Genomic DNA, 58358 nt, shown 5'->3' on the forward strand with positions numbered 1-58358 from the left:
CACACCCCTCAGAGATGTAACCCCCGCTGTAGGCAGTGTCCGGCAACCTAACCACTGGATGACCTCTTCCTGTGAGACAGGAGCACCCCTCTCCTTGGCCTTAGAGTGTCTACACTTAAGCACAACAGCGGTGCTGCTGCACTGGTGCCACTGTGGCATTTTAAGCCTAGACAAGCCCTTAGTGCTTACAACATGAGCATACATCTCTGATGAGGTCTGGAGAGGTTTGGTGGCTGATTCAGAGGCTTTGTGAGGGGTGGATGACATAGCTGGAGGGATGTGGATTTGAATTGATGGGAAGGAAATGGCAGACATTGGCGACAAGTAGCTGTTAATTAACCCCTTTTCCTCCTTATTCAAGGGAACATCTTCAGTTACACACTGGCGAATTATTAAGGAGTCAGAGGGGAGCAGACGTGAAATGCACCAGATAAACTCTTTCATGATTTTTGTTTTAGTACTTGCTCTTTAAAAGGAGGGATTGTCCATTACTAGTCTTCTGGAGAAGCATGCTAGAAACAATAAGCAGGGCAAAAAACAAGAATTCATTCCACTAGAGACTGTTCTTAACTCTCTTTATTGCCCTCTTCACAGAAACAAGGAGTTCCAACATAGCTCTCTGCCTGCCAAAGGCAATCATGCAACTGACAAACTTTTCAGAGGCAGTGCGGGTGCAACATAGCAGTGTATGCGAGGACTTTAACTCTAGACATGAAATAGAGGACTCCTGCTATACAAACTATGTGGGACGTGAGCTTGGCATTACAGAACTAACTCTACTTGTGCTGGTCAAAATGTATTTGCTCCAAAATGAGGGAGAAATGCCTCCCCCCTGCACATTATAATATCACCAAAATAATAATGCACGGGTGTGTTTCTACTTTGGTTGTTAAGAATATCATCCATTATGGAGGCACAGAGTTGGCTAGTCTATTACAAAAAGAAAAGGAGTACTTGTGGCACCTTAGAGACTAACCTATTTATTTATTTATTTTAGTTGGTTATTTGGTTAACCAAATAAATTGGTTAGTCTCTAAGGTGCCACAAGTACTCCTTTTCTTTTTGCGAATACAGACTAACACGGCTGTTACTCTGAAACTAGTCTATTACTTCACCCACAATATTTCTTGCTAGCTAGCTAGCTAGCTATCCTTCAGTTCTTGTTGTGCTGTGGTTTCTAAGAGCCTGCTCACACTTGGGATTGTTTCATTGGGAGATTGCACTAGTGCAGCTATATCAATGTAGATGTCTGGTATTGGTGTAATATGTGAGTAGCACCCATGCTTTTGAAACCAAAGTAAGCCAGAATGGTGAAAGTCATCTGACCTGAGGCAGCATTAAAAATTCAATAGCCTTGTTACCTAAAAGGGCTCAGTGTCCATTGACTCCCAGGTCTACTGTTACTAGATGCACCTTAGAGACTAACAAATTTATTTGAGCATAAACTTATTATGCGCAAATAAATTTGTTAGTCTCCAAGGTGCCACAAGTCCTCCTTTTCTTTTTGCGAAAACAGACTAACACGGCTGCTACTCTGAAGCCTGTTACTAGATAGGCACCTCCAAACATATTAGTGCACTTGAGGCCACCACTGCAAGCTGATCTGTATGTGGGGATCATAGAATCATAGAAGATTAGGGTTGGAAGAGACCTCAGGAGGTCATCTAGTCCAACCATCTGCTCAAAGCAAGACCAACCCCAACTAAATCATCCTAGCCAGGGCTTTGTCAAGTCAGGCCTTTAAAACCTCTAAGGATGGAGATTCCACCACCTCCATAGGGAACCCATTCCAGTGCTTCACCACCCTCCTAGTGAAAAATAGTTTTTTCCTAATATCCAACCTAGACCACCCCCACTGCAACTTGAGACCATTGCTCCTTGTTCTGTCATCTGCCACCACTGAGAACAGCCTACCTCCATCCTCTTTGGAACCCCCCTTCAAGTAGTTGAAGGCTGCTATCAAATCACCCCTCACTCTTCTCTTCTGCAGACTAAATAAGCCCAGTTCCCTCAGCCTCTTCTCATAAATCATGTGCCCCAGCCCCCTAATCATTTTTGTTGCCCTCCGCTGGACTGTCTCCAATTTGTCCACATCCTTTCTGCAGTGGAGGGCCCAAAACTGGACGCAGTACTCCAGATATGGCCTCACCGGTGCCGAATAGAGAGGAATAATCACTTCTCTTGATCTGCTGACAATGCTTCTACTAATGCAGCCCAATATGCCCCGTTAGCCTTCTTGGCAACAAGGGCACACTGTTGACTCATATCCAACTTCTCATCTACTGCAATCCCCCGGTCCTTTTCTGCAGAACTGCCACTTAGCCAGTCGGTCCCCAGCCTGTAGCAGTGCATGGAATTCTTCTGTCCTAAGTGCAGGACTCTGCACTTGTCCTTGTTGAACCTCATCAGATTTCTTTTGGCCCAATCCTCCAATTTGTCTAGGTCACTCTGGACCCTATCCCTACCCTCCAGCATATCTACCTCTTCCCCCAGTTTAGTGTAATCTGTGAACTTGCTGAGGGTGCAATCCATTCCATCATCCAAATCATTAACGAAGATGTTGAACAAAACCAGCCCCAGGACCAACCTCTGGGGCATTTGGCTTGATACTGGCTGCCAACTAGACATTGAGCCGTTGATCACTACCCATTGAGCCCGATGATCTAGCCAGCTTTCTATCCACCTTATAGTCCATCCATACTACTTTAACTTGCTGGCAAGAATACTGTGGGAGACTGTATCAAAAGCTTTGCTAAAGTAAAGATATATCACAGCCATCGCTTTCCCCATATCCACAGAGACAGTTATCTCATCATAGAAGGCAATCAGGTTGGTCAGGCATGACTTGCCCTTGGTGAATCCATGTTGACTGCTCCTGATCAGCTTCCTCTCCTCCAAGTGCTTCAAAATGGATTCTTTGAGGACCTGCTTCATGATATTTCTGGGGACTGAGGTGAGGCTGACCAGTCTGTAGTTCCACAGATTCTCCTTCTTCCCTTTTTTAAAGATGGGCACTACATTAGCCTTTTTCCAGTCATCTGGGAACTCCCCCAATCACCATGAGTTTTCAAAGATAATGGCCATTGGATCTGCAATCACATCCACCAACTCCCTCCACACATTGCATCCAGCCCCATGGACTTGTGCATGTCCAGCTTTTCTAAATAGTCCTTAGCCTGTTCTTTCACCACAGAGGGCTGCTCACCTCCTCCCCATACGGTGCTGCCCAGTGCAGCAATCTGGGAGCAGACCTTGTCTGTGAAGGCTGCCACCACAAGTCTCTGCTAGGCTTTATATCATCTCAAATGGAACTAAAGCATCTGACTATAGCTTTAAACAAGTTAAACAAAGCAACAAGCACTTAATAGAGGTCAGATCCATTCATTAAAAGAAAACATATTTGTTTTAAACAAACTATTTATTAGAAGGGGTGTGAACTGAGGGGTTGATAATGGGATGTGATGGGTTTTCACTTAAGAGCCACTGGTTCTAATTCAGTCTATACTAGTAATGGCCATTCCTGGGAGATATATATATATATTGTGACAAAGTTCCTGCTCTACCTTGGTGGGTCTTGCGCTTATTGGCAGATTTGCTCACCTTGGAGCTTCACAGCAGCCCTCAGCTTGGCTGTTTTTCTGAATTCACAATCCAGGTCAACTCCTCCTGTGTCTGACCAGGAGTTGGGAGGATTTGGGGGGAACGCGGGCCCGCCCTCTACTCCGGGTTCCAGCCCAGGGCCCTGTGGAATGCAGCTGTCTAGAGTGCCTCCTGGAACAGCTGTGCGACAGCGACAACTCCCTGACCTACTTCCCCATGGCCTTCTTCCAACACCTTCTTTATCCTCACCACAGGACCTTCTTTTTTTTTTTTTTTTTTTTTTTTTGAAACAGAAAGGAATTTTATTGTGACAGTTACAAGAATTACTAAAGAAATAAACCAAAGTATGCAACAAAACAATGCAAACAGAAGGTATAACACAGCAGCTTTCAGGAGGGAGAAGTGTTCAGGCTAGCCTGGGCCCAGAGCAGGGGGGCTTCCTCGACACTCGTGGTCTTCCACCCTCCTGAGTTACCTGGTGGCCTAGAGCGGGGGGGCTTCCTCGACACTCGTGGTCTTCCACCCCCTCGAGTTACCTAGTGCCGCGCCCAGTGTCACCGATTATCCCCCCCCCGCCGAGAGTGCCCGGCAAGATGGGCACGGCTGCGGGGTGGGTGGTGTGGGGGTGGGGGGGGGACACCCACGTATTATAGGACCCCTCCTAGATGACAGTGACGATGGTATCCACAGCGGCAACGGCTGGGGCTGGTGTCTCTCGCTCTTCCCCTCAATCAAAGGGTCAGACGGAGGGAACCGGACGGGGTCACCGAGCAGAGAACCCCGGACAGCGCCCACCGCTCTTCGAAGGTGTCAAGGGAGTCGGTGGACGCCGCCCAGAGAAACTCCGCCCGGATACGTGAATGTACTGAGGATCGGAAAAAGGCCCTACAATCGCAGGACGTTTCATGGGCCAACCTCTTCTCTCTGGTTTTATAAATGGCTGTTTTAGCCAAGGCTAGGAGGAGGTTAACCAGGAGATCCCGCGATTTTGTGGGGCCACGGATGGGGAGTGTATAGATAAAGAGGTGAGGGGAGAAATGAAGCCAGAAGCGCAGTAGAATATTTGTGAGGAGCCGAAAAAGGGGCTGCAATCTGGCACACTCTAAATAGACGTGCGCCAGGGTTTCCCTCACATTACAAACAGGGCAAGTATCCGGGATGGGAGTAAACCGTGTCAAAAACACACCCGTACTCACAGCTCCGTGAAGGAGCCGCCAACTGATGTCCCCGACGGGCCTCGGGACCAAGGTGGAATACAGGCTGGCCCACCGAGGTTGCTCACCCTTCAAAGGTGGCAGGAGGTCCCGCCACTTTGTGTTGGGGCGGGACACCAGGGTGTGAGCATGAAGGGTGTGGAGCGTGAGTGTATACAAATATTTCCGTGGTGCAAGTTGAAAACTGACCGGCTGCAGTTCATGCAGCCGGCTCGCAGTGAAGGGGTGAGGGGTTTGTCGGGATCGGCAGGGTAGGGGCCCAATGGAAAGGTCCGGCGGGCCTGGGGTAGAAGATGGGTGGGCTGCGTCCTCGCGCAAGGCTCGGTTGACATAAGCCCGAGCAACGGGGGTCAAGGCGGCCTTCACCTCCTGAAGTACGCACCGGGGAGTACGAGGGCTGGAGAGCCCCATGCGCCGAGCGAGCGTCAGGGGGTCCAGCCAGCCTCCCCGGTCGTAGTCCAGGAGGTCTCCGACCCTCGTGACTTCCGCCAGGACCAACCTCTGGCGCACCGAGCGGGACTCTGCCACCTGCACACGGAGCTGGGGGTTGTGTAGCAGGGGCTCCGTGAGGAGATCTGCTCCCACGGTGGCCGCCACGGACCTGGTCGTGAGAAACAGTTTCCACGTCCAGAGGAGGTCCTGGTAGAAGACCGGCAGCCCGGAGAGGTCTCGCGGAAAACCTCTCGGACAAAGGTAAAAGAGCTGCCGGTCGTATCGGAGCCCTTGGACCACAGGACCTTCTTCCTGGTGTCTGATGATGCTTGTACACCTCAGTCCTCCAACAATCCACTTTCTCACTCTCAACTCCTAGCACCTCTTGCTCCCAGCTCCTCACATGTGCACCACGAATTGAGGTGAGATCCTTTTTAAGCCCAGGTGCCCTGATTAGCCTGCCTGAATTGATTCTAGCAGCTTCTTGATTGGCTGCAGTTGTTCTAATCAGCCTTTCTGTCTTAATTGTCTCCAGAAGGTTCCTGATTGTTCTAAAACCTTCCCTGTTCCCTTACCCGGGAAAAGGGACCTGGTTAATTGGGGACCAAGAGCTTTCCCTTCAATCACTCTTCTGGAGCTCCTTAACCTGGAGGAAGGAGAGGGCTGCGGCTACTACTCCAGCTCCAGCTCCAGCTCCTCCCCTGGCTGAGCCAGACACCACCCCGCTCCCTTCTCTGCTGCTGCCTGGCTGCCGGCCCCCCCACCCTTGGGTGCTGCTACTGCTCCAACTGCAGCCCCCTGGGGGGAGGGGAGCCTGCTAGCCCACTTCCCGGGGCGGGGGAGTGAGGGGCCCCAGCCACTGTGGACACCACCACCACCTGAGAGGGGTCCTTTCTGCCTGCCTGGAGTTCCTGGAGCTGCTGCTGCTGTGGAGTTGCTGCCTGGAGCTGCTGAAGCCCCGAGGAGGAGAAGAAGAGGACCATCTACCACTGGGGGAGCACCTAGAGACTCTGCAGACCACCGTGGAGGGGGCCTTACGACTGAGTAACTTTCAAACTGTGCTCTTGTGGTGAGGGTCTTGACTGTGTTTGTAGGGATACAGGGAGTGTGGTGTGGAGCTGCCCCCGATCCATCTGTGTGTCCCCCACCACTGCCCCCTCCACCACCCCCACTGGCTGTTTACCATCTGCCTCAGCTCCTGCCTCTGGACTCAGCTGCTTGCTTGGCTTGCCATGCCCTGATTCCACCCTTGGGCCAGAAGCAGCAGCCAGCCAAATTGACTTTTTGTGCAAGTGGGTACATGTGCCCCTCCCCTGGACTACCCACCTCACAGCTTTGCCCCTTGCTACCTGCCCCATTTGCCCTTTGCAGCTTTTGCCCCCCCCTTTTGCCCCAGCCCCCCCTTACTAGCTTCAGTTTGTTTGCCTGCCCTGCCCGTTTTCCCTCTGCAGCCTTTGTCTGTTTGTCCCGCCCCAGCCTCTGAAGCTAGCCCCTCGGTTTCCCTGCCCTAACTGCAGCCCGCCTAGCCCCTTGCTCTGTGCGCCCATGCCCCCTCCCATGCGCTTGTGCCACTCCCCATTTTAGTTTCAAACCTCTTCACTGCACCCCCAGTGCTGTTGTATCCCCCCCACCCCTAGTGCAGCTAGAGGAGCCGGAATTCCACCCCGTGTTGGCGACTGACCCTTAACCCCTGTTTTGTCCCCGCGCCCAGCCCACCCTTTTGGCGCCCTCCTCCCCTGCCCGCAGCCTAGCGGGGAGGAGTGGTCGACCTGCTTCCCCTTTCCCCTCCTCCTTCTGGTGTCTCCCCCTCCCTCCCTGCTCCCAATGGCGGGGGACGAGATGGGTGGGGCCCCTCCAGCAGCCCCAGCTGCCCCTCCCCCGCCTGCCCCTCCGTCACCCCCCCCAAGCCTCTACCTCTGCTGCCGAACCACCTGCTACCGCACCCACGGTGACCTCCGCTGCTGCCGCGTCCCTCCCCCCCTCAGATTCGGGGGGAGCCTCCCCAGCCAGCGGGAAAGGCCAGGGGAAGAAGAAGGGGAAGGGCCCCGCTAAAAAGACCAGGCCCTCCATGACAGGGGCTGCCCCCACTGCCACAGCCCCACCACCGGCCGCGGTGACTCTCCCCGCTGTTCCCTCCACCAGATCTGTGGGTGCCCGGCCCCCAGGGCCTGTGCCCAGGTGGCGGCAGCCCCCCCGCCTGCCGCTCCGTCATCTCTCCCGCCCACCGCCTCCGCTACCATCTATAGCAACTGGGGCCCCTTCCCCACCATGACCAGGAAGCACGGCGTCCGTTGCCTCCTGGTGCCCGCCTCGCCCCACGTGGAGACCTACGTGCGGCCGTTGGCGAGGGTGGTAGGGCCCACAGCCATTGTGGCGGCCTCCAAAATGTATGGCAAGGTCGTCTTCTTCTTAGCATTGGAGACCGCCGCTCAGGAGGCAGTGGAGAAGGGCCTGGTTGGGGTGGGGAGGGGGGGTGTTCGTCCCCCTGGAGCCGCTAGGGGACCTGGGTGCCCTTCTGGTCCTGACCTCTGTCCCTCCCTTTCTTCCCAATGCCGCCCTGTTACCCACCCTCTCTACCGTGGGGAAACCCATCTCTGTCATCAGCCCTCTTCCGTTGGGCTGCAAAGACCCCGCCCTCCGTCACGTCCTCTCGTTCCGCCGGCAAGTGCAGCTTCTACCGCCGGCGGGGGCATGTGACGGAGAGGCGCTCGAGGGGTCCTTCCTGGTCCCCTACTGGGGGCCCATTCCCGGGTGCACTACTCCACGGGGGAGGCCCGGTGCTACCTCTGCCGGGCGATGGGGCACGTCCGGAGGGACTGCCCCCGGCCCAGCAAGGGGGGCATCCGGGACCCCTGAGCCCCGGCAAGACACCAGCCCTGTCATTGCCAGCACCCCTAGCTGCCCGGAGCCACCCCTTCTCCCTCCCAGTCCACCACTGCTCCCGCTCGGGCCCAAGGGGCAGCTCCCCCACTATGCCCAGACGAGCGGGAGAGATTGCCTCTGTTGTCTGCAATCTGGCGGAGCCTGTGGAGGAGGGTGTGGCAGGAAAGCCGCCGGGCATGGGAGAGGGCCCGCCCCAGGGGGAATCCTCCCTCCCTCGTGCTGCCCCACCATTACCCCCCCGAGTCCCTGAGCCATTGCCTCTGCCCCCTGACACGACCCCTGCTAGCCAGCCCCCGGATGATGCCATGGAGGGCTGGGCCCTAGTCCAGGGGAAGCAGGGCAAGCAGAAGGCTCGGGCTCCGCTCCTCCCATCCAATGAGGAGGCCCCCAGAAGACCAGGAAGGGGGGCACCAATGCCGAGCCGTCCGCTTTGCCCACAGGTGTATTCCATCCACCGGTGCTGGCTGGGGAAGACGTGGCAGCACCGGAAGGCAGTATCTCCCCTCCACTCGAGTCCCTCTGCTCCGAGGCCCCCGACAGAGCCCCTCCTGCCCTGGTACTATCCGAAGCCCCTTTGAGCCCCGAGGCAACCGTCGCATTGCCAGCGGGGAGAAACCCGGGGTGGCAGACAGCGATCTCCCCTCCATATACGAGGAAATCGAGGCCCAGGGTCTGACCCCGGTCACCTAGGGGGAGGACGACTCTATGCCAGTGGGCCTCGATCTGGGCAACCTCACTCCAGCCCCCCTTTTCCCATGCTCACTCCCTCCTAACCGTTGCTTCCACTTCCACCTCCGAGGAGCCCCTGGACTCCTCCATCAACCCGGCCGCAGGTGTCACCCTGCTGACGGCCACCTCGCCTGTTGAGGCAATGGCCAGAGCCACGCGGCCGGGACCCGAGCCACCAGGGGCACCCCTCGTTGGTGTGGAGCAATCAACCTCCTTCCTGGGCTGGGGCCTTACAGAAGATAGTCCACCTCCTGATGCCGTGGCTGCCAAATCCACCATAGAGCCTACACCCGGTATCGCTGAGAGCCCCCTCCCCACCCCCTTAACCCTTGAGCCTGATTGGGAGGCGCCACCATCCAGCTACTTGGCTCCCGAAGCCCAGAATCTCGTCTCTGACCCTGTCCCTATCCCGTCCACCTCCCGCGATGTTATTGCCGCCCCTGGGGCTGTCTCCTTCCCTTTTCCAATAGGTGACCCCCAGGGAGCGGCCTTTGTGTTTCCCTGTCCCGACCCACTAGGGGCTGCTATCCTCCCTCCGCTGCCCCTTAATGCCCCAAGGTTCAAAGCAGGCCAAATGGCGCCAATCCATCAGGCGCCCCGTCGGGGATCTGCATCATGTCTGCCTGACTCAATGGGCCACGGGGCTGTACTAAGGGCCCCGTCAGGGGATAAGCAGGAGACCATAACCCCACCCCCCCATGCGCTGTGAGAGGAGTTGCGGGAGTTTTTAGAAGACGTCCGTGGCTCCCGCAACAAGGCACAGCTTGCTCTCCAGCGATGGGGGGGATTTTTTTCAAATCCTCTGGGCCACAAGGGCTCTCATGGGGGAAGGTGAAGGGACGGGGAAGCAGGATGCCGCGGCCTACTGGCGGGTCCGTATCTTCCGTGACTCCTTACTCACTTACGGGGTAGGTCACGGACTGTTGCGCGGCCTGTCAGGAGCCACGAGCGTCCCTGCTGGCGAGGATCCCCCCCCCCAGCCCTCCTCATGGCACCTCTCACCATCGCAACATTGAACACCCGGGGCTGTAGGATGGGTCTCCGCAGGTCCCAGGTGCTCTCCTTCCTTCAGGAGGGTGGGTACTCTGTGGTTTTCCTGCAGGAGACCCAGGCAGATCCAACCGCCTAAGACAGCTGGCAGCTGGACTGGGGGGACAGGGTCTACTTCAGCCATCTCACAGTTCGTACGGCTGCAGTGGCGACCCTGGCTGTTCGGTGCCCGGAGCCGCCCCTCCTCCTCGTCAGTCCACCAGTGCTCTCGCTCGGGCTCAAGGGGTACTTCACGCAGCGCGCCCAGACGAGCGGGAGAGCCCCGTCTCTGCTGCCTGCAATCCGGCGGGGCCCCTAGAGGAGGGTGCGGCAGGAATACTGCCGAGCATGGGAGGGGGCCCGCCCCAGGGGGAATCTTCCCTCCCTCATGCTGCCCCACTGCTGCCTCCCACAGTTCCTGAGCCATCGCCCCGGCCCCCAGATGATGCCATGGAGGGCTGGGGCCTAGTCCAGGGGAAGCGGGGCAAGCGGAAGGCTCGAGCTCTGCTCCTTTCCACCGATGGGTCCCTGCAGGGGTTCTCCATCTACCCCTGGAGGAGGGAGGGCAGGGCCTGAAATGTCTGCACACTCAGGTCCATGTCTTCCGCCTCCAGGCCCTGCAGAGGCTCCTTTATGGTGCAGGTAGTCTGGTGTGGAGCGTACTGGCGCACGCCTTCTTGTGCCGCTTCCAAGTGCTCCGATACGACCGGCAGCTTCTTTATCTTCATCCGAGAGGTCTTCCTCTCCGGACGGCCAGTCTTTTACCAGGACCTCCTCCGGACCTGGAAACTGCTTTCAATGACCAGGTCCGTGGCAGCCATTGAGGGGGCAGATCTCCTCGTGGACCCCTACTACACAACCCCCAGCTTCGCGTGCAGGTGACAGTCCCCCTCTGTGTGCCAGAGGTTGGTCCTGGCAGAAGTCACAAGAGTCAGAGACCTCCTGGACTACGACCGGGGAGACTGAATGGATCCCCTGACACTCGCTCAGTGCATGGGGCTCTCCAGACCTCGTACTCCCTGGCGCGTACTTCAGGAGGTGAGGCCCGTTTTGCCACCCGTTGCTTGGGTTTATCTCGACTGGGTCCTGCACAAGGGCGCGCCCTGCCTACCCTCCACACCGGGCCTGCCGGACCTTTTCATCAGGCCCCTTCACTGTGAGCCGGCTGCAAGAGATGCAGCCAGTCTGCTTCCAGACCGTGCCAAGCAAACATCTATACACACTCGTGCTCCACACCCTTCATGCCCTCACCCTCGTGTCCCACCCCAATACAAAATGGCGGGACCTTCTGCCACCTTTGGAGGGTGAGGATCCCCGGAGGGCCAGCCTATATTCCACCTTGGTTCCGAGGCCCAACGGGGATATCAGTTGGCGGCTCCTTCATGGAGCCATGAGCACGGGCGTGTTCTTGGCACGGTTCACCTCTATCCCAGACACCTGCCCCTTTTGAGGCGTGAGGGAAACCCTGGCACACATATCTGGAGTGTACCAGGCTGCAGCCCCTATTCCGGCTCCTCACTAATATTTTATTACGTTTTTGGTTGCACTTCTCCCCTCACCTTCTTATTTATGCACTCCCTATCTGTGGTCCCACAAAATCATGGGATCTCCTGGTCAACCTCCTCCTGGCCCTAGCTAAAATGGCCATCTATAAAACCAGAGCGAGGAGGTTGGCCGATGGAGTCTCCTGTGACTGTGGGGCCTATTTCTGATCCTGGGTCCGTTCACGTATTGGGGCAGAGTTCCTCTGAGCGGCATCCACTGACTCCCTTGATGCCTTTGAGGAGCAGTGGGCGCTGTCCGGGGTTCTCTGCTCGGTGTCCCCGTCCGGTTCCCTTCATTTGACCCTTTGACCACACTCCTATCCCTGTTATTTCATTAGTTGTCCCCCATATTTATTTGGTGTCCAGGTCCTGTGGATCTCCCTCTTAGGCTGGGGCGGGGGATCCTTTAGCAGTGGGCGGGCTTTGCCAACCCACTTCCCAGATCCCAATAGGATCACTCTCCTGTAGCCATCTGGCCCGACCCTGTCACAATATTTATATATATAAATAAGTAGGTGGGTTTTTGTTCCAGCCCTGGTGGATCAGCAGTACCACAGAGATGGAAGTGCCCATCTTCATGGAGGAGTTGTGTCCAAATCAGGGTTCAGGTAGGGGAAGCTTTACTGCCACTTTTTTTTCCTGGGTATGTTCGGACTAGAGTTTGTGATCCTGTTTGAATGCAAGTGAATCAAAGTCAGTGTCCAGACTATTAGCTATAATCGTGTTCATTACCTCAAGTCTGTTGGCAATCACTTGAGGACTACAAACCCCCTGTGGATGAACAGTGTCAGTCACCAGGCCTGTCAATCTGATCTCTTTCACCAGTACTAAATTGTCTTGCCTACCTTTCAAGGGAGAATTGTTTAATTAATGTCTTCCTGGAGCTCTGGCCAGGCGAAAGCTGTCTGAGTGCTCCCCAGGGTTACTAACAATATAATGTCATAAAAACTTTCACAAGATATTTATTCTCTCATTGTGTTTTAAAATATTTGTTAACAGGCAGGAAAGACTGTGCGTGGGAATACTTATGGCAGAGGGAAGTGGAAAGTGTCAGGTGTGTCTGGAATACGTAGCCAGAGACTGACTTTGTTTTGCAATGCCAAGGTGTTGCTTCTATGGAAATAGAATGAAGCCGACTTCCTGGAATGCTGGTAGAGATCGCTCTATACAAAGCCTGACTGTCAGTCCTGTGACCAGTCCTCTTTTGGGCAAGACATGCCAATGTCGAATTTCCATATGTATCCCTTTGAGTTTACATATTGCTCACAAGATGATGAGTCCAGACACATTCTGATAAGAGTTAATGATTCATTCTTTCTTATTTACATATGTTTGTATCAACTAAGTCACTACATGGGAGCATGAATAACCAGTCTGTCTGCAAGAGGATGTACATCTGGTGACCAAAGTCCCCTGCTCTGCTGGGTCCTGTCTGGTGTATATCTTTATAAGTAGTGTACCAAATAAATGTTAGCTGGTAATTCATTAGAGATGGTTAGACTCAGGGCACTGGATGGGTCACAGGACTGCTACTGGCAGACTGAGCCTTCCACTTCCAGGTCAGTGATTGAAAAATGACCCAGGCTCATAGTTTAACTTTAGAGGCTGAAATCTGAAAGCTTTTATGTTGCATATATGAAATAAATTGCAGACGCTGGCCCCAGTTTATCTAATCACATATGCATGTGTTTAACTCTGAGCGTGAGCTTAATAATAGTAATAATAATAATTTAATAATAATAATTTAATAATAAGGGAAAAGGCCAGATTTTGCTTTGTCGAATGTACTATCGAATCCCTCCCATATTGCACATATATCAACTGACACTGAAAAAATTGGATGGTGTCTTTGCACACCTGGACTAACTTAGTTAGAAAGGTATGCATTCTACATAATTATGAATAGCTTGTCTACCCACCCACTCAAAGGACTGGACTAGCAAATATCCCTTAAATCCCCCTGTAAACACTGATTGACCAGCCTTACTCAGCACAAAGGGGGATTATTGCCTCTTTATTTACAAAGCCCTTATAATTTCCCCTCCATCAGCACTTCTTCATGATTTTCCCTAGTAAGATTATCTCCTACCACCTTCCTTTAAAGGGAAGAAATGCAGGGTTTCCTAAGGAAACAAACAAAGATTGTCATCTCTTTGTGCCATGAGGGTAATCCCCAGATCAGTACTCCACACCCTCACCTTTTATGTCCCTGCAAGAAACAGGCAGGTTGGTGGACTGTTGAAGACGGAGGAGTCAGTGACCATGCATCCTGTCACATATACACTGTGAAAGGGTTTGCTCTCCCTGCCTCCCTCCCTTCCTTGTGTTTCACAAAGATTTGTTGGCCCAAGATTTTAAAGTAATCTGGATCAAGATGCCCAAATGTAAAAGGCAGATATTGCAGAGTCTGCATCTCAGTGTGACCTGATCAGATAGAAGGCTCTCCAAGGGGCTGAGCCTACACCCATTGCAGACAATGGCAAAGATCTGATTGATTACCATGGAGAACAGGCCCCTGCATAGAAATGGTCAGAAATTTTCAGTAGAAAATGCTGATTTGTCAAACCTGAAATATTTCACAAAAATATTTAGTCAACCCGCAGGCAGGGTTTGGATGGAAATCTGCCTGGTTCTGAGCCAGGGCACCTAGTGGGCTGCTGGAGACCTCAGGGCTTTCAAGGATCCATGGCTTCCAGACTGCCACAGTGCAGTCAGCCCCAGGTCCTCTGCTCCCAGGCAGCTCCACCATGTGGTCTTTCTCCTGCAGGATGCGGGAGCTGGGCAGAGTAGGGAGCTGTCTGGCCAGGGAATTTGGAAGCTCTGAGGTCCCCAGTGCTAGGGCAGTCTGCATGGCAGAGCTGCCAAGGATCCAGGAATCTCTTGGAGCCCCTGAGTGAAATTGACCTGATTCTTGTCAGTTTCATGGCTTCTATTTAGAGATGAGCAGCAGTGAAACACTGACATCAATCATGTCAAGATCACTTAGCTGCTGGGGTTCTGGGATGCAAAAGTGTTTTGGAAACATCATGTTTCTTAAATGAAATCTTTGGAATCCCCGGTTCTAAGAAGTTTAGAAAAATCTGTTTTCTGCATGAATCCACCTGAAACAAAATTTCAAAATGACAAAAATTCCTGGGAACCGGAAATTCTGGATTTTAGTCTTCTCTGCCCCTGATGTACAGGTTCAGCATGTAGTAAGCAATCCAGTGGGGGAACAGATAGGGGGAGATGATCTCTCTCCATTGAAAGGGATGATGGGGTAGTAGAATGTCTCCAGATTTATATTAGTGAGGTTTAAAAACACACACAATGTTTAGAAAGGATAAATCCTTGTGCTACCGGGCCTAGGATTTTTTTTATATGATAAGGGTTAGAATTAGGAAGAAATTGCCCACTACGGTGTTTTTTGCCCCTTCATCTGGTTCTCACTGCAGTCAGAGACCGGATCTGATGATATCTGGCAATTCACTGCCACCTTTTATCCATGGTCACAACTATAGATTCCTGTTGTTTCTTGTTTGTTTTTTAATGCTTTACAGTTTCTGGTGTCCTAGCGTTTGTCAATTTGCTAGTATGAACTTTTTACAGTGCTAAAACATTTCCACAGGAAATTAAAATTCATTTCTCATGTGTACTCAGTGATCCTAGTCATGCACAGGCTGCTGACCGTAGCAGATTTCAAAATGCCAATCAAAACTACAGGCCCAAGAACTCGTTTGCTGTCTCTCTCTTTCTATGCACAGCTCAGGCAGCGCCTCGTGGTCTCGGACACCATCCGATGGTCCAGGGACATCTACATCGAGCACATCACCGGCCACCGACAGCACCAGGAGGTGTGAGCCGGTACGACATCATGCATCCACTATGGGAAAGGGACTGAGAGGCTTTTTCCATTGGACCATATGAACTGGAACCATAAACCCACTGAACATTAAATCCCACCAAATGAGGGTAGATCCATCCCCATCATCGTATCCACTCATTATACTCCACACCTGAACATAGCCATTATATGGACAGCATACCCCCATAGCTCAATGTCTGTACTTTGACCGGTTAAACTTTTACCCCCAATCAGGTAGATTATGTGCAGATTATGTATTCCTTACGCCACCAGCTCCTAAACCGAATTTCGCACCCCTTGATAATCTATCTTATTCCCTGATAACCAGAAACTTCTATGCTTGAGCTCTGTACCATTTTCTTTTTATTTCAACATTATCTTAATAAAATTATTTAACCTGTGGTCCTGGCAAGATTGATTGTTATTCAGTAATGGGTGATTTTACTCCGTTCTTATCACTCTGCTGGGGAAGGGACCCGGCTGCTTGGAGCAAGGGGGTGGGGAAAATATGTTTTGTTTTCTTTGCGAAGTGTGGAATAGAGTCAGTCCTGCCTTACAGCCTCCAGCAGACGGAGCAACAATCTCCTTTCAGCAGAGGAGCCGGCTCCACCTTTAAGCTCAGCAGGTGCAGGGAGAGGCCGAAAATTCAGAACAGCGAAGTCACCGAGGGATGAAAACACAACAGGAGAAACTCCAGTGTGGAAACACCATTTAAAGTTGGCAAGCCTATCCCTCCCCTTCCCCCCTCCGCTCCACCCCAACATCGCCAAGGCCGGAGTGAATTGCAAAGGGAGGAGTTTGGTCCCGAGCAAGGAATGAATTGCAGGCTCTGTTCCTTTCCCCGGCCCCTTTCACAGATGAGGTGGGTGTAGCGTGGGGACGTGTGTGGGAGAGAGAAAGCGTCCCTGGGAGGAGCGCAGCATCTTGAAATCTCCGTCTCGGGCCGGGCGGGCCGGGCACGAAGATTCTCCAGGGCTGCGGCCCTAGCCGAGAAATGCCAAGCGGGAGCCCCCGGGAAGGGGAGACCCCCGTGCGGAGCCTGGCGGGGGAAGGGCGCAGCCGGGAGGCTACGGGGATTGCAGGGCTGTCCTCGTGTGCCCGGGCTCGCCTCTGCAGCGAGCTCCTGGGCGCCGAGCGCCGGCCCCGCGAGCCCGCCCTCGGCTCCGCCGGAGCATTGACAATGGGCCCCACGTCCGCCCCCCGCCGAGCGCGGCGCGCGGGAGCCGGGGCCCGTGACTGACTGACGGGCCAGCCACTCAGGGCCCAGCGCCCGGAGCCTCGAGCCCGCCAACGGCACACCCCCGACACACCCCCGTGTGCGCGCGGCCAGCCAATCAGCGGGCCGCTCGCGACACACACGCACACTTAAGCCGGGTCAAGGCGCGGCGGCGGGGCCAGGTCTTATACGGCACGTTGGCAGCGCAGCGCGCGGCACGGGCAGCGCCGGGGCACCGCAGCAGCGCGCCTGAGGACTCGCGTCGGCTCGCCGCGACCCCCCCGCCCCCCCCGCGCGGCTCGGCGCCCTGGCCCGGGGCCGCGTCCCTGGCAGAGAGCGCGCGGGCGCAGCACCATGGAGTCGGGGAGCAAGGTGACCGTGGGCCCGGCGGGGGGGGCTCCCCGGGACCTTCCGGCGGGGGCGGCGTGTGCGTGCGGGGTTTGGGGGAGGGGAGAGCGGCCCGCGGGGGGGTCGCTGCTTCCCAGAGCCTTTGTGCCCCAAGCAGCCTCCTGCCTGGCCCCGGGGCCGGGGGCGTGCGGGGCAGGGTGGCCGGTCTGCGCTCACCCGCGTCGCAGAGAGAAGGCGGCTCTCGCGGGTGCAGCAAGTCCGCTTGGCCGCCGGCCTGGGTGGGGGCTCCACGTCCTTCGGCCGGACTCCTCCGGGGAGCGAGGCGGGGCTGAAAGCCCTAGGACCCCCCTGCCCCTTATGGAGCATCCCCGGGGGCGCGAGCCGGGCGGCTGTTTTCAGCCTTCCCCCTCCTTGGCGCCCTGCGGGCTTGAGCCGCCACCTGCTTTGGGCTCCCTTCGCCAGTGCCCCGCTGGCAGCGGTGGGAGCCGGCTGTTGCCCCACGGCTCCCTCCGGGGACGCCCCATCCTGCGCTGCCGGGCGGGGGCGGCGGAACCGGGGGGGCAGGGGTACTGCGCAGCGCATCCCGGTCCCAGCGGCGTGCGGAGTGGAAAATTTTCAGCCTCGAGCGGCGATCGTGTGTTTAAAATAACTAAACAAATTAAACCCCAAGACAAGTGACTGATGGGGGGGAGTTCCCTGCCGGAGTCCCAGGTGCAAGATAATCAAGCCATGTCCGAGGTGTTCGGTAAAAGGGCAAGTTTGCAGGCTTAGGACTGGGGGGTTCCGCTCCACAGCCTTTGGGGCTGGACCCGGGGGAGAGTTGGTTGAAACTTTGTGCTGCGGTTTGGTGGGAAGGATGCCCGCCCCTGTACCCGGTCTGTATTCAGCGGCTTAAAGTACCCCAGCCTTCCTGTGTGCGCTTCAGCCTTGCCTGGCCGACGCTGGTGACCCCAAAGCTCCTAGGGGCACAGGAGGGAAGGGCCGTAGCCTTGCGGGTCAGGACGGGGCTCGATGTCCCGCGTTCGCAGCAAAGTCCCCCCGTTTTCCCAGCGAGCCAAGGGCCGAGGGGATGCGGTGCTTCGGAAAGCTGGAGGGTTTCCCGTGTTGCCAATTCCTGGGATTTTTTTCTTGATACCTGACGGTTTTTTCAAGCCCTACCGTCTGGAATCGAGGGTTTCAATAAGAATCTCCCCTTCCGTTTGACATGTTTTCCGAGCACGGCTTGTTAGGGAGAAAAGCTTGGGAATGAGGCCAGGTCCCCTCCAACGGTTCAGAAACCAGAAGGCAAATAAAAAACCCCGAATCTCTTATTGGGGGAGCGGCCTGATTTTTAAGCGATGGGGGGCCTGACTCGGGATTTTTGAACATGTGGGGTTGGCAGTCCTGCTCTCTCGGTCTGCTTTGTCCCCTTACGTAATGGGTCGGACCATTATGACCGTCTCGTCTGGCCGAGAATTTCACCAGGTGGTGATTCCTGCATGGAACTTGTTTGAACTGGAGCAGGGATGTAATTCCAGAGAGAGTAACCAAGGATACCCTCTTACAAATTATACAATCACAGTAAGGCCTTAAGGGGGAAAATAGTGTATGTATTTCTAATAATTCTTCCCTTGAGTTGGGCCTCGCATCAGGTTCAAATCCCCTATAATCTAATCCCCACACAGGCTTGACTTTCCCTCTTTTTGGTACATTTGCAGGACTGTGTTAAAAGGATTTTTTTTCTTGTTTTTATTTTCTGGGTGGAAGAGCCCCCTTGTAGTCCTTGCCCTGAAGAGCTGCTTTGTTCTGTGCTTGGACCACCTAGGACCATCTAATGCTGGTCCGGACCTGGAGTTCTTAAACACTAAACGGATTAATTAACCCTTTAGGTTTTGTTTTTCTTCCCTCCTCCCTCGGGCTCCAATCCACAGCAGTCACCTTGTTTTACAGAGTACTGGTATGTGACGATTACATTGGTGCTCATGGTAAAGGAATAGGTTTTATAATGAAGAAAAGAGGATGCGGGATCCAAAGCAAAAAACAGAAAAATCCCATCCCTGCCCAACTCCACACAACAGAAGGGTTCAGACTGAGACTCCAAAGTGGTCTTTTCTGATCTGACTTCCTATGGGTCTCAGATCATCCGAATGAGTAGCTTGTTCCCCAGTTGCTCACATCTTCCCTGATTACCTTCCACTTCACAGGCTCATCTGCTGCGTTGCACTGATATAACTGATTTGGGTGGTGGTACTCCAGATTACAGCTGCTAAACCATGGCCATGGAGCAAACGTTTGTAGTCTGGCTGCGCTGGGCTAGCTGCACTAGGCGAGTTTATAATGGTTGTATATTTAAAAACTGAGTATCCACGCAAACCCCTATGTAGCCTCTCTTTTGGTGTAAACCTGGCTTACATCGATTTAGTTTAAAATGATTTCTTGCTAATTTAAACTAAATCACTGTGACTGGGTTAAATTGAATTAAGAGTGTCCACAGAGGGGGTTGAACCAGTTTAACCAAATTGATTTAAAATAATGATGTTCCTTAAACTGGCAGCTCTTGTGTGAAGATAAATGTGTAGACTAGCACTTACAATCATATTAGGTAACTTGAGTCAATTGACAATCAATTAATTCAAGTTGCATACTTGACGGTCCGGTCCCTAAAGCAGATTTTAGGCCCAGTGTGCAATGAAAGGGGATACCAGAGTCCAGGGCGGGGAATTCAGTCCAGCAGGCTCCTTCCCTCTCTGTTCAAGAGACCCATCTCTTTTCAAATAATAACCGGTCTTGTGACCATGCAGGGAGGGCACAGGAGAAGCATGCTGTTCCGCCAGTCTGTGTTTTCTGGGTCAAGATGCTTACAAAGTTTATTTGTGCAACACTGTCTCCAGATTCCCTCCTTTCTCCCTAGCTTTGGAATGTGTTTTGGGATCAGCGCGTTACTGTATTTAGTTCGCGGCGCTCTTGTGCATTTTCAGGAGTGCTGATGGCTGGGTGGGGGGCTGGCTGGCAGCTCCCGGAGTGGCGCGTTCCTGTGCGCCCAGCTGTGGGTTTGGAACCGGAGCTCTGGGACGTGACAGCCAGGAGCACCTCACAGGCACAGCTCGCTCCGGAGGGGGAGGAGGCGAGCGGCTGGGACTGAGGGAATTTTGCCCGGTTGAACATAGAAATCCAGCGCTGGGCCAGATTCTGATCTCGGGCACAGTGGTGTAAATCCGCAGTAGCTTGCATTTGGCTGTAGAAGCCCCAGAGGAGGTCAGGGGGCCGGTTCACCTGCCATAAACAGAGAACTGGCTGGTTTCTATCAGCTCTGTGCTTAGAGGATATTTCCTAGTCTCTCTTTAGCGGATCTTTTCAACCTCTCCATGCTGCCTTCATTTCTGGGGGGTCGGGGGGTGTCACTTCAAGCTGTTCGAGTGGAGACCGTTTAATCATAAAGGTCCCCGGGGCGAGCAGAGACCAGAGCGCTGGGCAAGCACCGGCTAAGCCTGGCACCCCGGGGGAGCCAGGCAGGGAGGCCCGTTACCCGCTGCCTCCATCCAGTGGGGCCCGCTGCCTGTCTTGGGGGAGCCCGCGTTTCCCCGCTGCCCGGGCCGGGGCTGGCTCCGGGGCTCCCGGGTATTGAGCCGTACGCCGGGCTGGGCTGGGCTGGGATTGCCCCGGGTTGGGCTCGTGCTGCCCCGGCTCCATTAGGAGGGGAGCTGCCGGCATGTCCCCGGCGCCAGGGGGCGGTGTCGCGCTAGCCCCTGCGGGGTAGGCCAAAGGGGAGAGCGAGCCCAACACCCCCGGGCGGGGCCCGCCGGAGCTCGCTGCCCATTGGCGGCCGGCGGCGAGCCCCTCTCAGCGGGCTGGGGGAGCCGAGCTTCGAGCCTGCGTCAGCAGCTGCCGGCGCGGGGGGGGCGGCGGCAGGGATCCAGGGGCACAGCTCGGGGAGAGCAGGGCCGTGCGGCGCTGGGGAGGTTCCCGTGGCTCCCCCCATCTGTAACTTACCGAGGCTTGTTGCAAGGCTCTCGGCACCGGGCGCTCATTCCTGCCAGGGTGCGCCCAGCCGCATCTCTCAATCTCCATTCTCTGTGTTCAGATCCAGGCATTGCTTTTTTTGTGTAGTAGCTCCCATTGCTTTCTGGGCGGAGATAGGGGAGGGAAATCCCTGGGTCACATCCCAAACATAATAACTTTGGCAATGAAACCTTCCTCAGATAGCATGACCTGCACAGGACCATGCAACCCTGACGCACAGGAACTTGCGGGACCACTTGGGAGGAAGGATTACTTCCCTGAGTAGGGGTTGCAGCTCCAACTGTATTTCTAATGTACATCACAAGACCAAGTCTTATTAAACCACTGTTTTGATCTAATGAATATCTGACTGATGCACCCTCCACTGTACAGCTGCAATACAGCACCTTCTGATGCCTAGGCAGAGCCCACAGCTTTGCTTGCAAAATGCTGTAATCTCCTTCCCTCCAGCCCTGCTACCAGTAGCCTTCAGACAGAGCCCTGCTACTTTTGTAACATGTTACAGGATATGCTGCAACTGACTGGGTCATGTTATGTAGCAGATTGCATTACACTCTTTATCCTCCGTCATTACAAAGGTGGAAAGTCCTGTAATTCCCTTCTAGGACTAAAGAGTTCCTTATTTCCGGTTCCTGTTCCTAATTGCAGACTGAGCCCTTTTCAATGAAGTTGAGAGGAATTAATAGGTGTAAGGATGGAGGGAAAAGACAAAGCAAATAAACACAGTAGAAAGAGACAACAGGAGTTGATAAACAGCTGATTTATCAACTAGACAAACTTAAGTCTTAACTCAGTGGTAGAAGATTTTGTTGGGTGTCTCTAAATTTGAGATAATGGATGATCCAGTTAGGATAAAATAAGAGTCCATTCAGACTCAACTAATTTTAGCCCTAACTGAACCTTTTGTGAGAGTCAAAAAGGCTACAAATAACACCTTTAAAAATATCATCTTTGTGAGTCTCTACACTTCCTGGTTCAGGCTAGTCCATGAAGTAGGAAGTGGCAAAATATCATGGGAGCGGCTGTGCTTATGGAATTTCATTCCCAATTTTCCAGACTCCAGATGGCTAGCCAAAGATTATCCAAACTTGTAACCTTTAGGGTGCCTGATCTGACCATTAAACCTTTTAAAGAGATAAATTTAACCCAAAATTTAGGTTTTTGTAAAATTTATTGGTGGAGACTCAATAATAGGAAATGCTATAAGAATTTTCTGGGGACAAAAACAATAGAATTTTAGGTAGAAACTTAATTTGGTTCTATTAAAAATTAGTCTCAATACCTGCAGAATTTAATAAAGCACAAAATCCTCTTCATATGAGTTTTGAACCATCCGTTAGAATTCTGTAACAAAGCTATCATTTTATATGATCTATATGATGGATTTAAAAAAAAAAAAACCCTGTAGAACTACAAGACTTCCATAAGAGGCAACTAATAGAAATTTTTTAATTCTAATGGAAAGTTTAAAAAAAGCAAATATTCTTCTGCCTTGACTGCAACCTAAACTAATTCAAAATCCTGCATGAAAACCTGAGAATGGAATTAAATGGAAACTGCCTCTAAACAAAAGTGACACTGACTGGATAACTTTCACTGTACAAGAAGATAGAAATCCAAAAAGTAAAAACAACATACAACATAAATAGTGAAGAGTAAATTGATCTTTAAAATTTTCAGGTTTAACAATTGAAGGTGTTAATACATGCAGTATGTAAAATTATTTATTTAAGCTATGGGACAATTAAAGTGGCTAGTGATTTTTGGATACCCATCTTGAAATAACTTAAAGGGGACCTGATTTTCAAAGTGCTGAGCACACACTTTCTATAAACTATGCCCCTTTATGGTGCTCTAAGATAGCTAGTCACTTTTGAAAATCTTGGCCATGGTGTAAGATGACTGTTAGATGTTCACCCACTGATAATTTAAACAGTCCTGCAAGAGGAAAGGCACATCTGGCTGAAGAGAAGGCAGATCAGTGTGATTCCAAATGTAATTGGAGAAAGCACATTGAAAGGTGAATTTATAGTAGTATGCATGGATCAAATTCCTTTTAAATGAGAACCAGTAGGGCACCTGACTGTACCAGACATCCAGACCCCTCAAGGACCTGTGCTACAGTCTCCTTCCATAAAAGCTCACTGTACAATAATTAGTTCTATGCAAACAGTTCTTATTGACGTAATGCTTCATAGTACAATATTCTGAAGATCTGTTTATTGCATTTATTGTTGCCTCGTCATTCAAGGTGTGCAAATCATGATGACTAGTTAGAAATATTCTTAGACTTTCAGGCTGGTGTGAACTGCTCTGCTCCAGCATGGGGCAGAAGGAAAGTCTTTTTCTGTTTGGTAGGAGCTGATTCCATGAGAGCAGGGGAGAGGAGTCTGCCTCTTGGACCTTTCTTTATTTGGAGGGGTGGGGGATGACTTGTGTGCTTTACATAAAGCTGCGACTACTGGCCTTTTAAAAAATTAAGAATCGTTTTATAACAGTGGTGTTAGGGCATGTTCAAACGCAAGCTGCTTTTCATGTCCACAGTGATGACACACTGTTGCTTTCGTAGGGGGAAGCTGTCTTGTGTGGTCATGGTGTGGCAATGATTTATGCAAAATAGCTTTTGGAATGAAGGAGATCAGCTGTGCAGAAAGGAGTGCTGCCTGTAGGACAGAGTATGGGACAGGGTTTTAACTTCCGGGATCTGTTCCTGGTTTGTGTAACAAGATGGCTTGACCCTTTAAGGGCTAGAAGCCTGGGGCCAGCCAATCCTAGTTAGGAAGAAGACACACCTGTGCCAGGGATTAGGTGATTACCCTATAAGGAGCAGCAGGAAGCTGCGGAAAGGGGATGATGCAATCTTCAGAAAGAAAACTAGAGGAGGCTGTGGCTTGCAGTGAGCAGCTCCTGCGGGAGACCCTTGACCAGGGAAGGGTTTGAGCCTGGAAGCCAGAGACAGCGGACTCCACAGGCGTCAGAAGGAAAAGAGTCTGGTCTGGCCGTGGCGTGCAAAAGCAGGAATGGCCCCAGGCAGGAAGGCTGGCATTGGAAGAGAAACTTTTAGGGGTTTTTTATTAGATGATTTGATGATAAACCTGACAGAAGGAGGGGTATTTTTGATCACAAAGCCGCTGGGTGACTGAGGGGTTCAAGAGGGCGAACAGTGGGGCTGCTTTCGGGGCTGTCCTGAAGCCAGTGGGGCCCCTGGGAGGAGGCCATGCATTGACATCCTGCCACTTGCTTCCTGTGACCTTGAGCAAGTTAGCCTTCCTGTGCTGCAGATCCACTGTGTGCTGTGCTGATACTGATCCATGCCCCAGGTATTGAGGGGCTTCATTCTGTGCTGCTTTTGAGATCTGCGGCTGGAAAGTGCCAAGCTCTGCAGCACAAGTCTGGTCCAGCTCCATCCAGTTCCAGTTTGCTGGAAAAGATTCCCATTGGATTAACTGGCAGTTGGATGGAACCACTGATAAGGCGAGGGAGCGGCTCCACAGCTGTCCAGCCACCTCCAGACCTGTCTAAGGCATATAGGGCAACCCATGTTTTCTGCTTCTTCCAAACCTGCCACAGGTTGTAAAGACAGGGCCCTAATCCTGCCATACAGCTCAGGCTGGCAGGGACCGCTACAATCCATTCACAGAGAGCAGCTTTCAGGAGTGAAGTCATAGGCTTCATGCGCACGGGACAAATGAGTGTGTCTAAGAGCTGCATTAAAACCCAGTTATGGCCAAAAAAGGCTGAAATGCTGTGGGGCTGGCCAGTGTGAATGGCTTATCTTTTGATTAGCCCAGTCTGGCCCCATCCACTGTAGGGCTTGGTCCTACTTACATTTAAGTCAGTGTCAAAACTCCCATTGGCTCCAGGCCTGCAGGCTCAGATCTGCGACAGCCAAACTGTATTTAATCTAGTTCAGCCACCACAGCATATAAATGGCTTTAGCTGTAAAATAGTTTTGCTCTGTGTGGAAGGAGCCAAGATCTCCTTCTGTGCTTGCTTCCTAGAATCAGGAGAAGGGAGGGGAGAGGTTTAGGAATGGTACTGAATCTCTGGGGGCCCAGGTAAGTTTGCCACCTACAAGATGCAGAAAACCCTGTCACAGGCCACCCCAAACAAAAAGGGTCCTATTGCCAACCCTACCAGAGAGCCTTCTTGGGGTCCATACCACTTCCTGGAGCCCTCAAGGGAATACCTATTGTCCCCTCCTCGGAGGAGCCACTGCCTCCCTCACCCCACTCCTTGTCCATTCTGCTTGCTGGTCCCTGGCACCAAGAGGAGCCACCCATGGTTTCTGCAGGTGAGGGCCTGGCCCATAGAGGGAAGGGACCAGGGTGCGAGCTGTGTTCCCAGCCATGATATGCATAGCCAGTAGTTTCATGATCACTACTGGCATCACTCAAAAAACCTGGCACATTACATCTTTTGACTGGCCATGAGCAAGGCAGTACGAAAACTAGCCAGGCCAGGTGGCAATGCTAGGTCCAGAGCCATCCTGCCACATGATATTTTCAGTGTGGGTGGGAGCACATGGTGGTTTGTGCCATACCCAGCATAATGGGGCCAGATCATTACTGGGTGCAGTTGTATTAACCACAGTGAGCCCCACCTTGTGCCTCCTTTAAAGGGGAATGTATTACATAGTAGAAAGTAAATGCAGTCACGCGCACACAGCCTCCTGTTCAATGTTCTCTTGTTAGCAGAGAGGCAGTGGGTAACAGCATGGGTGCTCAGCCTCTGCCTGCTGGTATTCTCGGGTTACGTTGGTACGGTGCCCTTAAAGGGACACACCATTCCAGTGCCTAGCACTAGCACCGGCTGTACATCAGAACATGCTGCAGGAGCATGGGGTGTCAGCAGGTGTGGTAGCTGGATGCCATGCCTGGCACTCAGGAGTGCGAGGTGAGAAGGGGAAGCATGTATTGCTGGGGAAGGGGATTTCTTTCCTCTCTGAATGTGTACGGACAGGATGTGGCCGCTTTCTACATAAGCTCAGCAACACAGGGAAAGAAGTGCCTGTGAGAAAAGAACAGTGATCAGTTAAAGGAATCATTATAAACCTGTCTGAAAACCTCAGCTTCTGCCTGAATCCCATGCGATATGTGCCCTGTGCATCATGAATGGTGTGTGCATGTGCTCACATGCTTCACCCCTTCCTTGTCAGTCTCAGGCCACCAGCTGCCTGCAGCCCTTCACCAAACTCAAGTGCAGAGTCCCCAAAGGTTGACTTCCTATGTAGGCTCAGTGTCCTCTTCATCCCCATCCTCCCAGCCCTTTGGGTGTATGTCCTTGTCCCTCAGTGTGTTTGGAGAGATGGGCTTGGGCTGCAGGTGATGGCTCCCAGCCCTGGTCAGCTGGGCTTGAGAGAACTAGCTGTACCCAGAGCTACTCACTTCTCACAGTGCCCAGTATCTCTGGTCTTTGTGGTGTCAAAAGGCACTAGGACCTGCTCCTCTTAAGGCCTGGCATCTCTGAACTGGAAGGCATACAGTAACCATTACCGATACTTCCACAGGGTAAAATTCATCCCTGTGCAGATAGACATCCCCAGTGGTGCCAATCTTATGGATTTTTGTGCCTTAGAACTTGTACTGATCCTCTTGATACCAGCTTCTGCTCCTTGATTTTTGCAAGCCAGCAGGCACTGAATCTGGTATGAGTTAGAGCAGCTTAGGGGCTGCTCTAATTTATGCCAGCAGCATATGGACCTTGTATCAGCTGTAGACTGGGGTAGCAGGGTGGAACTCAGGCCTGTCCTTCCCCACTCTTTGATGTGCCCCTTGTGCCAGCCTGGGGGCAGAGTGATTGGCACAGAACCCATCTCTGATATCTTTACACTAGCTGATACCCCTGCTGCCAGGGGAATTCTTGGCTGGCCATTCACCCCAGAGCCTGGCTTCTTTTATGCAGATGGATAAACTGGCCCTGTTTCAAAAAGTGATGCTTGGAGCTCTGCAACAATCATGCAGTGTTTCCTTCCTTAGCCCAAAGCCCCTTTGAAATCCAGGAGAAGCTGCCCTGGCTGAGGAGGGCCTGAGTCTTAAAATAGAACAAATCCCCCTCTCCCCATCTGTTGCATCACAACTGAGTGCACCCTACAGATGCAGGGCCAGATGTGCTGGTATGCTCCAGCTGCTCTGTCACTTGAGCAGTGCAAAGCTACCAGTGACTGGCCTTGAACATACTTTTCACCATTCATGCCCTTTGTGTCTTTTGCATTTACTCAGCCTAGTCAGTTTCTCTTTACATGGGCTCACAGATGGCACAGCTAGAAGGGACTGTTAGGATAGCCTACTTGGACCTCCTGCATAATACAGGCCAGAGGACTTCATGCAGCAATTGGATGACCACTTGTGACTGAACTAGAGCAGATCTGTTGCCATTCATTTTTGCACCCAGGTTCCCATGTTAGCACTGGGCTGCAAACACAGCAGAGGACTATTCCAGTGGAAACATTGCTGCTGTTTGCATTTCATAAAACCAGTACAACCCCCTGCTCTGAAATCAGCACAAGTGCCCATATGATTAGACAAGGGAGGACTGGGAGACTTGCATTTTACCTGCTTTGGGAAGGTTCTGGGAAAGCTTTAAATGCTGAGCTGCCTCCCATGTTCCATCATTCCTGTTTGCTGGTGGATGCAGATCTCATGACTTAATTGAGGCATCTCCTTAACTGTTGCTGGGTAACTTGAGATGGTAACCTCATTGGCTATCCAGGCTCATACTTGCTACCCAATGAAATCAGCCACTGGTAATTAAAGTCAGGCAATTAAAAAGTGGGTTCAGCATCCCTCTCTGAACAGAGGGTAGGGAAATGAAGGGGACCAGGCCATGGAAGGAGGCTCTGCTTCCAACTGAGCTGTGAGGAGAGGTGCAGAGTCAGAGGGACAGAGACAAGACAGGTGGCTAAGCCAAGAGCTGCGCAGGAGAGGGCTCTTGAAGCTGGGCTGCAGAGGCGAAGGGATGAGGGACCTGAGCTGTGGCTTGTGAATCAATCTATGGGCGAATTAACGAGGAAGGCAGTTTCAAGGAGGATTTTGACATGAGTAAGGGCCCAGAGGGGTCGTTCCAGGGCTGCAGGGGTGATGTAAGCAGGCAGAGGGCATAGGCTAGTGTCTGGGGAGCCAAGATTGGCAGGTGCTGTAGAGCAGAGGAGGAGCAGGTGTCTTGGGCACAGGCCTCAGTCATGGTCTGACCCCTGCAGGTCCTTCCTGAGCAAAGAAGTAATTGCAGTTAATTGTAAAAACAAAAGGAGTACTTGTGGCACCTTAGACTAAATTGTGGCTCTCAGAATGAATCTCCCATGTGACCAGGCTCTGGGTCCTGGCTCTGTACAATACAGGGGTTGGGGTGGAGCTGGAGCTGGATCATCACCCTACTACGCCCCCGGCAGATGCACATGGCCTAGGGGTTAAAGGTTTGGGATCTCTAACAAGGGCACACTGAGATCTGGCCAACCTGCACGGCTGTTTCAGCAAACTCTGCCCTCCACCAAACCAACATTGCTCCAGAGAGCGGGTGTGAAGAAATCAAAGAAAGGGCTTTAATTTCACATGGCTATTCCAAAGCTCATCAGCCCAGCCTGTGAAAAGTGGATCCCAGTTTTCTGGGTACAGCCACCAGGCTGAGCTACTGGTGACTTTCCTGCCTGGATCAATGGGCCATTCATGGAGGTGTCCAATTACCAGCCTGCGCAGACACTCCCTACCCCCACCCTCCCACTTCCTCCAAACAAACTGCCAATTGTTACTCTAACCCTAGGCAGGGGAGAGGTAGTGGGAGAGGACTTGCCAAGTAGCTGTAGGCATTGAGCGTTGCATAAATGCAGGGATTTTGCTGAGTAACTGAACTATACTGACAGATTGTTGTTTGCCTCGGCTGAACCAGGCTGCAAGTGCAACCCTGCGTTTGCTTTCCTTTCAAACTTCAGCCCTGATGCCATAGCATTACCCCTTCTTCTGCCCAAGTGATGGGGCCTTCTGATGCATATCAGCTGGGAGGAGAGAGGACCTTGACTCTGGAGGATGGGTACTGCTCCCTGGAATGGATGTACTGTTTGTCCCAGCCCCAGTTCATGAACAGTAGGTTTCTGGTACTCAGCTCTGCAGAGATTTAAACTAGCGAACGCCAATACCTGATACTTATCTTACCTACACAAGCTTAAAGCCAGAGTAACTCCATGGAGGTCAATACAGTATCACTATTATTTATTTAGCGCATGCATAGACTAGCCAGGCGATGGCATCTTCAGAGGCCTGATGCAGTTCTTCTAGGCTACCACTGAACCTAATTGTCAGGCATTCATCAACAATGTGCGTCATGCAACAAAGGGCTGTCACGAAAGCCCCGGCAATACTACCTGCACCGGGACCTTGCCCTGCACGCCCAGGTTAGAGGGCAGGCCCATGGCTATGGCCCAGCGCCTGGAATCCCACAATTTCAGCATTTGCTTAAAAAAAAAAAAAAAAGGTTCAACCTCTGGATTGGAAGAAAAGTTTGAAAACTTGACCTGAGTTTCCTTAGACTGTAAGGTCTTTGGGGCGGGGCTGTCTCTTCTGTTAGTACAGCGCCTAGCACAGTGGGATTCTGGTCCATCACCAGGGCTTCTTGGTGCAACTGCAATTAATAAATGACTAACGCCTGCCTGAGTCTGCAGACAGCCTGAAACAGTAGCCCCAGCCATCTTAACTCTGAAGAAGGGACCACAGCCACAGTATGGTGATCGGGGCTCCCATCTGAGGTGTGCCAAGGGTCCTGGATTGTTTAGTTCAGGCCTGTATCCTTTTAAGTGAGAGGAGATTCAGGCTCCCCATCTTTCCCAGGAAACTGCTTTTCGTAATATGATACATACACACGTATATATTAACCCCTGAAAGATCTGGTCAGACACTTTGCTTTAGAAAATGGGTGGATTTAATCTATAATTGCATTGATGGAACAAGTAATGAAATGCTAACAAGGGATACCCTTTATGGGATACTAACTCAGTGGGCCAAATCTGTCTTCATGTCAATCAGTGCAACTCCACTGCAACTTGTGAGCTTGCATGGGTGGACTTTGGATTTTTTTATTCACTATCCATGCCCCAATCTGCAAGCTTCTCTACTAGGAGCTACTTTTCTGAGTAGGGAGAAAGCTGAGGGACGACTGCTCTGCTCTGTTCAGCCTCTCGCTCAGTAGTGGATACGCTGGAAGCCAGGAGAAGATGAGCCCTAAATCTCCTGGCTCGTTGCAGATGGGAAGGGGGCAGGGAAGGGTGTACAAGTCTTGTACGTGCACAGCCGCTGCCCAGTTGAGATCCAGAGTATTGGATCCTAAAATGGTTCAGGTCAGGAGCCAGGTGGGTGACCTGGACCGGGGGCTGCCCCCACAGTCCGACATTGGAGAGAGGAGCATTTCCCAACCTGACCGCATGTTTCTCTTGAAGCAGATGACAGCTCGCTTGATGCTGGCGGTGGGAGGAGCAGTGCTGGGCTCCCTGCAGTTTGGCTATAACACTGGAGTCATCAACGCCCCTCAGAAGGTAAGGGTGAAAGGCTTGGTGTAAGTACAAACATTCTCTGCTGTACTCATGCTGCCCCCTGTATTTGTGCTTTGCAGCCTGTCCTCTCACAGGCAGACATACACACAGCACACATCCATTGCACACCCCACAACATGAAACCTCTCAAACTGCAGCACACCACCATACATGGAAACAAACTGCCACGCACGTGTACACATGGAGAGTGACGCATCCATCATTGTAACACAACACTTGCATGCTGCAACACAATGTGAATACTTGCACACTCCAAAACAACTCCACACATGAAAGCACACACCTACACATACTACCCCTACTCCAAGCTCTGCTAAAATAGCACATCCTGTTAAACAGCTTACTGACTCTAATGAGATTTATTAAGCAGTTATTTGGCTGTTGCCAGGAGCATTAAAGTTTCCTCTTTGTTTACTATTTTGTTAAAGAATTCTGGGAAAGTTATTACATAAACTGACCTCTTCTCATGACTAATGAGAGAGGCCCCAGCAATGCAGATCAGACCAGCATCCGAGCCTTCCCAAATTAGTTCAGACTCGGGGCTTGGATTTGGGACCCTTTTCTAAGGGTATGTTTACATTGCAGTTAGACACCTGGAGCTGGTCCATGCCAGCTGACTTGGGTTCGTGGGCAGAGAGGACCCATGCCTGTGGATAGTGGGGGTTGGGGGGGGGGGCAGAGTGAGGGCAGCTGGTGTCAGCAGTGTTACTGAGCATGCTCAGTACAAACCAAACAGCAAATCTGCATATGTTGTGGTGTCATTGTCGTCCCCCCCCCCCCACACACACACATTTCCTCTGCTCATGGTGCTTGGGCTAAGGGGCTGTTCAATTTGACATTTGGATTCTGGGACCCTCCCACCTCCACTAGGGAAAGTGATGGAGGAGCCTGTAATGTAGATGGGATTCAGGAGTTCTTAGAGCCAGCTCAGAGCAGGTCTGGACAACACTGAGCATTGCCTAGATAGGTCCCACTGGTTGAGTTGCCTTGGTAGTATGATGCCTTTGGGCTGGGATAAAGAATCTGTTTAAAAAAAAAAAAAAAACCCACCAAATAGTTGCTTTGAAGCAGGGTGAGTTTGACAGCCTTTGGTTCAGCCCTCAGGGAACCTGATCTCTCCAGCTGCACAGGTGCTGATGATGGGGATTACCTACACTTTATTGGTGTCTCTTACCCTTGTATGTGTTCCTTCTTGTCTGCTGCTTAGCAAACACCCCTGCCCTCCTGCACTGCCCTTTTAGATCAGCTGTCTGCGTATTTGGTCAGCTGAGTCATACCAGATCTGCATCCTCATGCTGAGACTGTTACAACAAGGATGGGAAGAGACTCCCTGTGAAAAGGGATCCTCTAAAGCAGGGGTAGTCAATAGGCAGACCCCAAGCCAAATCCAGAGATGCTTTTGAATGGACCCCAAAATCTTAATCTTATTTACTTATTGTTACTGAGGTGTGAAAAATGTTTCTCTGGAGTCTGGACCTTGACAAAAATCAGACTACCCCTGCTCTAAAGCCAGATTCCATTAAATCTGCTGTCCTTGAGGGCTGGGGATGACATGTTGCCCAACCTTCCTTCCTAGCTAGCTAGCTTGCAGGGGCAGGGTATTGATACCAGTTTCAGAAATACTGGGCTTTCACTCACACTCCTGATCTTTACTGATGTGAGTAAGGATGGAATCCATCAGGAAGTATGGCACCAAGGTACCCCATTATCTCCTAGCAGAATACAACTAAATCCCAATAGCATCCGCAGGGTTACTTGTATCCTACAGGTTTCAGAGTAACGGCCGTGTTAGTCTGTATTCGCAAAAAGAAAAGGAGTACTTGTGGCACCTTAGAGACTAACCAATTTATTTGAGCATAAGCTTTCGTGAGCTACAGCTCACTTCATCGGATGCAAACTGTGGAAAATACAGAAGATGTTTTTATACACACAAACCATGAAAAAATGGGTGTTTATCACTACAAAAGGTTTTCTCTCCCCCCACCCTATTCTCCTGCTGGTAATCACTTATCTAAAGCGATCACTCTCCTTACAATGTGTATGATAATCAAGGTGGGCCATTTCCAGCACAAATCCAGGGTTTAACAAGAACATCTGAGGAACAGTGCCCGGGGGGGGGGGGGGGGGGGGGAGAGGAAGGAATAAACAAGGGGAAATAGGTTACTTTTTATAATGACTCAACCATTCCCAGTCTCTGTTACCAGCAGGAGAGTAGGGTGGGGGGAGAGAAAACCTTTTGTAGTGATAAACACCCATTTCCCCTTGTTTATTCCTCCTCCCCCCCCCCACCCCCCCGCACTGTTCCTCAGATGTTCTTGTTAAACCCTGGATTTGTGCTGGACATGGCCCACCTTGATTATCATACACATTGTAAGGAGAGTGATCACTTTAGATAAGCTGTTACCAGCAGGAGAGTAGGGTGGGGGGAGAGAAAACCTTCTGTAGTGATAAACACCCATTTTTTCATGGTTTGTGTGTATAAAAACATCTCCTGTATTTTCCACAGTACGCATCCGATGAAGTGAGCTGTAGCTCACGAAAGCTTATGCTCAAATAAATTGGTTAGTCTCTAAGGTGCCACAAGTACTCCTTTTTGTATCCTGCAGTGCAGGACACTACAAGTGTTGGGGACTGGAGCCTGGGAGAAGATGCCTAGGAGACAGATGGGGAGACCAGGGGAGAGTGCCCTGAAGTGGGGGGAGGGAAGTAATGCCAAAGAAACCAGGATGGGGTCCTGCTCTGAGTGGATCATCACCCAAGGGTGGGGTGGAGTTCTGACACCTTTGTGTGTTTGGTGTCCAGTGACAAAGCCCTACTGACAGTCAATAGGAGCTGAGAACTAATTCACTTAGGTGACTGTGAAAATCCTACCGATCACTTTCATTCTGGTATCTAATGTGCACACTGGAGATTCAAGAAACTTTTAGAAAAAGCTCTGACATGTTTCTCCCACATGCCAGACTCAGCTGTTTTCAGGGCCCCAATGTCTCAATCTGAAACATCTGTGTCTGCCATGAAGGACAATCCACCCCCACCCTGATGATCACACCTGCTGCCCAAGGCAGACAAAAGACAAGCCTTGAACGGACTTCTGCTGGTCAGTTTGAAAAGGACCAGGCATTCCAGGGCCATGGAGAGAATTAAAATATCAAAGCATCTGTGTACAATTCCAAATAATTAAAAATACAGAGGTAGAATTTGTGCTGTAGGAATATTAAGCCTATTGCAGGAGGGATCAGCAGGCCAGCTGCACAGTGGCATGATTTGAATTACAAACAAGGCCCTGTTACTCTGAAACAGCTCAAAGAGGTTAACAAAAAAGCTCCTTTTAGAAACTTTCTAATACTTGTAAACAGTATTGAAATTTGTAATGACTTAATCCATTTTCACCTCAAATTAATATGGATCATCTAGCTAATTAGGAGACTGCAAGAATGTTTTTTATTGCAACATGCAAAGTACAGTTGAGCTAGGAAACTCATTTTGGGGGGAGTTTAACCCCTTTCACACCAAGGTCTAGGCTATAGTCTTGCAAGAGCAGAACTAGTGTTTTGAACAATTCTCTGAGGAGGCAAAAGCACTGGCTATGTGCTAAATTACTATTCCATGTTGCAGCTAAACATACAGAGTGTGACTCTACACGAGGGATTTAATCCTGTGAGATGCTGAAGAGCCGGCTATTCCCAGTGAAGTCAGTGGCTCAGTGTTCACTGACAGTCTGTGTGATGCATGTCTTGCTACTGAGTCTCCTTTCTCTTGCCTCTGTAAATCTGAACTAACTCAGCTGATGTCATCTTGGTGTCAAACCCGTGTGAAACCAAAACTGGGGCCCCTGGTAGAATTCCAGTCTGCCTTCTAGTTCTCTCCTGGCCTGGACACTTTGTTGGGGGAAAGGGGCTCATGAGACATTGCTCTGCAAAATGAGCTCTTGTTAAAGGGATTATGGGTCTGAAGCTTGGGAAATCCAGGCAGCCCTGCTGGGCTGGGCCTGCATTGGAGGAGCTGTGCGTTCTGCAAGGTTTAGATGGACACAGTGCTTAATTTGTTCCAGGGCTGAGCCCTGGCATCTCTGAGCTTGACAGTTCATAGCCCCAGCACCTCTGCATTTGCTGTGTCAGTTATGAATGTAAAAAATATTGCTTGAGCCCAGCACCTCGTTCCTTGCAAATTAACAACTGGTGGCCAGTTGTTGCAGGGACAGGCTGGCCCTGCCTTTCACTGGCATTTTCGTTAGTCGTTTATGGCTAGTGTTCGGGCTAACACTAAGAGACTAACTGGTGGCAGCTTCTATGTTGTTGGCTGCAGATCCATCCCAACTGAGAGCAGAGGAGCAGCCTCCCCTGTCCTGCAGAGCCACAGTAGAGGGAGGGCATGGCTGTGAAGGAGAGATCTAGAGCAGCCCGGCTGCAGAGTCCTACCTGAGTTAAGAGTCCTCCCCGTGTGCCTCACTAGGACTTTCGGAGTGCACCTCATGGTTCTCCATGCTGCAGCGAGCTGAGCTGCTCTGTGATGGAGACCTTTTGTCCTGCTGGGCACATGAGAGGAGTTTTGGGAAGGCTCTGGCAGACTCATTGCAAAGAGGGCAGATTATTAGCCTGAGTGGAAGTGGAACCTGGGCTCTAACCCAGCCCTGCAGTCCGGCCAACATGCCTGTGCTGAAAGGCTGTTGTGCATGGCCATGACAGGGGTATAAGAGCTTGGGCTTACAGCTGAAGAGATCCTGTAACATTCCTACTAAGAAAGTAAGTTTTTTTTGATGCTATCCCACCCTGCCCCCAGGAGGCCTTCACTCCTCCCAGCTGGAGGGCATTGGCAAAGGCACCTGCATCCAGACTGTTAGAAGCAATCATATCTGGTACTTGCACAGGGGAAGGTGTGAGGTGGAAGCCTAGGATGGACTGTAGAAACCCAGAGTCTCAGCAGGGGTTTATTCCCCATAACCTCCAAGTCATTGCTTCCCAGGATAGTTCCCCATCATGTAAGTAGGGCCTGAATTCTTTGTTCCTAGATGTAGAAATTCACATTTAGCCACATCAAAACACATTTGGCTTGCACCCAGCTGATTCACAGTGATCTAGATTGCTTAAGTGACCAGTCCTCTTCATTATTTATCACTCCTCTAATTTGTCATCTGCAAACTTTATTGGTGGTGGTTCTGTTTTCTTCCAGGTCATTGGTGAGCCGGGCAGCTCATGGGATTGTTCTTTGACCCTGCAAAGATTAAAGTAAAAGCACTTACACAAAATGGGATGCATTTGAGAAGTTAATTCCCAATAGGTTACCCATGACCTTGGGCAGGGCATACAGTGAGGTTATATTAGGAACATTCCCCATAGCCCATCCATGCTACTTTGCAGAGGGGGTGTGGGGTGCGTCCGTGACAGGCCATATGTACTAATCCCATGGAGGTGTGCACAAAGGGCCAAGGGAAGTCTGAGTAATACATTCCTTATGAAGAGGGTTTTGCTGTTTTTTATTTAAATGATGCATTTGGGGGGTTAAATTCTGCCCCATGGGGAAGGAGGGAAGCAGGACTTAACCAAACCCATGGATGTTAATTACCCTCCCTGGGTTTCTTTGTGTCCTGACCCTATAAAATCCTTTGTGGAGCTAGTGTCCCAGACACTCCCCATTTAGCCGGCTTTGCACGGGCCCCACAAGCTGGGCTCAGGAGCTCAGTCATGTGAGCACATCATGGAGCTGGAGACTTCACAGGCCTGCTTGAGTGCTGGGGTGTGGGGAGGCAGGATAGCTGGGGTCCAGTGCCTGGGAGATGGGGGCCAGGGCCCTTCGCCTGGCAAGTGGACTTGGGGCCTGTATTTTATACCTGAGAGGAGGAGCTGGGGTGGGAGTGAGGGTTAATCTCCTGTTGCTAGGAGAGCAGGGAGCACTGGGGAGGGGGAGAGGAGAGGTCAGGGCTGTGTCAGGGAGAGGGGGGATGTGGAGCAGCAGCAGTTTGCTGTGGGGCCTCCCAGCTGCTTGGGCTCTCAGTAGCTATTTCCCTGTGAGTGGCCTGGCCCTGGCTGTTCCCTGGTGCCAACGCACAGGGGCCCAGGTGCAACTGGGCTCACTCTTCTTCCCTAGGCATGGGATGGGGGTCTCTACTGCCCTCCCCCTTCGGTGGGCACAGATGGGGGCTGTTCTGTGCCATGCCATTCCATTGCACTTGGCACTCCAGGGATGAGATGGGGGGGGGCATGAACTTTGTCAGCTTTTCTTCCACTTGGCCGGCCTTGATGCCGTTCACAGCGTGTGTTTGCGGGGGGAGGAGTACCAGTAAACCACTGCACAGCGCTGGCCAGCCTGAGTCCCCATCGGCAGCGAGGTTGAGATATTGGGCAGTCTGGGGTTGGGATACAGAGCCAGTCAGTGTGAATGTTGTCTGGGCTCCTAGTAGAGGAGGAGTTGTTGGTGACTGGTGGGGAGTGAATGAGCAAATTCCTAATGGACAAATACTCCCAGCGCACGCCCTGCATCATTGCTGGCCAAGAGTTTAATGGGCTCTTGAGGCCAAAGCCCCCTCTCACCTGAAGAGACTGGGGCTGATCCCCATGGACGGAGCATGGCACAAGCTTATGTAAGTCACTGGCAAAGTGTGGGTCGTGCCCACTGCTGCCCCAGTGGCTGAGCTGCTAGAGGATAATAACCTATGACAGCTGCCAACCAATGGAGTTGCTTTGTTGGCTCAATAGGTAGAGATCAGTGCTGAAGGTCTTGGGTTTCAAAGCCTCTAACGGGCCACGTGGTGGTTACCCTTGTGCTGCCTGCTGGTGCTGGTTTGCAGGGCCCTTGGGCCGCCCCCTTCCACCAGCTCCTAATTCACCAAGCTATGTTCAGATCTCAGCCTCCAGGCCACCCTGGGGAGCTGCTGGCCTGCGTCACACCCTGCACACAGTGTTGCCCAGGCTCCTGGTGAGCTTGTTTTGACCATAGAACAATGGTCGAGATGACAATGGCTGCAGCAATTTGGATTCCTGGCACTGCTGTGCCCATAAACACACCTGCATGCTTCAGCCGCGCAGGAGCAAAGCATGGCTGGTCACTAGGCAGCCTGCAAGGGTAGGGCAAGCGCTAGAAACAGGGAGACTCAATGAGAACTGCTGCTCTTTAAAATCACCCTCTGTATTTAGGGATAGCCCAGGAACTTGGCAAACTGAAGCATTGTCCCTGCTCTCCAGGGGGCCCCAGCCTGGGATCACTGGTATTGTAGCTAATAGTCTGAGTACAATGAGGATGAGGGCGTGAAATGCTGATCTACAGCTAGGCCCTGTCAGGTGGTAGAGCTCCAGCAGCAATGATAGTTAGGTGAGATCTTATAAACTGGATCCTCAACTAGTGTAAATCAGTGTTGCTCCAACAGCTGGAATTGGCTGCATTTCATGGGGTGGCTTTAGTGGTATAAATGGAGCAATGTTGACTTACCCCAGCTGAGGATCTGGCCCTCAGACTTCCCAAAACTAACTTTGTGCTGGAGGAGAGCAACAAAACCCACATCCTTGCAGATCTTGAAGGCAAACACTGGGGGATGAATATTTGCTGTGCTGTCACTTAAGAGCCCCCTCCTCTCTCCTGCGCTGCCCCCCCCTTCAATTGCTGAAACAGCTTCTACTTAATTCCTTGGGGTATTGGGGGAGAAGGGGTATCAATACAAGCTGGACTAGGTATTTGAGAAATATGTAGGGGAATGTCTCTGCGCTGGACATTGCACAATCAAAGTGGCTGATCCTGCTCTCACAATCAGTGCCAGTGAGCCATTCAGCTCATGTGGACTGAAGGAGGGAGGGGGGAGTGCAGAGATCCAAGTCAATTCTCTTCTCCTCTCCCCCCCGCCCTTTCCATTGCTCACTGGATGCCTGGGGGTGAAGTTCACCAAATCACAGCTTCACTTGTCCCCCTGAAATTGCAGAGCCCCTATGGCAAATGGGACCTGTGGAGTCAAAGCTTTAGGCAGGCAGCAGGAAAGCTGAATGGGGCACTGCTCCCCTCTGGCCTAGTGTGTCCCTCTTTCCAATTGAGGAGCAGCTCCCCTCCCACCTGCAGCCCTTTTGCGACCAAGGAAGGAGCCTGACAGTTTACTAGAGAGATGTATTAATTTCCCTGCCTTCATAGCCGATAACAGGGTAACCCTGATGCCCCTGCCTGGACTGGCTTGGTTGCTCTCCAGCAAAACTTGACTTTCTTTTCTTCTTGCTGTATGTAAATGGAGGCCAATTGCCAGACACCCTGGCCTTTATGACAGGTTTCAGAGTAACAGCCGTGTTAGTCTGTATTCGCAAAAAGAAAAGGAGTACTAGTGGCACCTTAGAGACTAACCAATTTATTTGAGCATAAGCTTTCGTGAGCTATAGGTGAGCTGTAGCTCACGAAAGCTTATGCTCAAATAAATTGGTTAGTCTCTAAGATGCCACAAGTACTCCTTTTCTTTTCTCCTGGCCTTTATGTTGCTGACACTGAAATCAGCTTCCTGTATTTTAATTTTTGTGTAATTCATCCCTGGTCTGTTTACATCCCAGTAGGGCCAGCCACTTCTTCCCCCCCAAACACATGCCTCAGCCAGGTTACCACTGCCCCAGCACCGCCCTGCTCACCTGGCTCCTCCTCCCCAGTGACTCTCCTGCTCCCCCATCCTTAGCAGCAGTCACCCCAGCTCCCAATAATCCTCCCCCTTCCTGCAGCAAGCTCTAGGACCCCCTTTCCCTTCCTTGACACAGCAAGGACCCACCTTGTGTTCTCACCTGCTGCACCAAACTCCATCCCCTCCCTACCGCCACCCCCAGCAGTATTTTCTGCCAAACTTCAACCAGTTCATAGCCCACCCCCAATCTCCCAGCAGTGAGTGCAGGATTGCCACTGCAGTATGTTTCCCCATGTTTTTGTGAAGTATCATGCTGCATGGAGTAGGGGCTTTCCCCCTTTAATAGATCAGTCAGAGTCTTCTGCTGTTAGCTTAGCTCTTCCTCCTAACATAACAGGGTTTGGAATAGACCAAGCACAGATGCAGCTCAGAGGTCACTGGGATCTCAAATTATATCAGTTTTCCCCTAAATTCTCTCTCCAAAGTATTTATGATGTTTCTCCTGCTGGATCTGAGCAGCCCCTCTGAAATAGAACAGCACACGCGTTCCCCCCCCCCGCCCCGCCTTAAGCTCTTTGTGAATTAGCTACCTTGGCTGCCGCAGGAAAAGAAGTGCAAAACCTGAACTCAGACCTTGCCAGAGGCAGGAGAGAAGGAAACTCTGTCCAAACTGGCCTTTTGCAATCTATTTGTAATTACACAGTCCATTGAAGTCAATGGGAGCATTGGATCAGGTCCATAATGGATAAGTACAATTATATCCAATGGAAGGGGAAATTGTGAACATGTGATAATGAAACAGGCTCCGGCACATAGATCTGCACCTGTACTTCCATTAGAACCCTGTTCAGCTGGTCTGGCACTTTGAGAAGAAATATCTTTATAAGCTGAAATCTAGTGGAGGATCCAGAGTCTTATAATTGGAATCAAATTTGTTCCTTTTGGGGGGTACTTTCTTTCCCTCTGTTTGAGAAGAGCAGTAAATCCACAGTTTGACATTTTCACTGTCTGATTTTTTAAAGGGATGCTGTCAACTTGTAATCTAGTCTGCTTCAAAAATGACCCGTAGTTACATTTGCTGTGCCTGCCTCAGAGTCCTGCTGGCAATCTTTGAAGTTACACAAACACATTTTCTTATAAAAAGTTTTTCTCTTCCCTGTTGCAGTGTGGAACCCCCCCTAGGGGAACTGACTGGGGACCGGGCTGGGGGGAAGCTGTGAAAAGTAGTAATAGTAGAGGCCCAGGCCTGCAAAAGTGTGGCGGTGCCTAAGAGTATAAAATGGAGCGAAAGTAAAGCACTGGCAGCAGGCACCCGCACTGTCATGATTTAGATTTAAAAATCAATTTGTACTTTTTCAAAAAAAAATTTTTAATCGTGGTTTTTGTCCTCCATCAAACCAAGCAAGGCCCCAGCCTCGGTACAGCAAACATACATTTAAAAAATAAAATGATGGGGAGAACCAGCAAAGCAACTCAAGGTGTTTAGCCAAACCTAGAGAGGGCTTCCCCCCTCACCCCAACCTGGGACAGTGACTGTCTGCCCTCTTTAACCCTCCTCGGGATCAGGGATGTAATTGATTGACCTGCTACCCTTCTGCCAAGTGTGTTAGGCACCTCTCCCTTCTCTCTCCCCTCTGGAGGATCCCAGCTCCACCCACCCAAGAGACTCCCTGAGATTTCACATTCTGCCATGCAGACCCTGCGCAATTCACCTTCCCATCAGTAAACCTCTCCTTTCTCTGCATTCACATTCCTGCCTGTCTGCTGTGGCCTGGGGATGAGGCTGTCCTTTCCCCCAGGCACAGCAAGGAGGTCATTTCAGAGGTCTTGTGGTTTTGTTGACTGTCACTAGGGTGAGATCACAACTTGTCTGGCAACGTTTCTTTGCAGGCAGTTTCCTCCCGGTGGTGCTATGGCAAAGTTACCAACTTGCTGCCAGCCTGACCTGTGGAGAACTGGTTTGGTGACTCCCATCTAGTGGCGGAAAAGCGTCACTGGTTTAAAGAGAGTCCAGCCTCGGGCCTGTGCAGGGGTGTGTGCTTTGTGACGGAGCAGCTTGTGACTGAGGCATATGGTCCAAGTCTGGGCTCAAGCGAAATAGCCTGTAGGTGAGGCCTGGGAATTTTTGGCATTTATCACTGCAGATGAAATCCAAACCGGAACAGAGTGTCCGTGGGGATGGAAGGAAAGGGACAGCCCTAGTGACTGGACAGTAAATTGATAGCCAGGGAGAGCTCCTTGGTTCTGTTATTGAGCAGGAGTAGGCCGAAGGGTAGGCAGTGGTTCACCTAAGTAACGGGGGTGATAATACTTGGCAGTGCTATCGCGCGTTCCCAGAGGCTTGCAGCACGTGGTATCTGGCCTGTGCCTCTGCTGAGGTTCCTGCACGGGCATGTATTACCAGTGTGTCTGTACACACTGTGTGCTGTGGTCGCTTCACTCTCCACTGAGATGCAACCCGTTGTGGGGAGGAACATGGTATCAGCGCCCAGTAAGGCAATATGGCAAGGAGAATCTTGTCTCCAGTTGAAATGGGAGGGGGAATTTAAAGAGGCAGAAGACAGTTACCCAAAAAGGGGCTGCCAGGTTCACCACTCTTGTGAAAAGTGCCATGTGGTTAGAGCCTGGCTTTTATGTCTCATCTGACATGCAGCACATGTTGGAGATAATAAGGGAGCTAAGTTATTCACTCCATTTGGAAAACACTGCACTTGGCTTTGGCATATTCCTGGGTCTGGCTGCAGGGCCACCCTTAGGATTTCTGGGGTCCCACACAGTATTAAACTGGTGCCCCTATGCCCAACAGCAGCCCGGGCTCGCAGCCCCGGGGGTGGGGGGTGGGGAGGGGAGGAGGCAACTAAGGATACCGAGCCACCAGGCCCGCCTCACGGCGGCAGAGAGATACAGTTCCCTACAGAGACCCCCATACCCTCTTCCTCACGCAGAATGCACAGCACAGAGCATTTGGCTCTGTGGATATGGCTCCTGCCTAAGGAGACTGCTGGGTGTGCGGGAGCCAACCCGCTCTTACCTGCTGTCATGGGCAGAGGGTGAAGTTGCCGCTTGGGGAGGCTAGCTCCCCAGCCCACCTCTTCTGCCCGTGGCCCCACTCATACTCCACCCCTGCTCTGCCCCAGGCCCTGCCCTCTCCCTACTGTCTCCCTCATCTCTTCCCTCCCTCCAGCCAAATCCCTGAACCCAAATGAAGCAAATTACATTTGAAAAAACCACTGTTCTGCAATTTCTTTCTAAAGAAAATGGAGCATGTTTTCCACTGCATGTCAGATGGTGAAGTCTGGACATGCAGAAGGTACCTAATTAAAAAGCACTAACTTTGGGAATAAAAAATGTCAGTCACAGGTTTTTTGATATACCCTGAAGTTTGTCAGATTTATTTGCAAAAACTTTATAGTAAGGGCAAGTCAGCTGTCCTGCTGAATACAACATTAAATATTATGGAATACATAAAAGAACAGCTCTTCTGTTTTACATTTTCTTAATCAGTATTTCTAAGCTGATTTTATATTTAAAATGTACTCTTTAGCCTTCATAAAGTAATCCATTCCAGATTACTACATATTTAACTCACTGAAACAAAGACATTATTTTAAATTAATCAGTCACAGAGATTTAGTGTGTTCAAAACAATGTTCATTGCTTTTAGAAAAGGGGAACACTAATTTACTTTGTGTGATCTCTGTAATAATAGACATGTTTATGAAATTTCACCAACTTTAAGAAATGTTTCCAAAGATTTTAGGCATAACAAGGGTTTTATACCTTACTAAGGTACTGATTTTTCTGGAGGGTTCTCTTAAAACTAGTTCATCAAATAGAGTCCCTTTAAGGAAAGGAAAGAGTCCCTTTAAGGGCTCTCTTCAACAGGGGGTGAAGGGAGAAAGGGATGGACAGGAAGACTTTGGAAGCAAGTTTTTTTTATACTATAGTCATTAAAATTAAAATGTATATTTTAGATAAGGGTGGTCTTTTGAATGATTTATTTAAAAAACTGTCTGAAGATCCAAGCATTTAAGGCTAAAGATGAATACTCAGATTGCACATCTAAAAATCTATGCAAGGATTTTTTTTAGAGATATGAGTTTATAATCTTCAGCAACACACTATTGAAATATTTTTAAAGCAAATTTTAAACTAAGGTCCTGTAGACTAACATGTTCTGAGTAAATATTACAGCAATGCACAACTGTTTTTGTCAGTAAATTCAGAAACCTGGGGGTTGGCAAATGCCTGTTAAATGGCTCCATTACCACCTGAATGGCTCTTAACCCTTTCAATGTTGTGCTAATAGGTCTGGCAGGCTGGAAGGCTTTTTCACCTTTAACTAGATCCCCTCCGGAGGAAGACTCACCAGGCTGCAGCTTTCAGAGTAACAGCCGTGTTAGTCTGTATTCGCAAAAAGAAAAGGAGTACTTGTGGCACCTTAGAGACTAACCAGTTTGAGTATGAGCTTTCGTGAGCTACAGCTCACTTCATCGGATGCAACAGGCTGCAGCTGTTAGCTGTTGGAGCCTGCAGGAAGGGTCAGAACACAGATAGGAAGAGGTGGGAGGGTAGACACTAAGACCCAGGGGTGCCCCAAATTTTCAGGTGTCCTACGCAGCTGTGTATGCCTAAGGGCAACTGCATATGCCTAAGAACAGCCCTGTCTGGCTGCCAGGTCTGGGAACTCTCCGAGCTTGTGAGAGGCTGGATGCTTGAGTGCTTATGGACATTAGCCTGGGACTTAAGACAGTGCTACTCAAAGTGATGGTCCGCGGACGGGTGCCGGTCCGTGAGCCATTGGCTGCCGGTCTGCGCGCACATTGGAAAAAAAAATTGCTAGTCCCCCACATCAGATAGCTTGAGAAACACTGACTTAGGAGACTCCAGTTCAATTCCCTGCTCTGCCACAGCCTTCATGTGTGACCTTGGGCAAGTTGCTTGTATTATGTGCCTCAGTTTCCCCACTGATCAATGGAGATAATATCCCTGCCCTGCCTCAGGGGTGCGTGAGGATAAATACATTAAGGATTGTGAGATCCTTAGCTGCTACAGAGGAGATCCGGATAAGAACCATAGGTAGATAAATGTCTGGCTAATTCTAGCTGGACTATCCCATATTAGTTTGGGGCGGGAGCTTAATATGTAAAATCTCTAAAGTTACAGCACAGAACGTGGGTGGATCTGTGCAGATAATGGGTGAGGAGTGAGACTTCATTGTTTACTAGGCTTCGTGCAGGGCCTGTGAGCAGGGTGAATGTCGTTCGGCATGAGCCTGGGTCTGTCCCCAACTGACTGGATTTCCTTCTACTCCCGGTGCAGGTGATTGAAGAGTTCTACAACCAGACGTGGCTAACTCGCTATGAGGAACCGATCACCACTGGCACCCTTACCACCCTGTGGTCCCTCTCTGTTGCCATATTCTCTGTTGGGGGAATGGTTGGATCTTTCTCCGTTGGGCTGTTTGTCAATCGCTTTGGCCGGTAAGTACTGTGCGTGCTGGAACTGCTCTGTCCATCCTGGGGCTGGTGGGGGCTCATCACCTTAGTATCTGGGTACATCACAATCAGCTCCCCCAAGTGGTAGGGCAATACCGTTATCCCCCTGAATGCCTCCCGTACCATCCTCTTCTGGCCTCCCAAGCATGCACACCATCACCTCCATCAGGCTGTATAAAAGGCAGCCTCTTAAATCCTCTTCCTTGTCTGTTAATTTCATCACATTGGAATCCTCTTGAAATCCCTCCACTGGCTCCTCATCAGATCTAAGCTTCTTGTCACTGCATAACTCTGCCCCTGCCTCCTCATCCTCCCTCCTCCTACTCCACCAGCATTCCCAGGCTTGCTCACCTCTGTCAGCTCCTCCCCAGGCCTGTCTATGCCTTTTCCGTCATGCCCCACCATGCATGGTACCAACTCCATGAGCTTATCCACAAGGCCCCTGCTCTGCTGTGTTTCAGCCCCTCTTTGGCTGTGCTGCCTACCGTGAACTGAGATGACTTGTGTATCAGCTGCCTGTGGCTGTTCCCTTTTCTCTATCTCCAGAGCAAGGGCCGCCCTTCTTTGATGTCTGGAAAATGCCCAGCAGACAGTGGGCACTACAGAACGGGTCCTGAGCGACAGCAGAATTCATTGACTTACCCACAGCCTCAGAGAGGCAGGAACAGAGCACAGAGCTCTTGAGTCCTAAGCCACGGCTTTACCTATAAAACCACTGAGCTGTACTCAGGCAGTGCAACCCCACTCACTCTTCTGAGAAAATGGGAACCTGGAGCCAGGACTGCTTAGTGCAGAATCCCCTCCACACAGGCCAAATGTGTGTAATCTCCACGTCCAGTAGAGTTTCTCCATTGGCCTCTCCAGCTTTGCGTGCGCACTCCTGTCAAACAAAGCTGCATTGAGAAAGTAAATAAGGAAGTGTTGTTTACTACTTCTCATAACGCAAGAACTAGGGTCACCAAATGAAATTAATGGGCAGCAGGTTTAAAACAAATAAAAGGAAGTATTTCTTCACACAACACACAGTCAACCTGTGGAACTCCTTGCCTGAGGATGTTGTGAAGGCCAAGACCATACCAGGGTTCAAAAAAACTAGATAAATTCATGGAGGATAGGGCTATCAATGGCTATTAGACAGGACGGGGAGGGATGGTGTCCCTAGCCTCTGTTTGGCAGAAGCTGGGAACGAGCGGCAGGGGATGGATCACTTGATTGCCTGTTCTGTTCGTTCCTTCTGGGGCACCTGGCTCTGGCCACTGTCAGTAGACAGGATACGAGGCGAGATGGACCATTGATCTGACCCAGTGTGGCTGTTCTTATGTTCTTATTGTGCTTGGGTCCTCAGGTTGCCATTTGCTGTCAAAGGAGAATTTCATCTCTCCCTTCATGACTAGACCCAGTGTCTCCATCACAGCTGCTTGGAGAGTTTTGCTCATACTTTGTGTGAAGGCTCATGAGTGTAATCATTACCCCACACTGGTGTTAGGCCTTGTTTGGTGGGTGGCTCTGGCCTCAGATAGGGTGACCAGGTGTCTGGTTTTCACCCTGAACACCCGGTTGAAAAGAGATCCTGGCGGCTCCGGTCAGCACCGCTGACTGGGCCAGTGACTGTCCAGTTGGCGGCACTGCACAGTGGGGCTCCCGGAAGCAGCGGCATGTTCCCCCTCCAGCTCCTACCCGTAGGGGCAGCCAAGGGGCTCTGGCCAAGCACCACCCCCACAGCTCCCATTGGCCAGGCACTGCGACTAATGGGAGCTACAGGGGCAGCGCCTGTGGATGGGGCAGCATGCAGAGCCACCTGGCCATGGAGCTCCCACCCCTCCCCCCCCATACTCCAAACCCCCCGGCTCCACCCGTCAGCCCGGAGCCCCCTTGTGCACCACAAACCTCTCATCCCTGGCCCCACCCCAGAGCCCACACCCCCAGCCAGAGCCCTCACCCCTCTTGCATCCTAACCCACTGCCTCAGCTTGGGGCCCCCTCCTGCACTCTGAACTCATTTCTGGCCCCACCCCTCCCCCAACATCCCAGCCCCCTGAGCCAGCCCAGTGAGTGAGGGTGGGAGAGCGGGGGAGGGGGATAGAGTGAACAGGGGGTGGGGCCTCAGAGATGAGGCGGGCTATGGGCAGGGCCTCAGGGGCGGGGCTGGGCAAGGGTGTTCAGTTTTGTGCAAGTAGAAAGTTGGCAACCCTAGCCTTAGATCATTGCAACAAAGTATTTGAAAACCAAGTAGAGTTTTCGCCCATCCTTGCTTTGTTAACAATTTTTTGTATTTCATGCAGCTTGGACACTGGAAACTGCTTTGTGTTTAATTTTCTACTTCTTCATTCCACTTCATTTCTCGTTCACATGTTCTGCACCTATTGTCTTTGCCATTGATTCTCTTTCCACAATTAGGCTTTGGAAACCTTCCTCTTTTCTTTCTACCAAGAACTAAAATTTGGGCTTTTGTGATTTTCCCAGTGCCCCTTGGATGCAGCATTGGGACAGCTGCCCTGCTGCTGGTCCTGAACTCCATGTCTTTGCCTCCCCAGACGTAACTCCATGCTGATGTCAAACAGTCTCGCCTTCCTGGCGGCCATCCTGATGGGGTTCTCCAAAGTGGCTTATTCCTTCGAGATGCTGATCCTGGGCCGCTTTATCGTCGGGTTGTATTCTGGCCTCACCACTGGCTTCGTGCCCATGTATGTGGGTGAGGTGTCTCCGACAGCGCTGAGAGGGGCTCTTGGAACATTCCACCAGCTTGGCATAGTCGTGGGCATCCTCATCGCACAGGTGAGTTCTCCAAGGCACCTGCTGCTGCACTGGCCAGTCCATGGTACGCTGGCAAATGGTCGGTTTCCCAAGAATTCATCTGGTTTCCTGCCTTTGTTTTTAACGTTGCATTGACCAGTTGGTGAGTTTTTATCAACGCTGATTGGAGATGTTTGAGGTGCTTTGAGAGACAAAGGGTGGACTGGGGCCAGGGCACTGGATTGGGATTCAGGAGCTCTGGGTTCCGTTCTGAGCTCTGCTAGTGACTTGCTGTGTGACTTGGGCAAGCCTTGTAATCTCTGTGTGCTTGTTCCTCACCTGCAGAATGGTTATAATGACTCTCCCTGTGACTGTTGATTGTGCGCTCATTGGGGGGTGTCTGTGCAGCATCTAATATGATGGGGCTCTGTTCTTGAGGTGCTAATGTGTAATGGGCAGAGCTAGGTTTGGTGCTCATGAGGTCCACTGTAAATGTCATCTAATTGTGGCCTGGTATCCATGGGGACTGAAGATGCTCAATTATCTCTGGCTCCTCTAGAGAGAGACGGGGATCTGGTGCCGGTGTGCTGGCTTTGCATGTGATGATCTCTAGTGGCTGCGCACAGAGGGCGAGAGATCTAGAGCTAGGGCTGCGATTCTGGTGCTGTAGTTCCCTGGTTCTCATGCTGGCCCTGCAGTCTCATGTGATCTACCTTACCCCTTATCTGATTGTCACGGTTCCTGCATTCACAGCATTGCTCAAGTGGAAGGAGCGGGAGCTGGTGGGACAGTATTGTCTCTAACGCAATGTGGCTTCTCTGCCTGCTGGCCTACCTGATGAGGTTTGAGTCTGCTGCTGCCTCCAAACCTAGGCCTGCTCCTTTCGCTCAGGCAGTAGAAGCGCACAGTTTCAGATTCAGACATGCCAGGTTCAGTCCCTGCCGCTGACCCCACTGGGGCCCATCGGTGGTTGGGTTTAGTGTGTAGGTACGCGGTGGCCTGTGATACACTGGAGGCTGGACTAGAGAATCTGGCCTTACGCTCTGTCTGTTACCCTGGCGTTTGCAGGAAGGGCTAAGCTTGTTGTCTCTCTACAGGTGTTTGGGATGGACTTAATCATGGGGAACGAGTCGCTCTGGCCCCTCCTGCTGGGCTTCACCTTTATCCCTTCCTTGCTGCAATGTATCATCCTGCCCTTCGCCCCCGAGAGCCCCCGGTTCCTCCTTATCAATCGCAATGAGGAGAACAAAGCCAAGAGTGGTGAGTTGGCCTCCACCCCCGGGGAAAGGCCCTAGGGGGCCTGCTCCCTTCAGCATTCCTCACCTCTCCACCTCCTTCCCCCAGTCCTGAAGAAGCTCAGAGGGACGACAGACGTCAGCAGCGACCTGCAGGAGATGAAGGAAGAGAGCCGGCAGATGATGAGGGAGAAGAAGGTCACAATACTGGAGCTCTTCCGCTCCCCTTTGTATCAACAGCCGATCCTCATTGCCATTGTGTTGCAGCTGTCTCAGCAGCTCTCGGGGATCAATGCGGTGAGTGCAGCGCTGCTGGGTCAGCTGTGCCGAGGCCTGGCCGCGGGTGGATCTCACAGGGCTGTACCAGGAGGGGGGGCAGTGAGCTCTCCATCCTGCAGTGCCACATCCAGGGTCAAATGCTCCGAATGGAACCCTTGGGCCAGTGCCCTGCCCGCTTGGCCACAGTGCCTCCCATTGGTGCAGCTTTGCACACCCCTCCACACAGGGCTGTGCTGAGCACCACAACCCAGCCCTCTCTTACTCTGTATACACACCCCCACATGAATGGCATTGGTCAGACAGTTTGAAGTCATGCTCTGCCTGTAGATGCTCAGAGAGGCCTCAGGCTGGGACCTGCAAAGCTTGTTCATGGCGTGTTGCTTTGTTCTGTAGGTCTTCTACTATTCTACCAGCATCTTTGAAAAGTCAGGTGTGGAGCAGCCAGTCTATGCCACCATCGGCTCCGGGGTGGTGAACACTGCTTTCACGGTTGTCTCGGTGAGTGTCTGCTGAAGAGTCTTCCTTCCCACTGCCTGTCCGTAAGTCCTTGCAGGATTGAGGCCAGTGCTGGTGTGTGTGGATATGGCTGTGAGCAAGGCCCCATTAGATAAACACCTACCCAAATGTGATGCTATACCTCTACCCCGATATAATGCGGGTTCACATACAATGCGATAAACCTCCGACACGCTGCTCTGAGCAGCATGTTAAGGGTGTCGGGCCAGGCCGGGGCCGAGGGGTTGGATAAGGGGCAGAGGGTCTCGGGGGTGGTCAGGGGCTTCCTCCCCATCCCTGCCCGGATCTGGGAGGCAGGAGCTGTGGGGGGGGGGCACTTTTGGGGGCCCCACAGTCCCAGAGTGGCCTGGGGGATTAGCAGGGGGCCAGGAGCAGCCCGTTCCAATTCCCTCGCCCTGGCCCCAGCCGTGTCACTTGGGGGAAGGGATTCCCCCCGGCACTCACCGGCAGTGGTGGAAGCAGAGCAGCCTGGCCCCAGCCCGCTCCACTCTGCCAGCTCCCAGCCGCGGCGCTCCGCTTCCTGCCACAGGTGAGTGAGGGACCTTCCCCCCCACACACACACACACACACATGCACAGAGCGACATGGCTGGGGCCAGGGCAAGGAAAGCAGAGCGGGATGGGGCTGCGTCGCTCTGCGTCCCACCGCTGCCGGTGAGTGCCTGTCGGGGGCGGGGGTGTGGATAGGGGTCAGAGCAGAGGGGTTGGGTAGGGGTTGGGGTCCTGGGGGTGATTAGGGACAGGGGTCTCTGGAGGGGGCAGTCAGGGAACAAGGAACATGGAGGGCCAAAGCAAGTTCGATACAAAGCGGTCTCCCCTATAACGTGGTGAGATTTTTTTTGTCCTTCGAGGACCGCGTTCTATCGGGGTAGAGGTGTACTTCACACTGCTCTAGCGCTCCCCCTCCGTTGATCTCAGAGCTCTTTGCCAAACGTGGTGAGAAACATCCCGCATTTCACAGCTGGAGAAACTGAGGCTAGTGTAGCTAATGGCAGCCTTGTTAGAGGTGTCGAGCCCTGCAGGTCCCACTGGCATTAGTGCCTCTGAAAACTGTGCCACAAGTGACTTACCCAAGGCCATGGAATGAAACTGCAGCAGCGCTGGGATTAGAACATTTTAGACCAGGGGTTCTCAAACTTCATTGCGCTGCGACTCTCTTCTCTCCAACAAAAATTACTACACAACCCCAGGAGCCTGAGCCTGCCTGAGTCCCACCACCCCCGGTGTGGGGACCGAAACTGAAGCCTGAGCCCCGCTGCCCCGGGCGGTGGGGCTTGGGCTTCGGCCACCGGCCATGGGTTAGAAAGGATGAGCGTGTTCCCCAGGGAGGGGTATTGGTGGGGCCGGACATGGGTCTGTCCCCTGGTTGTAGATGTGCTGAACAGTGCTCCCCTCCCTCTGTCTGACAGCTCTTTGTGGTGGAGCGAGCCGGGCGCAGGACTCTGCACCTCATCGGCCTGGCTGGGATGGCAGGCTGTGCAGTGCTCATGACCATTGCCCTGGTGCTGCTGGTGAGTGAGTGTTCTGAGTTCACAGTAACCGGTTTCAGGGTTGGGTGCCACCTGGAGACACACCCACTGAGTAATACAAGGGAAGGAAGGGGTGAGGCACTGAGCACTCAGGTGGTGGTAGTAACTCGGGAGGCTGGTCGAAAGGGAGACCTTGCAGGGATGATGTCACATTGTTGGCCAATCAACTCTGCCTGAATCCCTGATGTCATTTCAAGAAACCCTTCCTCCATGGGGTCGTAATTCTGGAGAATGCTGGCTCCTGGGATGGCAGTGCTCATTGCTTCAGAGGCAAGACACCTGCCTCCAGGCTTGTCCAGCACCAAAGTTAATCCCCAGCCCACTGGAAGCACCTCGAGATCATTTGTCAAAGGAATACAACGGGGTATTTCAGCTTCCTGAAAGTGGGGGGGCCCTGGCCTCCTGCCCCTCACACCCCACCCCCATTCCGGTGCTCCGGAACACAGTTGTACCAGAGATGCAGGGTCCACGTATGTTTGGAACAAATTAATGCTCTTCTCTCTTTCCCTGTGCTAGGACCAAATGGCCTGGATGTCCTACATCAGCATCATTGCCATCTTTGGGTTTGTGGCTTTCTTTGAGATTGGCCCAGGCCCCATCCCTTGGTTTATTGTGGCAGAATTGTTCAGCCAAGGCCCTCGCCCTGCTGCCTTCGCCGTTGCCGGCTTGTCCAATTGGACCTCCAACTTCATCGTGGGCATGGGCTTCCAGTATGTGGAGGTAATTCCCCTGCCCTGATTCTCCCCCAGCTCTGTGAGTGCTGAGGACATAAGGCTGCTGTGAGCCACTCTGGCAGAATTTCACTTTCCTGAGAGGGGCTGGGACTGGAGCTGTAGGTGGGACTGAGCAATGCAGCCTGCATCCACGCCTGGATTGGGGCCTCCCCCCAGTTTGATCTGGGCTTGTGATTTGGGCCCATTTCTCTCTGCAGCCAGATAGGCTGGCAAATGGTGTTAGAGAAGGGACGCTGTAATGGATGCAGCCACCTACTGGGGCAGTGCAGGGATACCCGAGTAGGACAGAGACTGATTAGCATCCAAGAGGTGTCTGTGGGTTCTACCCCCCGAGTATTCTAGAGAGCGTCCAGCTGCTTACATCCTGGCTGCGTTTGGTTCCCTGGCTTTCTGGAAAGACCAAATGCGCAGCAGCACGCTGGATGATGCTAGCGAAGTATAACTGTCTCATCTCTTGCAAGCCCTGAGCAAAGGAAAGTCCATATCATTATCCCTGTTGTACGGCCCAGTGAGGCTAAATGACTTGTAGTGGAGCCAGGGATAGCACCCAGCTCTTCGGAGCCCCCAGCAGTGCCCACCACACCACCTGCTGCCTCCTATGCAAGCTAACCAGAAAGACCCATGTGTATTTTCCCCAGTGGGGGCCTGCCACCGCTCTGCCTCTGCCAGTGCCTCAAAGGCTTCAGTGGTGCCTGAGCTGTGTGCTGGCTCCACTCCCAGAGCGGAGTTTCACTTGCAGTGAATGGTACAAAGACACAGGCCAGGTCACCTTGTGAGGATCTGCCCTGCTGAAAGGGCACACCCAACCCAAACAGCTCAGCATTGCTCAGCCAAGAAAATCTCTTGCTTCCCACACGAATGGGTCTGGCCAGGTTGCCCCTGGCTGCTCAGGGCCCTGTGAGAGCGTGAGGCTCATGCTCAGCGTGGCGTAGGACTTTGGTCTGAATGAGGCAGCTCCCCAAGCTACTCAGGCGGAGGAGATGCAGGTTTGCAGCTCTTCTTATGTGAGTAAGCAACTGAGACTGAGCTGAGGCTGCTGCTGGTGCCTTTCTAACCCCAGGATCAGCTCTGTACATGACCCTCTAGGTACAAAACTGCCCAGCAAAGTCATGGGCCAGGTTGTGCCATCACAAAGGCAGAGCTAGGGCACATCCTTTCGGTGAAAGGTCACCTGGGGTTGGGTTCAGGTGTGTTCAACAGCTGTCTGTATAGAAATAGATAAGGAGGCAGTGGATGTTGCTCGGGAATTGGTAGCATAATGCCTGGCAAGCTCTGTGGTGCCTCTGAGCGCCCCAAACCAGGCAAGCCCTGTGCCAATGCCCATTGGCACTTCCAAGAAACATACTCACCGATTCCCTGGCTGTTCCTTTCCAGCAACTCTGCGGCCCGTATGTCTTCATCATCTTCACGGTGCTGCTGATCCTCTTCTTCATCTTCACCTACTTCAAGGTGCCCGAGACAAGGGGCCGGACCTTCGACGAGATCGCCTCCGGGTTCCGCCAGGGCGGCGCCAGCCAGAGCGACAAGACGCCTGACGAGTTCCACAGCTTGGGAGCAGACTCCCAGGTCTAACGAGCCAGCCGCTCGTCCCTCTGCTCCAACCACGGAACTTCACTCCCAGGGGTTTTAACACTGGTGCAGAAGCCAGGCAGGAGGGATGAGAGGGGGTGGCAGGCGCATTTGTTCCATCTCTAGAGTCCCCCAGCAATATACTGACACACATTTGCTAGGAACAATTTTAGCTGGTTTCATGTCCAGGATTTCAAATATGATAGATTCAGAAACAACAACTAATGTTTTAAACCAACCAACCACCTCCAGCTTTGTGAGCCGGAGGCGGCTCCCTTATTAATGAAGCGACAGATTTTTTTAATTAGAAGTTTTTAAAGGTCAATACTTTTAAAGGTTTTAATCACTGAAGAAAGCCTGTTGTTTTATTAAGTATTTAAAAAAGCAGATTTTTAATGTCTCAAACAGTCTAAAATTTCAAACCCCCCAGTGGGCTGGGGGAGCAGGATTCTACCCACCAGGGACCACGGGGGAGGGGCCAAGGACTGTAATGTTAATGGATTCATTCTGATCCTCTACAGGTCTGAGCAGTAGCTACAACTGAACTGTGCCCCAGGAGAAACTCTGAAAGGGCTGTAGTACTGTAGTGATGCATGGACAGTCCTAGGGGGACCTGCCTTCTGGGGTCATCACCACATCTCCTAGGATTTAGAATCTCCAGTGGCAGCTTCTCAGTCCTTCTGAACCTGTCCCCAGCCGAATATACTTCCCTCACCTGAATGAATCATTTCCTCTGAGTCAGATGGGTATAGTTTGGGTGGGGTGAGATTTTTGTTGGTGGGGGGAAGGGAATTAAAAACTACTGTTTTCTTTTTTTTTTTCAGTCGGGCAATATTTGCCTTATAGGTCAATTGCCGTGAATATGGACAGGGAAGCCTCACTACTGAAAAACCAGCAACCTGCCCCCTTGGCTCATTGTTAAAAACAAACCAACACACCAGAATTGAAATCCAGTCTTGCTTTGCTCCCACCACAAGCAACCCTTGCGTTGAAGGTGTATTTAAGAAGCAGTAGTGGTATGTTTACAGGCCGCAAAAGCCAGTTTGGGGCAAAATAAACTGGCTGACACAACACACACACTAGCCCAGTCACTACCTTGTAAGTCCGAGACTCTCAGAAATTAATCACAGGTTTCAGAGTAGCAGCAGTGTTCATCTGTATTTGCAAAAAGAAAAGGAGGACTTGTGGCACCCTAGAGACTAACCAATTTGAGCATAAGCTCACGAAAGCTTATGCTCAAATAAATTTGTTAGTCTCTAAGGTGCCACAAGTACTCCTTTTCTTTTTGAGAAATTAATCAGTTGAATGGAGACATACATTTCCTGCTTTGTGTATAGACTGGAAGATATATATTTGTTCAATGGTGTTAATAGTAGACATTAAGTTATAGTGTTTCTGATTGATTGACAAGCAAAGTACTGTAAATATTCTTGAACTATATTCACATTGTAATGTAAATCACAATGTAAACAAAGTATAGATACAAAGGTATAGTTTCTATAGCAACTGTAATGAAATGCTTGTTCAATAGAATGAATTACTTTTGTATAGTTAACTTACCTGCACTGTAGTTGCATCTGTTGCACTGAATTTTAGTCTTAGCATATTACAAACAAACACCCTGTCCTTTTAGAGGCTCATGGCACATTTCCAAAGCCACCTGCAGCTATTTAATAATATTTTTTATTTATTTGTCTGTTTTTAAAGTGGCTACATGACCACACTTGAAAGAAAATAAACTTAGAAAAAAATCATCTCTCTGTGTACAGCGCAAAGTCCGAAAGACTAACTGTTTTTTAAAAAAATAAATAAAAATAAGTGCCAAGAGAAGGAAGAGATACTTGTGTGGTGTGGAAAGAATTAAAAAAAAAAAAAAAAAAGTACATAGGACAAGATGTGCAGTGTTGTGTGAATTTGTTCCATTAGGGGGTGATGTTCAGACTTTGGCCAGCTTAGGGCGTCAGGGGCAATTTACCAGAGGATGATTCTACAGGTGATTCAGCATTGTCCAGAGCTCTCTGCTGAGGGTCCTTTCTTTTGACCCCAAGACCTACATCCCTGTCCCAGTTTTTCATTCTGTTAGAGCTGTGGAAATAAGTGGATTTATTTTTTATTTTTATTTTATTAGGTCAGTGGCCAAACCAAAAAATGGAATCTAAAATTATATTGATTTTTGATCTGCAATAAAAATGTTGGACATTTTCAGCAAACTAAAAATTAAAAACAAAAAAAGTTTTGGATCAAACATAAGACTTTGGAAAATGAAATTTGAATTGAAAAGTCAATTGAAATATTTAGACTGTTTTGATCACAAAAAAACCCTCCAAAAATTTGCAAAATACTCTGGTTGACCTAAATATGCTTTTTTTTTTTTTGGGGGGGGGTGGAGAAAAGTTTTGTCTGGACCACTGTGCCCAGCTCCTGTTTTTGCTCCATAGTTCTGGGTGCTGTAGCCATCCCCTCCTCCAAGGGGAGGGCCTTGTGTTCAGGTGAGCTCTGTCCCCCATCCCAGGATTTAAATATGCTGTGTCTCCTAGAGCTAGTTTTAAAAACATTTTTTTTGGTGGGGGGGACAACAAAATGGACTTGTCAAAAATGAGCATTCTGGTGAGGAAGACTGGTTTACAAATTTTTTAGATTTTTTTTTTTAAATGAAACTCAAACTGTGTTTTTAGGGTACTCCCACTTCCCTCATTCCCCTCTAGCATAAAGGAAATGAGGAAGCATGAATCTTCTTCAAAAATTTGTTTTGTTTTTCAAAAAAATTAACTTCTGGGATGAAAATGATCACAGAAGTAGCTATACTGGCCAGGCTCCACAGATCTCATTTTGAACCATGCTGCATTGCATGCTGGGACTTGTAGTCTTCAGGAGAGGCACCTCCATTCAAAAGGAGGCTGCCCATAAAGTGGGTCAGTTTTGGCCCCTGGGTGGGACCTCTCCTATGGAGCCTGAGGGAGAGTCCTAAACTCTGTGCTTGGCAGGGTTGGGGAGGGAGTGATGGGAGGCTGTTAGGAAGAGAATTATTTCTGCCAAAGGGGCTGATTGACTCTACTGGGTGCCCAGTGCTAGCCCAACTGGACCACAAGGGCTCCTCTTTTGTGGGGTGAGGATACTCTGACCCAGCCCCTCTGTGACCCCAAAGCCTCTGCTCTTGCTACTTTGGGCTGGGGTTGAAGTATTATGCAAAAGCAGATGTGGAGCATGGGGGCAGAGCGAGCCCAAGGTGCATTGTGGGATTCTCCAGAGTGGCCATCTGGACTCGTAGACATGACTGTGCACAGACTGGGATAACTTGGCTCTGCCTGCTGGGGCGTGAGAAGACATCTGCCATTTCATCCTTGAGCTTTTCTGGCAAAGGGTAGGAGTGCCCATTCCTCACTCCCAGCTCGGTGCTAGCTGAGGAGGGCACAGAGCAATCGCTCCTTTTTTGCTGCTAAATACAGGGCCTGGTGCAACTGTTGTTCTAATCTCCTGGGCCCCTAGCCCCATTCTGTCCATTTATTAATTTTTAACAAACTGGGCAATGGCAGATTTAGAGTTAGTGGGGCCCTGGGTGCAGCTTCATTTTGGGGGGGGCCCCCTGGGGATCCAGCCAAGAAAAAACATTCTCATCTCCCCTCTGCCCGTTTCTCATTCTTTCTTCTTCCTCCTATATTGTAAGTAATACAAAGTAAATGAAAATAAAGGGAGGTACCTTGGTTGGGGTGCAGGAAGGGGTGTGGGGGTGGGGCTCTGGGAACAAGTTTGGGTGCAGGCTTTAGGCAGGGGTTTGGGGTGCGGGGGGGGAGATGGGGTGGGCTCTGGGCTGGGGCAGGGGTTGGGGTCTGTGAGGGGTGCAGGATCTGGGAGGATGTTTGGGTGCGGGCTCTGGGCTGGGGCAGGGGTTGGGGTATATGAGGGGTGCAGGATCTGGGAGGATGTTTGGGTGCGGGCTCGGGGCTGGGGCAGGGGGTTGGGGTATGTGAGGGGTGTGGGCTCGGGGCTGGGGCAGGGGGTTGGGGTGTGGAAGGGAGAGAAGGGTATGGGCTTGGGGCAGGGGGTTGGGGTATGTGAGGGGTGCGGGCTCTGGGCTGGGGTAGGGGGTTGGGGTATATGAGGGGTGCGGGCTCGGGGCTGGGGCAGGGGGTTGGGGTATGTGAAGGGTGCAGGATCTGGGAGGATGTTTGGGTGCGGGCTCGGGGCTGGGGCAGGGGGTTGGGGTATGTGAGGGGTGTGGGCTCTGGGCTGGGGCAGGTGGTTGGGGTATGTGAGGGGTGCAGGCTCTGGGTGGATGTTTGGGTGCGGGCTCGGGGCTGGGGCAGGGGGTTGGGGTATGTGAGGGGTGCAGGATCTGGGAGGATGTTTGGGTGCGGGCTCGGGGCTGGGGCAGGGGGTTGGGGTATGTGAGGGGTGCGGGCTCGGGGCTGGCGCAGGGGGTTGGGGTGCGGGGGGGGGGTAGCATTTACCTAGGGCGGTGAGGCTCCCATAGCGACCAGCGCACCCCGCTGGCGGCGGCTCTTGGCGGGCGGGCGGGCGGGGGGGGCCAGGGAATCTGCGGGCACCACCCCCACAGCACCCATTGGCCACGGTTCCCAGCCAATGGGAGCTGCGGCGGTGGTGCTCGGGGCGGGAGCAAGGCGTGGAGACGCCCGCCAGGGGGCGCAGGGACATGCTGGCCGCTTCTGGGAGCGGCGCGGCACGGAGGGAGGGAGGGAGGCAGCGCGGGCAGGGAACCACCTTAGCCCTGATGAGCTGCTGGCCCCTCTCTGCACACCCCTTGGGGGCAGGGGGACCGCGGGTCTCCGTGCACTGCCTGGGACTTCCTGGAGCCGCGTGGGGCCACTGGCCACAGCATGCTGGCAGCCGGCTGCGCCGCCGGCTGGGACTCGGGGGCAGGTTGTGAGGTGAGCTTTGTCCTGCATTTTGCGGGGGGTCTCCCTGTCACTGGGGGCCCCGTGCCACCGCACAATTTGTTTCCTGGTAAATCCACCTCTGAAGATGGGGCCTCCTTGTGGAAGGTGCTGTGTGCAAACATCTTCCACGCCAGATGAAAGTGAGGAAAAACAATAAAGAACAAATATAAACTCTCCCTGAGAAAGATGCACAGTGCATCTCTTGCACTATAAAAATCCTCCATACGCAAACCCTCCCAGCCCTGTCCCTCGGACAGCCAGGCAAGCAGGCACACAGCTCACATTTAAAGGTGCAGGCTGCAGAGAACAGAATCACAGCACCATGCCCTACACTAGGCATTTGCCGCCTCGGACAATTACATTTCTGGATTCCCTACAGGCCTGAATGCTAAGTACCTGTGAGCCTGTTAATGCTGGATCCCCT

General features: G+C 51.7%; 1 protein-coding gene across 2 annotated transcripts; it reads left to right on the top strand.

Moving 5' to 3' along the window:
• The first annotated feature begins 15826 nt into the window (after window positions 1-15826).
• On the top strand, window positions 15827-54877 carry SLC2A1 (solute carrier family 2 member 1). Of its 2 annotated transcripts, none has more exons than XM_043531775.1 (10): window positions 15827-16137; window positions 30263-30355; window positions 44271-44431; window positions 46980-47220; window positions 48276-48438; window positions 48523-48710; window positions 49086-49190; window positions 50617-50718; window positions 51253-51456; window positions 52845-54877. In XM_043531775.1, exons 2-10 carry the CDS (start codon window positions 30263-30265, stop codon window positions 53040-53042), a joined length of 1455 nt encoding a protein of 484 aa, XP_043387710.1. In that variant the 5' UTR covers window positions 15827-16137; the 3' UTR covers window positions 53043-54877. The 2 variants fall into 2 exon arrangements, with proteins under 2 accessions (XP_043387710.1, XP_037737142.1); XM_037881214.2 differs by lacking the exon at window positions 15827-16137 and adding an exon at window positions 16634-16863.
• The last annotated feature ends 3481 nt before the right edge of the window (window positions 54878-58358 follow it).

Source organism: Chelonia mydas, chromosome 18 (assembly GCF_015237465.2).
Source record: "Chelonia mydas isolate rCheMyd1 chromosome 18, rCheMyd1.pri.v2, whole genome shotgun sequence".
NCBI classification, from domain to species: Eukaryota; Metazoa; Chordata; order Testudines; family Cheloniidae; genus Chelonia; species Chelonia mydas.

Bases quoted from the DNA above. Each gene is read 5' to 3' on its own strand.
- SLC2A1 (XM_037881214.2), top strand. The intron at 48,439-48,522 runs GTGAGTTGGCCT...TCCTTCCCCCAG, and splicing joins GGAGAACAAAGCCAAGAGTG to TCCTGAAGAAGCTCAGAGGG. The intron at 48,711-49,085 runs GTGAGTGCAGCG...TTTGTTCTGTAG, and splicing joins AGCTCTCGGGGATCAATGCG to GTCTTCTACTATTCTACCAG.